Genomic DNA, 72089 nt, shown 5'->3' on the forward strand with positions numbered 1-72089 from the left:
ACACGTCCTCCACCCACGTTCAGAGGTACAGTTGCCACCTAACTCTGAGACCTGCCACAGCAATGACACGTCCAGTATTAGAATCCAGGCTACTGTATGTTTGATTTAGAAATATTTGACATCTCTTCGAAATGCCTCAGTAATAATAATAATTAATTATATTTGTATAGCGCTTTTCCGAGGCTCAAAGACGCTGACAATATGAGAAAAACAGGAAAGTGCTGTGTCCCTTGTTGTATGAATAGATCCGAGTCTAAAAAACAATTGAACTGTCATTCTACCGCTTTAGTACACTGGTACTCTGGTGCGGGGAATTTTTGGTTTGGACCCGGAAATTGCTAAACGTCACGCGTAACGTCAGACTTAACAACCGAATACAGTATTACAGAGCCTTCATTCAGTAGGTACTCACCCCCTGGACTTTTTCCACATTTTGTTGTGTTGCGACCTTTACAATAGTTTTACAATAAATGTAATTTATGTTTTTTGTCTCTAATCTAAACAAAATACCCCATAATGTCAAAATCGATTTTTTTATTACTAATTAATTAACATTTTAAATGTGCAATAACTAGTCCCCACTTTTGCCATGACACTTAAAATTAGGTGAAATGCAAAAATGTCTTCATCAAGTCACTCTAACTTGAATTGAGTCCATCTGCAGGTATAATAGTTTGTGTGATTTCGGAATGAATACATACACTGTGTGGACCAGGTTGTCATTACAAATTGAGCAAATGGAGAGGAACAAAACTTTTCAGGAATGCCACCATGGTTAGACTTTTAGACAAACATCAAACAAGTTGAATGAGAGGAAGCACAGTCAATCAAACATAATTTCAGTCACTCTCCAAAATTCAATATGAGTGGCCAAAGAGAGAAATCCCTTAATGAAAAAAAAAAAATCTATTTCACATCCATAATTGTATTTGCAACAAGGAATTCAAGTGATACAGCAAAGGAAGTGGCTGGAAATGTGTTTATTTGGTTTTACTACAAAGCATTATGTTTAGTGCAAATCCAGCACATGCAATGCAGTTCTGCACCATCCCTCCTGTGAAGCATAGTGGTAGCTGCATCATCGTATAGGTATGTTTGTCACCAGCATAGCACTGGGGAGTTTGTCAGGATCAAGAGGAAATTATAAAATAATTTGCTGAGTTGGTAGTGACAGATGTAACTTGGAAAACAAATCTAAAACTGACTGATAAAATAAACAAATCTTCTTAAGAAAACTAGGCATGTATGCCTAGTAACATTTTAATAAATTACAATACTCCTTTTCAAAAGGGAATAAGCTTGAACCAAATATAAAATGTAACTGGCACATAAAATACTACTTAAAATTAGGTGAAATGCAAAAATGTCTTCATCAAGTCACTCTAACTTGAATTGAGTCCATCTGCAGGTATAATAGTTTGTCTGATTTCTGAATGAATACATACACTGTGTGGACCAGGTTGTCATTACAAACTGAGCAAATGGAGAGGAACAAAACTGTTCAGGAATGCCACCATGGTTAGACTTCTATTTAGCTCTTTTCTTATTTGATGGAACACACCTGACTATACAGAAACACCTGTCAAGCCTATTTTACAGTACTACAGGCTCCCTGAAATAGGGTGTATAAAAAGGGTTGTAATTTCTGAATATCTGAATATCTACTTCAACTTCATAGTATTTGTTTCATTTCAAATCCCCCCAAAAAGTGTCATTCTTAATGGGAAAAACATGACAAGTAATTTGCTGGTAATTTGTGGATAATGTAATAAATAAACTAAAGCACATTGTAGGACAACGTTGAGTGTTAATTCCAGTTTCTTTTGTTTTCTGTTGCAGATCTGACCCCGCTCTCTCCAACTAGTTGACCCATTCCGCTAGCAAATTAAAGCCTTGCTCTCTGTCGAACACACACACACACACACACACACACACACACACACACACACACACACGCACACACACGCACACACACACACACACACACACACACACACACACACACACACACACATGCAGAGTCACTCAGGGTACAATTGTGTGAAAGAATGGCAGGGGGACTCAAAGCTCTTTTATCAAAATGTTTTCTTTTATCTTTTTTTATCATATTTTTTTTTCTTTTGACTGTTTAAAAGAAAAGGTTTGTATGTTGCATTATTGCTCTGTGTTACACTTACCTCGACATGCTGTTGCTAGGGGTGACATTCATTGTAAGATTGATAGAGTTATGTAAATAAGTATCAATTGCTGTGTTTTCTTGAAGAATACCGTATGTATGTTAAATGACATTTTAAAATGACACAGACATGATTTGATGCCTTCTTATATTATTTGTATTTGTTTAATGTTGCTATTGGAGTCCTCTGACCTGTTTACTTTCTTTGTTAGAGGCCCTGCATGCCGACCTTGATTTCCACATCAAATCATTTAGGTTAACGTTAGGTTACTCACTACAATTGTCACTACAACGGTCAGAAAGAAACGAAAAGTTGCTTTTGTGATGACCACAATTTCCCAAGCCAGCAGACTGACAGGGAATGTGCCTCACATTATTTTGTATGCCAGCTGAATTTAATTTTGGCTAAAATATTTTCCAATTCATTAGCAGCCTGTCTCTGTTGATTTATGAAGCTTTTCTGTTTGGAGTTGGGTGCTATTTATTTTTTCTGAGTTACTTTGAACTAATTTGATCTTGTGATGCTCGAAGTCAACCCAAAATGTTGGACATCATGTGTTTCTCTGTGCTGGGTCTTTAAGCAGCATTTTTGTTCATTTCATTCAATGTTAAAGTGCCTCACTTTGGAGAAGCTACTCAGAAAATGTAGTTAACCAAATTACCAGTGACCTTACAATTGACAATTACAAAGTTAAACTACACCAAAGAAATGTAGTTTGTCAAACTAAAGCTACTTTGAAAAAAGGTAGTTGAATATATCGAAACTACTTCATGAAATTATACAAAATTAAGAAATGTGACTGCCAGAACAGATAACTCTGGAGTTGAATGTTAACAGGATGTGTCATTTATTAGACAAAGAGCCAAATTGTTGAAACACTTTGTAAAACAAAGACAAATGTTGTCCTTATCTGACACTGAAATGCTGCTCACATGTGACACACAGACCTGTGTTGAATTTAAAGAATAAGTATTTGTAGAACAAAACAATGTCTTGGTCTTTTGTGGTAATCTTGCTGCAATGTATCCATTTCCTCAGATTGTGATGGATGTATCCTCTGATAATAAAAAGGACACATTTCAAACACAGACAAATAATGATCATAATCATTTTAAAAATGTTTTCCATATATCTATATACCAATTCTAAAATAGAATAGTGCCCTTTGAACTTGAGGACGGTACAGTGTATATGTTACGGTACATGTGGGAATACGGTACATGTGGGAAAACTAGGGTTAGGGTTAGGTGCTACGTCGACTTGGTACATGCTGGCATGTCTAACCCTAACCCTAATCCTAACCCTAACCCTAACCCTAACCGTAGCACCCTAGCACCTAACCCTAACCCTAGTTTTCCCACATGTACCGTGTTCCCACATGTACCGTAACATATATACCTGATATGTTAAGACTCCATACAGTATAATGGTATGCAGTTATAATGAATGAATGAATGATGAATGAATGAATGAATGAATGAATGAATGGTCTTTATTGTCATTAATACAATAAAGTACATACAATGAAATTTAGGAGGGGGGGCTCCCCTGGTGCTTGGAAAAAAGACTAAAAACAAGAGAGCCATGGGTAAGTAAAAGAGGGAAAAAGAGCTGGTTTACATAAATAAAGGCTATGTACACTATCTACTATACTATACTACTATACTATACAATAAAACACTGTGCTGTACTCTATGCTATGCTATAAATATCCTAACTTTTCCTATATCTGAACCTTATGTACACACGGGTTGTCATATTGCACATAGTATTTGTTGCACATTCATTAAAGTGTCGCAGTTAGCAGGTTTAGAATGTTCACAGTTGTGTTTCAATATTGCACTTATGTTTACAATCTAGTAGCTGCCATCAAATTGTCTAGATTGTCCAGGGCCCAGAACCTAGGTCTTTGCTGTGTTCAGGGCCTGAATGGCCCTAGGGTAGAAGCTGAGCTTCAGTCTGTTTGTCCGTGCGAACATGGTCCTGAACCGCCTGCCTGAGCGCAGCCGAACAAAGTGTTCGTTCCCAGGGTGGGATGGGTCCCTGGAGATCTTGGAGGCCTTCCTGAGGCAGCGTGTGTTGTACAGCTCTTCCAGAGAGGGGAGGGGGGCGCCGGTGATCTTCTGGGCCAGTTGGCAGTAAACTAGACAGGGTTGCAACCATGGCAACCATAGGCCTGTAGTACACCTCTTGTGATGTACTAGTTATTCTTATAACAAATATTTCATAAGATAGCTTCTTATTCCATGTATTCCGACAATGCATTAAATCACAGATAAATGTTCATGCATATTTCTACTCCATTTAGGAATTATAGATAATCTAGGACTACCAACTCTGATCCTAATCTTGAAAGCTCCCTTATTCCATTAGCTAACATTTCCCATTTCGCTCTAAATGATGCTGATATTTATTTATTATTATTATTTAACTAAGATAGTGAGCTTGCTAGGCTAGCCAGAGTCAACCATAGCATGGCTACCGGGCTACCGGATGTTTCCTTGATTCTGAGCCAGCAGGGATATCCCATCGCAAGTCAGACGTCGCTGCCTCGCCACAACACTCGCCTGCTCGGACGCTCCATTTTACTTCCGCCTCATTCACAACCAGATCCCAGCACCCCGGTCCAGCAGATCCCACAGATCCCGCAATCCACCTGGTTCATCTCAGCCTGACCACCCTCCCCCATTGTCATTGTCATTGTCATCAGAGTGAGGAGGAGGGGCCACACCTACTGTTTTCCTGGAGCCTGTGTGTCAGACATCCTGGAACAGCTACCCACAGCACTACAACTCCACCCGGGGTACACCAGTCTCATCAAATGACACCAGCAAACAGCAGTCTGAAAATGATTTCAGACAGCTCCTGGTGACACTTCTGTCCACAGGTAAATGGATCCTAGTGTCTGGTCCAATCCCAACTTTGGGACGTGGCTATGGTCGCTTTACCAGGCTTCTCTGTCTTCACAACTGGCTCAAGGCAGAGTGCACAACCCTTGGAATCCTCTTTAGGGACAACTTTGACCTCTTCTGGAACTGCAGTGAGTACTATAAGAGAGATGGACTACCAACCACACTGGTGCACACTTCCTCTCTGCAAATGAACTTGCCATCCAAAACACTGTCATAGCTGACTGAGAAAGTCCACGCCCCCACAACGTAATCACAGCACCCATGCCAATCGAACAAGATCAATTAAATCAGTTACCTTGTATGGCTACTTCCATCTGTCTTGGTCACTACAGCGGGCCTGGACTACCAAACAAACCCTCCCTAAACTCTGCCAGTCGGTTAGTCCGTCCTCAGTCTAATTTCATCCCAGTTATCATTGGAAACAGGCAACATGAGAGATCAATAAACCATCAGCTAGGGGATCTCTGGTCTACCTCTCGATGCCGTTATAAATACAGTGGTCCTGGCGCTAACTTACCTCAAACACCTCCGAATGGCTGACACTAGCAGTAGGCTCTCCATCTCTCCCTCTCCTCAAATGGCTAGGTTTGCCCTCCTCAATACATGTTCCCATAACAACAAGTCACATTGCATCAATGATATCATTCTGGATAATGAACTCGACTTCCTAGTGCCTTACTGAAACCTGGCTCCAACACAAGTTTCTGACTCTCAACTAGGCCATTCCACCTGGCTACACTTACCTGCAACAGCCCTGTGCTGTGGGCCGGGGTGGGGGGCTTGCTGTTCTCCATCGTGCCTGTTTTAAGGTAAAGGCAGTCCCCTTCCCTGCTGTGACATCTTTTGAATGCCTTGCTTTTAGAATGGTTGGCCCCTACCCTGTGCTAACCATCGACTGCCGCCCCCCCAGACACAGATGTATCCCAGAACTGTCTGATCTACTTACCTCCATCAGCTCATGCACCTCTTCCATCCGCCTCCTCTGGGACTTCAACATTCATGTAGACACCAATGACACCCTCTCCAATGAGTTCCTGTCTCTGCTAGACTGCCTCAGCCTCACCCAGCACGTTAACTTCCCCACCCACAATTAAGGCCATACACTTGACCTAGTGTGTACCTAGTGAGTCCATCACCCCCACCAACTTCTGTAGCGTCAATCTCCACATCGCTGACCACCTCGCCATCCAATTCTCTATTCCGGTGCCCTCCACCCCTGGCCGCCTGCAGCGCACCAGGACGTACAGGAATATTAAAATGATCAGCCCCACTGACCCCACTAATATCCTTAATTCCCATCTCACCCCTGTCCCTCAATTGTATTCTCCCACCGAGATGGTGACCTCCTACAACAAAACCGTATCTGCCACCCTGGACAACTGAGCTTGGGGTCGCCAGTTGGACAGACTTTGCAAGAGAACAGGGGCCTCATTCATAAAGAAGTACTTGAACGTCATCTTTGACTTTCACGTAAGCACAGTTTTCTAAACGGACGTAAGCATTATTTATAAAACGGGCTGAGATGGTTTAAAGTTGCATACGTGCTTCCTTCTATAAATACCAACGCAGGTAAAAATGAACGCAGGTGAATGAGGTTTGTATTAACACCCTGTGATAGAGGCTGAATTATAGCGGCTGAATTAAGACAAGTGCTATAATATAGGGTAGGCGTTCGTCTGGAAGTGGGAGAGGGCAGAGAAGGGTGGCTTCTCTGTAAGTTGCATTTGTAACGTTTGATCATGATGACAACTAACCAGGCACACAGGCACATGCTTATACTCTACTCAAGTTGTAAAAGAAAATCAGGGGAGGTGGTGGATTTTATAAGAGGACAATTTTAGCATCCCCTCGCCAGTGACTTCAGTGTCAGTAACTGTCATTGCATGTGTGCGTGCCCCCTCGCACCTTGAAATAGCAGTAATACCACGTTCATTGATAAAATGACATTAAGTATGGAAAGAGGGGGGTGATTTTGACTGTTTTTATTTCAGGGGGGATGCCATCCCCCCTCAACTCGAGTGCTGCTTATACTGTAATAATATAATGGTCTTATTCTTATCAGGTGGTCTTATTCTTATATGGCTGCTCACTCCCTGACACCGGAGAAAATCCAGTATAATTTAGAGCTTGGCCGGGCAAGGTCCGTTGTGGAACGCACTAGGCATGTTGAAGGGGAGATAGACAGCTCCGGAGGGATATAAAGGAAGACTAAAATACAATCAGAAACATCAGTTCCTTTTAAATCTTGAATTAAACTCATTTTCTCGGCTGATAACAACATCGTTAATTTTATTACGAGCCACTTGCATGAATTACACTAGGCAGTGCGGCTCACATGCCTGTAATAACTCCGCATAACCAGTAGGTAATGTGCGTAAGCAAGTTGAATACTCGACGTCGAGCTACGATCGTTTCCACGATCAAATTGACTCACGTTGAAATTGTATAAATCACTACGTTGACGTGGTTTTCTACGTACGACACGGGTAAGCACCCGTTATGAATGAGGCCCCTGGTCTGACCGTTCATACCCAGGCCTACTTAGAACATATGTGACAGGGCATGGTTAAAAAGTCCCCAAGTAGGGCAAAAACATTTTTCTGTTTTTTCCAGATTATGAAAGGGTAGATTGTAAGCTTTAAAATGATGTGTCATACATTGAAATCTGAAATAAGTTGAAGAAGTCATGGATATTTTAATGGTGATACCCCCTGAACCACCGTACTGAGATATCCAGACTTTGAAGTCTTCAGAGACGTTTTTCACAGAGGTAATGGGTGGGAACAATAGCTGGTTAACTCCACCCTAATCACTCCCTCAAGACAACCACACCCTCAAGACAACCACTCCCCCATTACACTACCTGTCATTTCCTACCTGTCATCTGTCAGTGGGGTTGTCAGCTAACCCTCAGGAAGCAAAATTGCAGGGCTGACACATTTAAATAGCTAAATAATAATAATAATAGTAATAATTCAAGATTCATGATTTTTTATTGCCATGTGTGCCAAAAGTTTATTACGTCCCATTACAAGTACAAGAGAGTAAAATTCATGGCAATGGAAATTAGGCAAGATACAATTGAGCAACACAATAATAGAATGGTTAAAAAAGTATAATGTTGTGTCTGTGTGTATGCATTTATCATTATAGTCCATTAAGCATCTAGTGGGACTTCGGTGTAGTTCCTTCCCATCCCATCTGGGCATCAAAGCTGTAATAAAAAAAGAAGACAGTACATTTAAAATGATTGCCCACTGTTACCAACACCACTTTTACAAAATAGCCTACTACTATCTTCATAAAATAGAATTGCTTATACAATGACAATGACAAATACCTGAAGTGCTGGTGACTCATCAAGGTCTCATCTCTCAGAACCTTTCACCTCCTCATTCTGTAACACAAATTTCAGGTCAGAGGTGTGGACACACTGCTAGTGTAGGTTTTCCATAGACTCAGTGTACTGTATTACAGAAGTTGGCTAGTGAACTCATTTCAATTCACAGTATTATTACTATTATTATTACAGCAAATCTACATATCAATGAATTAATCATTATTTTTGATTCCACATAACATTACCGTTCATTACAAAAGCATTTACTTTTTCTATAATCTATTACATCTCTAACAAAGCTAGCTAGCTAGCTAACAAGCTAACACTTGTTTGGCTAGCTGGTACACACAAACACACTAAAATGGTGCATGAAACATACTGTACAGTATGTTACATGTTAGTAGGTCTGCAACAAATGTATTTATTCATTATGTTTTATCTTTGACAACGTATTTCTTCCTCCCACCATCTCATTAGTTTTGGAGAGGGGTGGCATAATTGTGGTGAGCAGTTTCAGTGGTCTGATAACTGATGCTAACAACGGCGCTATCTACCTTACTCACAAAACATCAAATAACTGTTTGGCTATCCTAAGTAAACAATACAAAATCCTAGTAAACAACACATGTAACTCACTAAAACTTACCCAAGAACACAGCAGAAGGTCTGTCTGCAGATGACGATCAATGTCTGAAATTCCGTTGTCATCTGTCATCGTCAGATTCGGAGTTCGGAGTTCCCGTTATGTATAGTCCAGTATGAAGGAGTTCATTAATTGCCCACTGTCGATATTTCTGCCTGCTTTTGAAATTCTGTTGATAGCATTAGCGAGAGCAGCCTCCATCTTGTAAATTTGTCAACAGGTCCAGACGCACACACATGGCTCCTTACATACAGCTGCATACATTTAGCTTGGCTACACACACTGCCACACTAATACGAATAATACCCCCCACCCGACTTTGCTAACTAAATGTAGGTATTTAGTGAATGTAAAACTGTTGGATATGATATCGAGTGGGTTCTTCATCGCTTCGTTAGTCGTCCTATGCCAAAAACCGGAAAACACATTCACTCACAACAAGACTTGTTTGGCTCGATTGTGAGGTTTCACAACTGCCGAGATGGGGACCTTTTAATGAAACCCTGTCACATATTACAACCTATAGATCTACCCTCACACAAGCAAAATCCTCCTATTATTCAAATCTGATATCCACCGGTCAAGGAAGTCCTAAAGCTCTCTTCTCCACCATTAATAGACTCCTCCAGCCCCCACACAACTCCTCTGATCTCTGCAACAGATTCATTGATTACTTTAAAAGTAAGAATGATGGCATCTCTCAGTAGCTCAAGCCCCCCTCATTCTTCATCTATCCCTCCGACTGACACAACTGTTCCTCCACCCCCACCTCCCTGTTCCCTCTCTGCCTTCTCCCCTTTGGAAATGGACTGTATCATGACACTGGTCTCTGGCTCCCACCCATCCACCTGCTCCTTGGACACCATGCACACTTCACTGGGCAAGGCTAGCCTGCCTGTCCTCTGCTCCCTCATGGTCGATATCATCAAATCATCTATCGTAACTGGCTCTGTCCCCACTGCACTGAAACTGGCTGCTGTCACACCTATCTTAAAGAAGCAGGGCCTGGACCCAGACAACATCAGTCATTTCAAACCCTTCTCCAAACTCCCCTTTCTCAGCAAGATTCTAGAACGTGCAGTTGCCTCTCAACTCCAGAACCATGTAACACTACCAACTGTTTGAACCACCACAATCCTACAGCTCTGGTCAAGGTGGTCAATGATGGTCCTCTTGGCTGCAAAATCAGGTGTAGTGCTGAGGCACAAACATGTACATTTCAAGCCTGCAAACTGTGACACTTTAAATAACGTGAAAAAATACTATTGTGCAATATGACAACCCTAGTTGACTATCTGTACAGTATAGTACAGTGGATTGTGTACATAGCCTTTATTTATGTAAACCAGCTCCTTACCTTCTTGTGATTTTTTTTTCGAAAAGTGTTTTTTTTTCCCTTTCCTAACACCAGGGGAGCCACCCCTCCTAAATGTCGTTGTTTGGTACCTGTACTGTAGCAATGACAATAAAGTCCATTCATTCATTCAGATGATGGCAATGTCAACATACCTCCCGACCCTCAGCATCACTGGAACACCCCTGGCTTGGTTCAAATCATACCTGTCCAACAGGTGGCCGTATGTGTCCCTTGGGGGGGCACAGATCCGCCCCAGCACCAGTGAGACAAGGCGTCCCTCAGGGCTCCGTTCTTGGCCCACTACTGTTCACCATCTACCTCCTCCCACTTGGCGAAATCATTCGGAAACACAGCCTCAAATTCCACACATATGCTGACGACACCCAGCTCTACCTCCACACCAAACCCTCTGCCACCCTCCCTCCCCCTCCCTCATCTCCTGCCTCCATGAAATCAAAGAATGGATGACCACCAACCTACTCAAACTCAGCAATAAAACGGAACTCATGGTTATTGCACCCAACTGCCAGGATCCTCACCTGCACTAAATCCTGGGAGCACATCAGCCCCAGCCTGCAACAACTTCACTGGCTTCCCATAAAACACAGAATATCTTTCAAGATCCTCCTCCTCATCTTTAAGGCACTCCATGGCCTGGCCCCTGCCTACCTCACTGACCTACTCCAACCCTACACCCCTGCACATGGTCTCCGATGCTGATCTCCTCTTCATACCCCACACTAGGCGTCGCACACTTGGTGACCGTGCCTTTTCTGTAGCTGCACCAAGCTGTGGAACACCCTTCCACCAGTCATCCGATGCTTGGATACTCTCAACACATTCACGACCAGACTCTAGACTGTTCAGACTCGAACAGCATGGCATGGGTCCTGACTTAAGGCCGATTTAAAGTTCTGCGTCGAATTTACGTGCGTAGCTTACGTTCCCTACGTAAGGGCTCTCGCACTTTACACTTCTGCGTAGGCCGCGCTGCAATTACACCGTCACATCGCTAGGTGGCAGTGTGTTTTCTATGCCCCTGTGCTGTGCCTCTTCCGGTTAGGAAGTCAACGGAGCTCAAAGCTCAAAGCGGCATAATAGCGATCTTTTTGTTGTTATGCTTGTTGTAAATAAAAGTTCTATGATGCATTGAAATGACATTAAACTAAGATAATACGATGGTTATCATAATTTTTCAAATCTTTATTAATAAGTAATTACAGAAAAAGTAAATGACATTTCTATCATGGCTTCCGCATTTTGGCCGACGAGAGTCGGAATCTTGTCGGAATCATGTGCTACCAAGCGGACCAATCACAGAGCTGACGCGTACGCGTACGCTCTGACGCGTACTTAGATTTTTTGAGAGGAGCGCGTCAAGGCTACGCACGGTCACGCGGGACTACGTAAGCTTACCCGTAGCCTACGGTGTCGACTTTACGCAGAACTTTAAATCGGCCTTAACACTGTCCCCCAGAGCTGCCTTTTTATTTTTATTTTTTATTTTATTTTTATTGTCCTGCTTCTCTTCTTTTTCTCTGTACAGTGTCCTTGAGTTTGAGAAAGGCGCTTTTAAATAAAATCTGACATTTAGACCAGGCATGGGTATTAACTCAATAAAACTACACAGCTGAAGAAGCTGATTGTAACCCTTCAATTCCTAAAAAAAATGATGTGCAATAAAGGAGAATGACACATGAAAGACGTATTGAACATGCTAAATGAAATTAATTTAATTCTTGGTGGAGAAGCTTTTGTTTCCAATGACAGCTTCAAGACGCTTCCTGTACAAAAAATAGGTGGGATTCTGGCCCATAAATCTGGAAGATTCCGGGGGGACCCGCCGGTGAATCTCTCAGAATCTTCAGTTCCTTCCACAATCTTTCTATTGGATTTAAGTCTGGCAATTGACTGGGCCTGTCCAACACCTTTATTTTCTCCCCCTTGAACCAATTGAGAGTCTCCTTTGCAGTATGACTAGCTGCAATAGAAATATGTTGAATGCTTATTTCCACCACTGTAAGTCTTTTCGGGGGAATTGGTTAGTTTCATAAATGTGCTTAAGTATGGCCACAATGTTTCTGTGATGTTTTGGTCATGGTCCATACTGTACTGCAACTCATACAAAACAGTTTGTGTTACAGAAGAAGGCGTGCAACTGAGTTAAATGAATAACAAGACTGTTGAGTCAAGAGAGAGGTAGGGTAATTTGAAGTCAAAGGGCTGGAATAATAATGAAATTCCTTTTTATTTGCTCAGATTTTTTTTACTTTCTTTTTTAGACAGTAGTTAGCTACACCACTACATGGCAAAAAAAGTAGTTAACTACTGAAAACACTACTAAGATTGTAGTTTAGTTTAACTACCACTACCAGCTACAGCAAAATGTACTTAAACTAATATATGTAGTGGAACTACTCCCCAATACTACCTTTATATAGTGTGTTTATATAACTGTAATATATATAAACTTTTTTTTTTTACATAATATGTAACTATTTTACGGTATTTTGTGTTCATCTAACACATTGAAATGAGCCATTGCTTAGTAAGCCCCATCACAAGCTTCTCTCCCTACATGTGAAGTCATATACAGTATATGCTTTTATGTATGTGGTGAAGTATCACCCACCCTCCCGCTGGGTTATGAATTCAGCTTGCAACCGTCAATTAATTAACTCTGACAACTGTTAAATCATTAATGCCAACACTGCCCCCCCCCCCCCCCCCCTCACCCCCCTCTCCTTCTCTATCTCTCTCCTCCCTTGCTCTATCGTGGAAAACGATGTCACACCTCAGTCGATCCTTACATGGAAAGAACTTGGGTCGAATCAAGATCTGGATCGGGTTAGCGGAGGTGAATGTATAGCAGGGTTTCTGAAACGTCACATCTGACCAACAGCCAGAGCCTTACTGCATCCACTGGGATTGGAAATTACTCTCTCCCCTATTCACCTCAGAACACCCAAACTTACACTATAAATAACACCCTATTTTTAAAATACATGTTCCGAGTTAAGCACTGATTTGACATGTTGGCGTTAAATGAGTTGACGGGGATCGGCTGCAGAGGGGGTAGTGTCAATGTCCACATATGCCGCTTAGACCTTGGCCAAGACCCAAGGAGCCATGCTAACCTGAAGGCAGGTGACATCTGTGACAGACACACAAGCCTTAATATCTGGACTAATTATTTTCAGGAACTTTGTAGAAAGAGGATGGTATTGGAGGTTGTGGTTGTTAAAATATATGGGTCAGACGTTCTAACCTAGCTTGGGCCAGGTCATGTAGCTCATCCAAATGGAGAGAGAAATATTTCTTTGGCATGTCTGCATACATCTCCACTTTCAGCCACATTGCAGTCTTCGCCTCTATCATATCTCTCCTCTCTCTCATATCCCTTCCTTCTCTCCTTTGCTCTTTCCAACTCAGCTGTTTCACAGTCAGCAATGCAACACCATTACGAGCTACACGAAATTGCTTACAAATGGAACTAGCAGCAAAGTAGCGTTGTTAACCCTAATATTGGGTTTGAGACTACCCGAGGGACTAAAATACAAAGCGTTTGCTTTGCTTCAATGAGAAGTTGCTGTCCATTTCCGAATTTATGAAACATGAAATGTTTTTAAAATAAGACTATTAACTCTGCTCTGAAGAGCAGAGCTATCAAGTGCAGATGAAAACCATTTCATGCTTGTAGCCCTATGTCACATCTAAAATACTGAACAGGTGCAACAAGTGCAAAGGCATAATCAATCTAGCACTATGTGGTTTGTATCTGAACCAAACCAGTTGTAGGTGGAGTTTGGGTTTGAGATTAGTTTAAGGGCTTCATGGAGCTGCAGGGGGTGTGTTCTATGTTCCCTCAGTCCTAACTTAGCTTTCGTTCCTAGCAGGTTAGCTTAAGTTGCTGGCAGGTTAGCATGTGAAACAACTAGTTAGTGGGGGGGGGGGAGTAGGTTAAGGTAAGGGTTAAGATAAGGTTAAGGCTAGCTAGGGTAGCTGAGGGAACATAGATATGACCCCAGTCGTTGCAGAGGCTCCACTCTCTCTCTCTGTGGCCTTGTTCTTGCATAAGTGCAGGCTGTGATCCACTGTGAGGAAGATAGGGTTATGAGAGGGAGGGGGAAGAGAGGAGGCAGCGGGAGATATAGCGGTACAGAGTGTCAGTCTGCCAGGGAAGGTCACATTACACTGACTCTGAGAGTGCAGGGTTTTAAATAGAGTGGTTGTCAACCCCACCCTGCACAAACTCAGCTATTTTAGGGACACGCATTTAGGCGGGGCAGAGCGGAGGAGTGCTGGGAAGAGGTGTGTGAGGGAAGGTAGTGAAAAGGCTATAGGGACTGTGTGTCCAAGACCAGGCCATTCATTGTTGGTCATTGTGCCCCGCTCAGAGAGGTGTGCCTGCAGTAGCTTGTACCGATGTTTTTGCGGGAATCGTGAGGGTGCTTGGTGCGGTTGGCTCAATAACATCAAATGAGTCCAAACTGAATGAGTATAGTGTAAATAGTTCCCCATTGAAAAAAACAATCTACGGTAAGCGTCCAAGAGAACCTGCATACTGTACCTGTTTAAAAAACATCGACGTTCACGAAGGCCGTCCGCTCCCTCAACCCGTTCCACTGATATAGCGCTGATATCACCCCTCTCACTCTCTCCTTTAGCTATTCCGATTCTTCCTCCTCCCTCCCTTTCTCGATATATGGTCATCCTCGCCTCGGCCTCCTTCTCCCGACGTCCTCTCTAAAGTTAAACCTGAACATTTGATGACGGCAGAAAAACAAGTAATACGGGCCACTCTCTCTCTCTCTCCCCCTCCCGAGCTCTCCCCTCTTTCCCAGTTCATTAACTTATGGACAGTGCAAGCATGGTCCACCAGCAGTTGCCCTTGTCACTCAGCCTAACTGCCCCCCCCCCCCCCCTCCTTCTCATCTTAACCCTCGGGGTTGGTCTCTCTCTTTCTCCCCTCTCACATTAGTGCCGTCTGTGTCTCTGACACTGCCCAGTTATCGAGGGTCTCTTAAACCGTGCTTTTTTTTTTACTGCAGTCTTAAACTATAAAGCGTTAGGTAAACAAACGACTGTTTACCGGGGGGCACAACAGAGAACACTTCTTTTCCTTGTCTGGTTACTTTTTTCCAAAGGAGAGGGGGAACCTGCTTTTCCAGGGATTTTGTCTATCGTTTTATCGTTTGGGAACAAGTGTCTGGATTTCTACTTGGAATATCTCTGTTCGCTGGGCATTGCATATTGTTTGTGCTTATTTATAACTGGTGTCCATTCCCCCTCAGCGGCCTCCCCAGGGTTTGCGTGTGTGTGTGTGCCAGTGTGTGTGTGTGTGTGTGCGTGGGACAGTTAGGTAAAGAACTCCAGGGGTGTCTGTGTGCACGTGCCGGACTCCTGCACTGCCAGGGGAATCATCCCTCATTACCTGGTGTCAACTCTCTTCAACTCTCTCTCTGGACTCATCCCTTTCTCTGTGATTAAATATGGCATCCTTTAAGACCTGGCTCTTGGGCCTTTTCGTGGCTCTACTCTGCACCTTCCAGACCCCACTGGCCCCTGGCGTTAAGGCTCAAGAGGTTCCTCTGTTCGCCCAAGAGGAGGGACTAGTTGCTGAGGAGGAAGGGGTGCATGCAGATGATGCAGGAGATGATGATGATGACGACGATGATGATGATGATGATGATGATGATGATGATGACGACGATGACGATGATGAGGATGACGACGACGACGATGATGACGATGATGACGATGACGACGATGATGATGATGATGATGATGATGACGATGACGACGATGACGATGATGATGACGACGATGATGATGACGATGATGACGATGACGACGATGATGACGATGACGACGATGATGACGATGATGATGACGACGATGATGATGACGACGACGATGATGATGACGACGATGATGATGATGACGACGACGATGATGATGACGATGATGATGACGACGACGACGATGATGATGATGATGATGATGATGATGATGATGATGATGACGACGATGATGATGACGATGATGATGACGACGATGATGATGACGATGATGATGATGATGATGATGATGATGATGACGACGATGATGATGACGACGATCATGAAGGTGAGTTACATTCTTTCACTTAAATGATGCTGTGTATTCTTTCCCCGCCTTTCCTTTCTATCATCACAAAGCTGAATGTGATCTCAATCCCCCACCTCTCTCCCTGTCTGAAGCTATTTCAGGAGAGTGAGGGAGAGGGGAGGGGCTAAGCCTCTCTTTGTCAGTTCTTAGCTCAACAAGTAACTTTGATCAGCTGTCCAATCAGAGAACAGCAGTAGTTAGAGCAGATTGTAGAGGTCCCTCCTCCACCCCTCTCCAGCTGTCCGTTATCTTTGCTGTTTTTGACTCTGTGTTCTTTTCCCTGCTTAAATAGAGTTATGAACACTCTGGGGAAATTGAACTGGCCCGTCCGGAGTCCAACTGTCTGAAGTCCTTCGTACAGTGCACTAGATATGAACTTGATCGCTGCAGAAGCATTGTAATGAGAGCGAAAGAAAGAATAAAATGTCCAATTTCACTTGACTTTGGGAGTCAGTCATCGGGTCAATTAGTTTTTCCGATCTTTTGATTTGTGCCTCGTTTGAATGAATGGTTCCTTCACTCCATCCTTCCTTTCTCACTGTTTTGGATGGGATTGACCTGCTATTGTGTCTCCATGTGCAAATACAGAGAAGGAAAGAGAGACAGTGATGTAGAAAGAGGGACTGGAGAGAGAAAGACAGACAAGGGGGCGACGCAAACGGTGAGGGGTGGAACTGCAGGGCCAATGAATTGACTGGTTTGGAGGTCTAGTAAGAATAGATCTAGAGTTTCTCTCTTTCTCCACATTTCTCAATCTCTTTCTTTCTCTGTAGAGCCTCATATGTCACTGTCAGTTGAACAGTCCCAATGAACAGAATGTATTTACAACCCTTGGTCTGTGTTTTGTATTAAATCTTTGAATGCATTATCGATCACACATAACAATACGTGTAACAATGTATCCATGAATACTCTGTAATATTCACTCTAGCAATCCCCTGAAAATCTTATTTTGATCTTTTTTTTAAAAATATTACACAATCTGTTTTGATACAGAGAATATATACAAATATTAATTATTTTCATTAGATAATGTTGTTTAGCATTTTTGGCAAATTGGGGGTTTGAGATCTTTAAATTGAACTTTTGAATAATCAATTAATTTGTATAATTGGGATAAATTAAACTGAAATTGTATGCCATCAATAGAATAAGCTAAATGTCAAGATTTTAAATGCTTTTTAGATGACGTTTTATTATTTTAGAGCTAGAGAGTTTTGGGAAAAAGAGAGAAACTTCTCTTTCTTAGTAGAGGTAGCAAGAGAGAGCAAATGGGACCTTGACCATATGTCACTAGTAAACATGAAACTGACAAGTTGACTGTTAGTCCAGGTGTTGCATGAAGAGATGCGAATGTTTTTCTTTTAATGTGGGTTTTCGTTTGTTTTTTCTCTTTTGTTGACTGTGAACAACCTTGTGTGAACTGTGACAAATAACTGTGACTTTAACCCTACTTTCAATCGCGGAATAAATCAATTGATCATGATAATTGACTGCATGGATGTACAGTACTTTTGTTGCCTTGAGTCAGAGGGTTGTGACTGTGCATGGTGCAAGTTAGCAGGGATGTGATGATGTAAGGATTGTATTGTATTGAATTGAAGCACACAAACAGACATGCAGGCGAAGTAAGATGCTCATGTTAGAGAGGTGTAGATGTCAGTCGTTAAGTGATGTGTGTGTACAATCTTGGTGTTTGTGATTGTATGTACCTGTGTGTATTTGTGTGTGTAAGCATGTGTTGTGGAGTATTCAATTGTACATGAGTGTATGTGCATGTGTGGGTGTGGTGTGTTTAATATCATGTGGTTAAATTGTTGTGTGTCTGATTAAAGTGTGTCTGATTTTGGGTACCGGTATATGTCAGGGGAGGCTAGTGCAGATAGAAATTGGAGGGTGGTGTGTGTGTGTGTGTGTGTGTGTGTGTGTGTGTGTGTGTGTGTGTGTGTGTGTGTGTGTGTGTGTGTGGTGGGAGGGTAACTTTCCAACAGTTACTCAACACTGCAGTTTTGTTTCACTGTTTCATCGCATAAAGACATGGAAGGCATATATATATACTGATAATCACTAGCACAGAAAAACAGATACACACATCCATACTATGGCAGGGATTAACAACATGTCTTACAGAGGCTGACGGTGGTGATGATGATGATGATGATGACGACGATGATGATGATGATGATGATGATGATGATGACCACGATGCTGCTGCTGCTGCTGATGGAGATGATGACGATGATGACGATGATGATGATGACGATGACGATGATGACGATGATGATGATGATGATGATGATGACGATGATGACGACGACGATGATGATGACTCTGCTGAGGCTGCTGCTGACGCAGATGACGATGATGATGAGGATGATGACGATGATGACGATGATGACGATGAGGATGAGGATGAGGATGACGATGATGACGATGATGACGATGATGACGATGATGATGGCCAGTATCACAAAGGATCCCTCTGTTCATATTGTGATGTCTGTGAGGTAGGTCTGATCTAAAAATATCAGTTTGTGTTCTCAAATGTGTAGCGTTTGTCATCGTTTTGCTTGTTAAAAAATTGCTTTGTACATTTATGAGTAATCTCGTTCCCACACACAAGGTCTGGTGGATCAAAGCATCAAACTTGGCCTTCGTTCACCAAAGAAAGACTGGGAGAATCTACTGGTCACATAGCCATTGGCTTTACCTTGAATCAATCATGCTTACGCACCACACATTTCTGATTCTTACACACCACACATTTCTGATTCTTACACACCACACATTTCTGATTCTTACACACCACACATTTCTGATTCTTACACACCACACATTTCTGATTCAGAGACATGCTTTACAGTCATGTGATTCACTGAAATCAAATAAAGACCAATACTTTACTCTTTACTCAAACTAAGGCCAAATTTGAGTTGTTGTTATTCCAAGCTTACAGTGCTAAGTTTTGGAAAGAGGAAGCATGTTGTCTTCCTTCAGCTCTATACTCCCAATTTAGATTATAAATCAAATGATTACAGTACTAGGAGGTCAAAGTAGAGATTCTCAGCTTTAAATCAAGTTTTTTTCAGATTGGGTTCACCAATTAGAAAGGACATTTTTTAAACATTCTCCCTGTATATCAAGGCTCCAAACGTATTGGAAAAAATCATATACCGGTAATAATACAAATAAAGTACCCCACCAGATGCTGGGTATATTCTTTCGTTGTTGTTTGTTTTGAGGCCTTTTTGCCTAAAATCTTAACATCAGGAAATGAAATGCATGTTCGATTTGGATTTCAATCTGAAGATTGACTTGGCCAATCAAGAACTTTCTTAAAGACTCCCTAGTTCCTATGGCAGTATGTTTGGGGTCATTGTCTTACCAGCCCGTTTGCGATTATTGAGCTGACCAGTGCTTTCTCTCTTTTTTAATGTTTTTGATAGATTTTTCTCCTAATTTCAGGCTCATAATGGCTTCTTTGACTTTCATTGACTGTCTTTCATGTTTTTGGTCGTCATGTTGACAGACACAAATAGCAATAGGCAAATGCAAAACCTAAAATCAATACTAGACATTGTCAGCTCTCTTACGCCTGCACAAATGATGTGACCTAGCTGACTAACCAGAAACATCTGTCAAGACCACTTTCCAATACTTTTGGTGCCCTGAAATAGGGGGACTAAAATGTGTATTTAATATTGTGATTTCAAATACAAACTGTTAGAGTATAGAGTTAAAAGAAGACACAATGCTTCCTACATTTACATTCACATTTATTCCTCTTTCCAATACTTATGGGGGGCACTGTACAGTATAGGCTACAGTATGCACTCTACAATAGCCCGGGGACAAGGCTAATTTCAAAGCTACTTCATATAGTAAGTTTGAAAAATAGGTTTGTGCTAGTTATAGCATTTGGATTAACATTGGATTTAACATTGCTAAAAAATATATTAAATACTATTTTGCTAAAAAAAAAGAATACAATATTTGGGTTAAACAGGTGTTATTGTAACAGGATATATTGCTAGAAGAAATATGGGCATGCTTTGCAAACATAGAAATATGACATCCAGTCAAAAGTGCTTGCAAATTATTGTACAATATGCATTTTAAGTGAAGCTGTTTGTGTTTTTGTGATAATTATACATTTGGTGCAGATCAGGAAATGGGTATGAAAAAAGATACCATGGATCTTCAAATGTATTCTAGCTCCTCTATCCTAATGGCAATAATGGTTGGGTTGACCACTTTGTTGTTGTTTGAATCCTAGATTGCCCCTTTTAATTACCCACTTGTTTTGATTCATGGATTCCCTGTCTCTCTTTCCATGTTTCATCTCTGCTCATCTCTACTAATTACATGTCCCTTGGTGAATTCCTCTCTCTCTCTCTCTCTCTCTCTCTCTCTCTCTCTCTCTCTCTCTCTCTCTCTCTCTCTCTCTCGCTCTCTCTCTCTCTCTCTCTCTCTCTCAGCACTGTGATAACTGTGATAAGTGCCCTTGTGAAGAGGGTGATGAGTCTGAACACTGTGATCACTGCCAGGTGAGCTACTCATCTGATTCAACCACTGCATACATTCTGATCCATACAATACATATCATATCAACCAAGACTGCAGAGACAAACCCTCATTTGACTCTAGTCACACTAACCCCCCGATAGAATAAACCCAGCTTGGAACTACCCTGACTAGGGCAAACTAAGTAATCATATAGCATATTTTATGTATTTAGTTATATATAGCCGTGCCTTTTTTACCTACTATAAGAGCCACTATGGTCAAATGACCATAGTCTTTACAATGGAAAGCTGCTATTTACACACAATGACCACTAGCTGGCCACCTCGTAAATTAGCTTGCAAAATAGCTTTATACTAGCTTATCCTGTTGTAAGGATACTGGGTGGTAGAACGCATATATCTAGGAAAAGTCATGAAAGGAGGGTCCTGAAATTTGATTGAGTGCAAAGATATACAATTATTTTACTCACTTGGTCAAATGACCCCACCATGGCTATTCTAGTGTTAAGATTATACATTACTATCACAACTGAACTAAGGATAACATTGACTAAGCAAGTGAATCATGAATCCACCAGTCATAGCAGGAAGAGTATCTAGCTCAGGCCAGGGGCCATTGGAAGTCTCAGTGATAGAAGGAAAAACGTTCTTATTTGTAATAAAAAATAAAAAATAAAATAAAGTATATAGACACTGTAGAACACTCGAACCGTAAATGGAAAAGATAGGCAGCCGAGATCGAGATGCAAAAAGAATCTAGTTTTACTTAAAGCTTGACAAGAGTAACAAAAGAGAAATCAGAAATGAACTAGATATAGCGTCTTGGGTCGGGCACTCCATCAGCATATGGTCCACAGTGCAGCTGTGTTTAAGAGACGGATAGTGGTGACCACTAGTGTGGACTTGAGTAAGCCCCTTAGCCCTAAATTACTCCAGGGAGACTGTCCGTGTAATCTCTAATTGAAAATCTCTTTGGATAAAAGCGTCTATGTAAATGTAAAAAAAACAAAAAAACTGAAAGACATAATGATGTGCTAATTGTAACCACTTTTCTCTGTGATGGCAAGTGCATAACTATTTAATCAGGAATGGCATAGCCTAGCTCATGAGCTGTTGAAATGATCATGACTGTAGTCAGTCAGTATTACTGTCTGGGCGGCTTTAAAGATAACTTGTGAGTACGGCTAATGATCAATATCATTGCACAATGACTTTTATATGACAATGGAGTGACCGTGGGGATAGGAAACCTGGCTGACTATGCCGATGGACTAAATACAGGAAACGAGAGGATTTTAGTCCAATCAAATGACTCCTTATTGATGACAGGATGACTCTAATGACTGTAATTAATTTGACAGCAAGAAGGCTGCTTCTGCTGAACTGCCTCACCCTTTTCTGCTTGTTCTCTCAGGTGTGCCAGTTCTGCTACGTGTGTCCCGTATGCAGCACTGTTTGCCAGCCAGGTAAGAATGAAACATTTGGAAATGTGTTATTTTTAAATGTATTTATTCTCATGTATTCTCATAGTTTGTATTGAACAGAACAAATGCTATAGAAATAAGGACGGGTTGACGTATGTGTCACAGCTGCAAACGGTACTTCCTGCTAGACCAACCCCACGCCACACACCGAGTGTGAAGAGCTCACAACAGCACAGTAATGTGCCGTTACAGTATGTTTGTTTTGAAAGAAAGGCAACAGCAACAATGTGGTTAACAACATTTTTTTTTTCTTTTCAAGGTGGTTTTCTTGACGAGTTGACTGGATCAATCTACAAGTAAGACACAGTTAGACATTCATTTCATGTTCCATCACAACTCCTGTGATACCTTAAATGCCCTAATGGAAATATTACGACAAGACACATTGGCCAGTGTGTTTAGAGCATGTCTTCAATTCAATGTACACTTTTTGTTACATATATATATATATTTGACCAATACCATTGAGGTTGTGTTAATTATGTAGACATGTCCAGTAGGCTGTGAACACAGATACAGAGTAAGTTGGGGGTGGTGGTAGGCTAGAGGTTAGAGAGGGTAGCTAGTTTCTGGTTGATCCCCGCCTCAGGAGGGAGCTGCATGTGCCCTTGAGCAAGGCACTTAACCCCTAATTGCTCCAGGGGCACCAACTATGGCTGACCCTGTGCCTAGAGCAAAAAATACCAAATTCCAAAGACTGACTGACAAGTTGATTTCTTGGCAAATAATAACATTCTCCATTCTTCAGTTAAACATAAAAGGACTATTGTAACATAACTATTATTTTCTGTCTACCCCTCTATCCTTCAGGACTGTAGCCGATGTCTTTGATGCGGACAACTAAACCAAACCCCTGTCGCCACCATGTGGCCAAGGAAGATGCTGCAACCAGGGGATTATATTTATCTCTTAGATTCACTTTTCATTATTTTCACTATTAAGTTATTTATTTGTCTTTTTTGATCTGAGATTATTACAAACATGCACTGGATTAACCATTGTGATTAGACATTGTTATGAAACCCTACCCCCTAACTATAATTGACCTATTTGTGTATTATTGTTAAATGGCAGGTTTTGGTGCTCTTCTCAGGAAATTGGAATCGTACTTAAGTCAAGATTGTGTTTCTTGGACACAATGGGGGTAAATGAAATAAACTAATGGGGACATTTTAAAACCTTTGTACTATCTTTTTATATATTTAGGCTACATTTTCTTAAGTTCATACTTTTAATGAAAGGCCAATAGGTCAGACAACTGAGGTGCATTAGTTTGAGTGAGAGTGGCTTTCCATTACAAAACAACCACATTCAATCTTTTTACAGTTTTCCTTCAGTTATTTTACCTCATGTATAATATAATACATTGCTACTTCATGTAGCCTACAGAAGAATAATGGATCACCTTTTCATTTCAGTGACATTTACTTGAACGTAAATAGGCTTGAACATTGCATGGTCTTCATCATTAATCTATTACATAAAATTCATTTTCTTATGGTATCACAAAGTCACAATAACAAAGCATAACTAGCTACGTAATTTTAATAATGTACCCGGAATTATTACAATTTTGTGTATATGATAACACATGTTCAGTAGCTTGGTCAGACGCATTTCACTCAGTGGAAAAAGATCCTCCCAAGGACACTGTCACCATGTAACCACGGTAACCACTAACCATGAGAAAATTAAACAAGCAGCAGCACTCATTTGATAAAGACAGACATACACTGTGATGTATGGAGAAATCCAATCATTTCATTTTCTTTAGTGAAGTTAGAATCTCAATCCCTCCTCTTAGACGTTTATTGGAACAGTAGGGTTGAGGCCAGATTTTTCCCAGCAGCCTCATCAGCCCAGTGGACCTGCAGCACAGTGACTGGAGAATCCTTGCAACATTGAAGAAAACCTTTATACAGGAGATGCTCCATCGAAGCTTTGTACCAACAATGATTTCACTTAAATACAAAGACTCGGCTGTTCTAAACTTCCCTGGTGTTACTAATGACATATCAGCCTTATAGGAAAGCAGCTAGGGATCTTATTTTATTTTTTTGTCAAAATGACAGAGTGAGTGGTGAAGCCTGTCTCCAGACTGAGTAAGTTAATTTGATACTGTTTAACTCAGTGTGTTTCTGGTAGTATTGCTGTGGCTATTCTTCCTGAAGCCGTCAAGTTCCTCCATTGACCCTCACTACAAATAGCTTACCATTGGCTACTTTCGACAGTCTCTGTTGTTGTTGTTATTTTGATATTTCAATGAACTTGTTCATGATGTTGGGGTGTCATTATCAAAATAATTAGCAGTCATCACCATCAATCACCTGCCTCATAGTTAAAAAGACAATTGTATGCCAGTGGAGAGCAGTGACACCTCACTTTGTGAGTATCTACTGTGGAGACTCAGCACTGGAGCGACACGGCCTCATGGGAAATGTTGTTCAGTAGAACTCTTCTCAGGTTACTGACTCCATCACACATACTGGATATTGTCAGGCTTCACTCTCACTGGTTATGTTATAGGCCCGGAGGCGTGATTTGAACCAATCCCTTATAATACAGGCTGGTTATCCAGCTAAGGAAGAACAGAGAGGACAGTATGCATTTCTGGTACCAAAAAGAAAAGGGGCTGACTGAATGTGGATCTCTAATGTGTGTTGTTGTTTTTTTTTAGCTCTGCCCAAGGAATAGAGAATAAAGAAACATAATCTCACATAATAGGCGTCACCTGAGAAAGCCTACTGTCACTTGTCATGGTTCAATAACTGTGAAGCTCTGTTAGCAGCAGACAAAACAACCTTTTGTCAGTAGGCTTCAAACCTGCTCAAGGAGGTCCCAGAAGTTCAGTAATGGCGCTTTTCCACTACAGGGCCAGCCACTGCCAAAAGTACCCGTGCCATTTCTGGTACCCGTGCCGAACAAGAACTAAAATAGTTCTTGTTCGGGATGGGTAGCGAAAGTTGGAAGGGTACTTTTTTGCCAGGCTGCGTGTGACGTGTGACACTGCACACCGTTGATTGGTCAATGGAAATCGTCATCCCATGTTCATAGATTTTTTTCGCTAACCGCCATCTTTAAATACCACATTCGCTCTTGGAAAATGTCACTACAGTTTCTGTAATAGCTTATTAATAAAGATTCGAAAAATTATGCTGACCATCGTATTATCTTAGTTTAATGTCATTTCAATGCATCATAGAACTTTTATTTACAACAAGCATAACACAAAAATCGCTATTATGCACCGTCTTTGCCCGTGAATAACACCGGCTGTGAAGGAGGTACAAACACAATACTCCTTTGCTAACTTCACCATCGGTGTACGGTCATTTTGAGCCCTTAACCACCGCGCTGACACCCCGAGAAGTTATGCTTTTAACCGTAAACTCAATGAACCGGGAGTTCACCCGCTGCTGCTCGCAGCACCGCGCCTGCTGGAGATGGAATGAGCCCCGCGTCAGTCAGCCTCTCCGTAGAAATACATCGCACCATTCAAATGGTTTTGGATTCCCTGTCCTCTCCCCTATCCGGACACGTTTGAATTGTTATCCTAACCCACGGTAAACCGAAGTTATTAACCCGCAAAGGGCACCGTGTTTGTCCGTGAATAACACGGCACACAATGATACTACAGTTCATAAAGCAGACAAGTGAAGGCAGTGGTTTTAAGGATTCAAAAAACATGACTTTATTATGTGTACATAGCTTCCTCTCTCTCTTTCTCTTTCTCTCCAAAAAATCACGGTTAATAATATACCACATGCTGAGGGAAAAGTATACGATAGCTTCAAGTTCCTCCATGTCGCTGTTGTTGTGGCTGTGTTGTGTCTCGTGAAAATATACGGCACCACCATGGCGCGCTTTTATGACGCGTAACTCCGCCTACTATCTCCTACTCCTCCTACTCGTTCCTGGTCTGTTGTGTATAGTGGAAAAGCAGAACTGTTCAAAAGCGGGCCGAAGCGACCCGACCCGACCCGACCCGAAGCGATCCGGGCCGATAATGGAAAAGCGCCATAAGTGTACTATATATCCAATCATGCCTTATTCTATGAACCTCTTAGTTTTAAGGGCACCAAACTTCCAAAGTTGGATAAAATCCTATAGTAGTAAGTGTTGTTTAGCAGGTTTTAAAACCACACGTTGTCAGCAGGATTCGGACCTGCGCGGGAAGATCCCAATGGATTTCTAGTCCATCGCCTTAACCACTCTGCCACGACAACTAATTGCAGTGTGCAGACCCTGCATCCGAAATAATGCAGGGCCCCAATGAAATTGTAATCAAGCGATGCTTCAATAACTGTGAAGCTCTATTATCAGTAGACGAAACAACCTTTTGCCAATAGGCTTCAAACCTGCTCAAGGAGGCCCCAGAAGTTCAGTAAGTGTACTATATATCTAGTCAATACATGTCTTTCTCAATAAACTACTTATGAACTACTTAGTTTAAGTGCGCCAAACTTCCAATGTTGGATACAAGCTTATTATTAAATGTTTGGTCTTTGGGATGTTTCCAAATATCAGGATTCTCTTTTTGCTCACTATTTCAATGGTAGACAAATACAACTTCACAAGTGTGGGTTAGCAGGTTGTAAAACCACACGTTGTCGGCAGGATTCGAACCTGCGCGGAAAGATCCCAATGGATTTCTAGTTAATCGCCTTAACCACTCGGCCACAACAACCTATATGCAAGATGCATACCCTGATTCCAGAGTAACGCCCCAATGGAACTGTAAGCAATCACTTTAACCAGGGAACACCTGAGAGAGTCGAAGTGAAGCTCTATTAGCATCACACTAATCTAAACAACATCTAAACAACCTGTCGTCAGTAGGCTTCAAACTAGTTCGGGAATTATACTAACTATCCAATCAATACATCCCAGTGAGCAATAGACGTCTTTTCAACCTCGCGTCTACAATATAAACCAATATAAACCAGCTATATTACGGCTATATTTTCTACTTATCTTAAATGCATGAAAACCGTTATTAAACCCCTCTAAACTGTCAGAATACGTCCCAGACGTCATGTAGTATGAGATTCCATGTAGTCTAGCATAGTTATTCATGCGGAAGTGGTGGTTTAAATTGCGTCTATACGTCGCTGTCCTTTAACCCAGATAAATGCGGTCTGTGTCTAAACCTGTTTTAGTCTAGCAGCACGTTGAGTTTAAATTAATACCCTAAACGCCTGTAGATTGTCAAAATATGTACCAGACCGTCATTTAGTCTGAGATTCCATGTAGTCTAGCATAGTTATCCTAGCAGAAGTGGTGGTTTAAATTGCGTCTATACGTCGCTGTCCTTTAACCCAGATAAATGCGGTCTGTGTCTAAACCTGTTTTAGTCTAGCAGCACGTTGAGTTTAAATTAATACCCTAAACACCTGTAGATTGTCAAAATATGTACCAGACCGTCATTTAGTCTGAGATTCCATGTAGTCTAGCATAGTTATTCATGCAGAAGAGGTGGTTTAAATTGCGTCTATACATCGCTGTCCTTTAACCCAGCTAAATGCGGTCTGTGTCTAAACATATTTTCTACTTATCTTAAATGCATTACAATTCAGTAGGCTATAACAGGTCAAAACAACTAGACCAATACAAAACTAAAGAACAACCAAAAAAACATATTTTCCCCCAAAATAAAATGTGACAACAATCAATTTCATTAATGGGAGACCCTAATAAAATCATATCCTCAAATAATATCTTAAGAAAGCCTTCTTATCTTTGTTGGTTTATTATGTTTAGTTGAGTGTCTGTTTCAAATATTTTGTCCAACAATAGCCTACTGACTTTACTGAATAAGGCTGTGCCTGTCATGACACATATTGGTCATGAAGTGTTGCCAATGTAATGAATACAATATTGTTAATTTCAATGTTTGTAATTGGTCACTTTCAATTTATAAGAGTGTCATATATATGGAATGGAATGGAATGGAATGGAATGGACTTTATTTGTCATTGCTACAGTACAGGTACCAAACAACGACATTTAGGAGGGGTGGCTCCCCTGGTGTTAGGAAAGGGGGAAAAAAAACACATTTTAGAAAAAGCATAAAAGCATAAAATCACAAGAAGGTAAGGAGCTGGTTTACATCAATAAAGGCTATGTACACAATCCACTGTACTATACTGCACAGATAGTCAACTAGGGTTGTCATATTGCACAAAAGTATTTTTTCACGTTATTTTAAAGTGTCACAGTTTGCAGGCTTGAAAATGTACATGTTTGTGCCTCAGCACTAGCTGCCGTACAATCCGTCCGGACTGTCCTGGGCCCAGAACTTAGGCCTTTTCTGTGTTCAGGGCCTTGACGGCCCTGTGGTAGAAGCAGTTCTTCAGTCTGTTTGTCTTAGCGGCCGGGGTCCTGTACCTCCTGTTCGAGGGCAGCCTGACAAAGTGTACGTGCCCAGGGTGGGTTGGGTCCCTGGAGATCTTGGAGGCCCTCCTGAGACAGCGTGTGTTGTACAGCTCCTCCAGAGAGGGGAGGGGGGCGCCGGTGATCTTCTGTGCTGTTCTCACGACTCTCTGTAGCGCGTTTCTCTCCGCTGTTGTGCAGCTGTGGAACCAGTTGCAGATGCCGTAGGTGAGGATGCTCTCCACTGCGCCGCGGTAGAAGGCCACCAGTATCTCCTGCTTGTTGTGTTCTTTCCTGAGGCATCTCAGGGTGTATAGCCGCTGTTGTGCCCTCTTGATGGTGCCTTTTGTGTTGTCCTTCCATATACCGGTAGATACATTGAAATCGTAAAATTAAATTAAATAAATGTCCCTCCTGTCATATGACGTCGAGTAAACATGACAAGTGCTTTGCAGCTTCACGGTTCACCCTAATGAACAACCTGCATCATCTAATCAAATCAAAATGCCGCTTGGAGCCATGCGTTATGCAACACGATTGGCTGTTTCATATGGAAGTCCCACCCATTTCAGATGTTCTGTCTATTTCATTGGTTGTTCGGCGAGACGTTTAAATTCAAAAATCGACCGGTCGAGTTGAGCAGAGAGACAAGGGCAGACAGTTTGAAGAAGTGAAGTGCGCAAGGAGTTGGTTACCTTACCGAAAGAGAAATAATTATATAGACTCGACAGTTGAATTTCAGGTAGGTGGTGAAAATGTGATTATCCAGCGCTGACTATCTACCTACGTGGTAGACTAACTGTTTATAGCAAGCGCTCGTTTGTTAGATACGTTTTTGTGCAACTGACTTGTGTTTATGTTCTCCGCACACGCTAGACAACGCAGAACGGGCCCCAGGCAGAACGGGAGTGCTGGCTACAGAAAGAATAACCCAACCTAAATGTTGTCTCCCTAACTGTTAATAAATACTATTATGTTGTATGTAATGTTCCTATTTCATTGTTAATATTTAATATTTAATATTCTTATTTCCTTATTTATATTTCGTATTTACTATTTCCCTAAATAAATACATGTTCCTATTCATATTTCCTTGTCATAATTTACTTATTACTCATGAAAATGGTATTTGTCTACTTATACTAAGTGTTTAAACGTCTAGGCTATAACAAAGCTAAATTGATGTGAAATTGGAAATTGAAACGTCTGTTTAAACTGCATTTCAACAGCTATATATAGTCTGCCGTTGAAATGCCTATAGAAACAGTCGTTTCAATTTCACCTCCATTTGGCTTTGTTTTAGCCTAGACGTTTAAACACCGGTGTTTCAATGTCTAGGTTATAATTAAGCTAAATTTAGGCTAAATTGGAAATTGAAACAACGTCTATGTTTAGACGTTGAAATGCCGTTGAAACATAGAAAGGGAAACAACGTCTATGTTTCAACGGCATTTCAACGTCTAAACATAGACGTTTTTTAAATATCCAAAATGGCCGATATTTAGCCTCGATTTGGCCTAGACGTCTACGGGCCATTTAGACGTTGTTTAGACGTCTAATCAACGTAAAATTGCTCACTGGGATGTCTTGCGTCAAACTTCCAAAGTTGGATATATGCCTATTATTAAATATTTGTTCTTTGGAATGTTTCGTTCAATCAATTTCAGGAGTCACTTTATGCTCACTCTTTCAATGCTAGACATAGAAATGCGACTGACAATTATTTCAATCTCGTGCAACAGCTGTGAGACATGATGGAATGTGTTGGTGAGCATGAATTAAAATGACACGTTGTCGGCAGAATTCGAACCTGCGCGGGAAGATCCCAATGGATGTCTAGTCCATAGCCTTAACCACTCGGCCACGACAACCTACTAGAAGATCATTGTCACTGTATCCGGAGTAAGCCAGGGTAATCAACCACCTTGAGAGAGTCTACTGCCACTTGCGATGCTTCAATAACTGCTAACAGAGCTTCATTGTAACATGTTTTACTCCATGAAATTCTTAGTTTTAAAGGGGACCAAACTTCCAAAAGTGGATATAAGCCAGTTATTATTTACATCTAACCTAAGAAATGTCAGTGCGGAACCGTATCACCGTGGCAGACGCCGTCGGACTTGTTTGACTGATACTACAAAACATACTCAAACAGCTTCCGGAGGGATGCACTTGATGGCTGCCATAGCTTCAAAATAAGAAACATTGCAGCTTAGTGTGTTTATATAGCAAGATTGTATCGCTACTGTGGCAGTTCCAGCTTTGATTTAGCTCCTTGTTCCACCTTTTTTCCGAGAGGTGAGTTAGTTTGCGTGTTTGGCAGAACAGCTGGACTGTGTTCGATTGTTAGCTAGCAGCTAGGTAAACGATGCTACATTGCTAGTAGAGAGAAAGCAGATGAAAGGTTATTATGTTTATTATGATATTTGATCATGTTTCATGTCTCCTAGCCAACAATGACGCGACATGGGAAAAATTGCACGGCAGGAGCCGTTTACACGTACCACGAGAAAAGGAAGGACACGGGTGAGTTTTTAAATGACATTTCTAGTTCTTGGTTGCTAAGTGTGCTAATGCGGTCGTGTTCTGTACTCGTTTCCTAGCTGTGAGTAGGCCCTATGAGCCAGGGTGTGGCGTGCATTTATCAGTTTCACTCTTTCAGATGGGCCCCAAACTCAAAAAACTCAAAGAAGAACAAAAAGAAAATGCTATTACCATTAAGCTACTGTATACCGCAATGGCACTACTGCCCCTAGTGGTCAGATGTATGTATCCCACTCTATAACAGTATCCATTCTGTGAGATTCAGAATGAAGACCAAACAAACAAGAGCAAACTGGTATTGCAGGGGCAATAATGCTATCGGTCGGAATATGAATGAAGGCTGATTAATGATGTTTTTTTGCCTCATCACGTTGGCCATGTCAGAAGTGAATTATTTGGTAGTCTCCCACTCTGAGTCTCCCCTTCACCTTCCCCCCAGCGTCATCTGGTTATGGGACACAAAGTATACGTTTGGGCAAGGATGCGATCAAAGACTTTGACTGCTGCTGCCTCTCTCTCCAGACGTGCAGGGACCCCGTTGTGACGTAAGTCAGCACCAGGGGGGGTCTCTCTCCTGATTCCGTTGTAGTTCTTACTTGTAGTTCTGGCCACTGAGTACTCTTCACATTTCCCTACTACCTGTTTGTGAAGATATAGGCTAAGCCTATGTGCCTTTTGTGTGTATGGGCTATGGGTTCTAAAAGCTGTGTGTTTGCTTTTTTTAAAAATCTTCAGTCCAGATGGGTACGTATATGAGAAACAGGCCATTCTGGAGTACATACTCCACCAGAAGACAGATATTGCCAAGAAAATGAAGGTAAGTGTCTGACTGTTTTTACAGGTGCTGCGTCTCTGAATATTTGCCCAACTAACAGGGATGGAATGGAGCATGAACACTGTGTGCAAACATTTGTCGTTGTGGTGAAGAGCATTTACCCACCTGTTGACGCCTAATAATAAGCAGTTTAACAAAGTTGCCCTACCTCTTTTCGACCGCTACATTCCTGCATACTAACAGTTTGCCTCGGTAATGCGACACATGCAAATGAACAGTAACTAGTAGCCCTATGCAATGAAGTCTGTCTGTACCTGTCTCTTCTCATCTCTCATCTCTTTTGTTGTCTCTTCTCATCTCCCTCTTGTCTCTGACTTAGGCCTTCGAGAAGCAGAAACAAGCTCAGAAGAGTGACAGCCAGCTGGAGTCCAAGTCAGAGGAGAGAGAGAGGGCAGAGCGCTTCAAGACCAGGGAGAACAGCATTGTCTCCAAGCCTATCAACCCTTTCACTTCTGGTTCGTACTGTGTGTGTGTGTGTGTGTGTGTGTGTGTGTGTGTGTGTGTGTGTTGTGTGTTTTATCGGTGGAGTCAATGGTGGATGGAGAAATGGGGTAGGAAAGGCTCTTTGTTATGGATGAAACGGAGTGAGGAACAACATCAAACACGTGTTTAATGCCGTTCCTCCGTCCGTTACCATGAGCCCGTCCTACCCATTTCCACTGGTTAGTGTGTGAGCACGTGTGATGGTGCATTGTGGTTTATCAAATGACCCAGTAGAGAAATCTCACAGCATTGCAGAATGGCAAAAGCACAAACCTACCCGTCACATATGTCGGAATGCTTTGGTATTCCACTGCAATTCACAGACCTTCTTGATAGATTGGGGTCTGTCACATACACTACTACTACACACTCAAAACCTAGTGGAGCTTATCAAGGACTAAGATAGCAACCCAAACCATGGCTATATTACCCTACCTAAGAAGGGTATACTGTACAGTGCCCTGCGTAAGTAATGGGACAGTGAAGATTTTTTTCTTCATTTTGGCTCTATACTCCTAATATCCAAAAGTAATGGGACTCTGAGTTGTGAAATTGAAAAACTAAAATAAATGTGTTAGTATTTGTTTAGTATTTGGTCGACTATCCTTTGCATGCAATAGCTGCCTGTCTGTGACCCCACCAGACATTGGTGACAAGTCAGCTTCTCTGGTGATGCTCTGCCAGGCCTGTATTGCAGCCATCTTCAGTTGCTGTTTGTTCTTAGGTCTTTTTTTGCGTAACATCTTATCATCCAAACCTTTTGGCGTGCAGAGCCAAGAGTAGAGAAAATGCTTCCCTGTCCCATTATTTACATTGGGGTACTGTCATTACATGAACCTAATTACCCTGTTTCTCCAGGCCAGGCCAAAGATCCCAAAGACAGCAAGAGCACTGCTGGTGGGTCCGCTAGTGGGTCGGCTAGCTCGTCCAAAGCTGACTCCTCCTCCTCCTACTCTGTCACCAGCGACGACCAGGCTCTCCCCAGCTTCTGGATCCCCAGCCTCACACCTGAGGCCAAACCCGCTGTACTGAAGAAACCGGTGAGTCGGAGCGTCATTAAAGTCTGGGTTTAATCCGGACCGAGAGTTGGCCTTTGTGTGCTTTCTATATAGAAATGTTTTAGGGCATTTCTTCTTTATAGGGGCGGCTGTGGTGCAGGAGGTCGCGTCGGCGTCTAATGATCGCAAGGTCGGCGGTTCGAGCCCCGACTGGCCACATGTCGAAGTGTCTTTGGGCAAGACACTGAACCCCAAACTGCTCCCAATGAGCGGGCCGGCGCCTTGCATGGTAGCTTGCCGCCATTGGTGTGTGAATGTGTGTGTGAATGGGTGAATGAGAGGCCATTGTAAAGCGCTTTGGAATAAGGAACTATATAAGTCAGTCCATTTACCATTTGAAGAGTCAACTCATTTAATTAAAGTTAAGTACGTAACTCAATTATTTTTTGGAATCTATTGGAAGGATTTAATTATTTGCATTTATATCTACATATATGATAAGGTAAAAGGTTTATGTTTCTGTCTCCATATGAAACATAAATGTAAATCTATCCAATGCAAAAAAACATGACATTTAAATTATATTTATAATTTGCATATATTTCCATTAATTCCCATATATTCCTGTTAATTCCCACAGAATATTCCTCAAAATGTGCAACCCTACTTCAGATTATGGGACACTGTCACACCATCAACTACATACTTAAGTAACCGGACAGTGAAGCAGTTGGTGCTTCTTTGGCTCTAGACTCCAAAAGTTTGGTTTTGAAATCAAACAGTTACCATGAGGTTAACATTCTCAGTTTTTATTAGGGATGCACGATATTATCGGCGCCGATATTGGGAAATTAATGTTATTAAATATTTATCGGTTTTATTCAATTTTACCCGATATAGAGCCGATAATATGAAGCCGGAAATATTTCCGGTTCCGGTTGTCGCGCTCATGATGCTGCGCCTGCGACTCGAATCTATCGGCATTAGTCAAATACATGCTCACATCCAGTCATCCGCTCACTGCTCTCCATCAAAAATGGCACATCCATCAATAATATTACATAATAACAACTGCTCTGATTAGATTGCTTAGATTGTTTAATACATCAACGGGGGTGAAAGCGAGATGAACTCTGAGCGAGTATCATGCTTCCTCCATTGAACGGAAAGTCCTATCTATTCCATTCAAAGTGTTTTAGCCTTCCCCCTTTCCACTGGTAATAAGGAATTGGCAAGAATAGATCGATATAAATAGATCAACATAATGCAGCACTATCATGCACAGATCAGCCTTAAAACATGTAACGTTAGATATATAACGGAGCGATGTATTTCTACGGAAAGGCTGACTGAAGCGGGGCTCATACAATCTCCGCGTTTGTTATAGATACGAGTGCTCCGGTGTCTTGCTGGTAATCAAATATATGTATGTATATATACAACATATGGATGTTACCTGCCGCTTTCAGTTCTAGTAGTTTAGATCTCACAACCAGGGAAACGCCGACATGTGTTAAAGGGAGCAAGACGCGAATCTACCGGCATTTGACTCATGAGTGAACGGCGAAAATGGCTGGACGGCACAGCTTGGGATTCCATTGAAGTTACAGGGAACTATGTGTGAAAGAGGCTTAAATGTTGAAATAACAGTAATACAATGTTCATTGATAAAATGACATAAGGGATGGAAAGGGGAGATGGCAGTTCTAGAAGGGGGATGATGAAGCGCTGGACTGAGGAACAGCATAGGCACAGCACATCGCCATAATAGCGATTTTTTGGTTATGCTTGTTATATATTATATCTGTTCTCATATCGGTTATCATATCGGTTATCGGCCACAAGAAGCGGGTAAACATCGGTTATCGGTATCGGTTGGAAAAAATATATACGGTATCGTGCATCCCTAGTTTTTATTTTATGGTATTTGTGTAGGCTACATGTTGGTTTCAGCATTTAGAAATGACTTGAGAATTCTTTATACACGGGACACCAAAAGAAATTGGACAGATTAAGATCATGTCCGAATTAAGGACTCATGTTTAGTATTTGGCCGATAATCTTTTGCATGCAATGAAGACATTGACCCCACCAGACATTCGATATCTAGTCTGGTGATGCTCTGCCAGGCCTCTGCTGCAGCCGTCTTCAGTTGTTGTTTCTTTTGCCTAAAATCTTATCATCAGGAAATTAAATGCATGTTTAATTGGATTTAAAATCTCAAGATTGACTCCGCCAGTCAAGAACTTTCCACTTATTGTCCCTGAAAAACTCCCTAGTTGCTCTGGCAGTGTGTTTGGGGGTCATTGTCCTGCTGTGCAGTGAATCTGGAGGCATTTGCTTGTACTGGAGCCGACAGGATGTTTCTGTGTACTTCAGAATGCATTCTGCTGCTGTCAGCAGTTACATCATAAATGAATGTTAGCCAGTTCTAGTGGCAGCAATACAAGGGCCAAAGTCATAACAACCGTGTCTCACAGATGAGTTTGTATGCTGATGAGTTGGTAGACTGGGTACATTCCTTTTTTTCTCCAAACTTTTCTACTTGCAATCACTCTGGTACGTGGTGATATTCATCTTATTTGTCCACAACACATTTATCCAGACCTCTGTATACTGACCTGACCTGACCTGACCTTTGGAGTGAAGCCTCTGTAGTTCAGCTGGTGACTTATACTGTGAAGGGTCGTCTCTTGAGACATTCACGCCTACTTCCTGGACAGTGTTCCTGACCTATAGGACAGTTCTTTTAGGGCATTCTTCAGTCACTGTAGAAGTCTTCCTTGGCCTACCAGCCTGTATGCTTTCATTGACACCGCTTTGGTCCTGATGTGGACCGACACCAAAAGCTGACTGCAAATGGGGCGGCTGTGGAGCAGGAGGTAGAGCCACAAATTGCTCCCAGTGAGCGGGCTGGCACCTTGCATAGGTGGCTTGCCGCCATTGGTGTGTGAATGGGTGAATGAGAGGCCGTTGTAAAGCGCTTTGGATAAAGGCGCTATATAAGTCAGTCCATTTACCAAAGGCAAACGCAAAGCCTAGAACCAATACTAGACATTGACTCTCTTCTGCCTGCACACATGACGTGACCGACCACACTTGACTTGCCAGAGACACACTGTCAAGCCAATGGTCCCATTACTTGTGGTGCCCTAAAATAGGGGGGGGGGGAGACTGTGTATAAAAAGTGTTGTCATTTCTAAATGGTGAAAGCAATATGTACACAAATATCAAATGAAAGCGGAGAATCTCTATGTTAACCTCATGGTACTTGTTTGGTTTCAAAATGCCAAACTTTTAGACTATAGAGTCAAAAGAAGAAAACATGCTTCACTGTTGCATTACTTATGTAAGGTGCAATCATCTATTCCTATATAAAAAATATCTCTATAACAATTTTAAATAAAAACAGGTGCCACCTTGAACCAGAAAAGGGTTCTTTGCCAGGCCCCTGTTAGAGTTCCCTTCATGGTTCCACGTAGAACCCTTTTTGCTGCTATGTAGATGTATGTATTTGCAATGCTTTGGACTCATTCAATATAGAATTTTCCCCCCTGCTCCCGTGTCCCCCATAACCCTCTCTCCTCATTCCCTGGTGTTTGTCTTCCTCCAGCATGTTTAGTCCAAATGTTCATGTCATGGTGTTCCCTGTCTGTTTGCTCTGTCTCTCTCCTCCTTAGCTGTTATCAGAATCAGAATCGCTTTTTATTACCTCAATGTACGGGTACACAAGAGTAACATTCTTAGGTTCAGGTTCATTCGACATTGGCATTGCAGCAGAATACAAGATCAATAGTAATCCCACTGAGGTCAGGATGTGGTCTCTCTCTTTCAGACACTTCATTCAGGTTCACATTAGCTCATCCACTAGCAGGAGCAGCGGAACGTTGACAATCCAATAATCCGACACAGTCCCCCCCGCTGTTTAGAAAGCAACTCTCCTTCACTTTGCCCCCACCCCCCTCCCCCTCTCTCTCTATGTATCTCTCTCTCTCTTTGTGTCTATGTATCTCTCTCTCTCTCTCTCTCTCTCCCCCCCCCCTCTAATTCTCCTCTGTCGCTCCCCCAGAGTAAGACAGTGGTCTCTCTCTCTCTCTCTCTCTCTCTCTCTCTCTCTCTCTATATATATCTATGTATCTATGTATCTCTCTCTGTCGTGGTATTTCTCTTCTCTGTATCTCTCTCTCTCTGTATCTCTCTCTCTATGTATCTCTCTCTCTGTATTTCTATCTCTCTCTGTCTCTCTCTCTCTCTCGCTCTATGTATCTCTCTCTATGTATCTCTCTCTATGTATCTCTCTCTGTATCTCTCTATCTCTCTCTCTATGTATCTCTCTCTCTCTCTCTCTCTCTCTCTCTCTCTCTCCCCTCTAATTCTCCTCTGTCACCCCCCCCCAGAGTAAGACGGTGGTGTGTCCCATGTCGGGCCGGCCTCTGAAGATGAACGAGCTGATCACGGTGCGCTTCACCCCGCTGGACCCCAGCCTGAGCCGGACGGCCCTCCTCACACGCCAGGTCGGTGCTAGCAGCCTCAACGTTTCATGTCAAAAAATAAATACACATTTTAAAAAAAAGATATCACACCCAGGTGGTGAAGTAAGCGGTGCAGGTTTTCGCAGAATTCCAAAAACTGCGACAACAGCTTTAAAGGTACACAAGCCTAGAGGCTATAGAGGGCCGGCTAGCAAAACGGGGAGGTCGCTGGTTCGATCCCCGCCCTCAGGAGGGAGCTGCGTGTGCCCTTGAGCAAGGCACTTAACCCCCTAATTGCTCCAGGGGCGCTGACTATGGCTGACCCTGTGCCCAGAGCATTATTATTATTATGACTGTCTGTGTGTCCTCTGGTGACATGCCCTCTTCTCTCTCCAGGACAGGTACGTGTGCGCTGTGACCAAGGACACCCTGGGAAACAGTGTCCCCTGCTCTGTCCTCAAACCCTCGTGAGTACAGAGACCCTCTACATGTCCCATAGAGACCCTCTACACAGGGCTTAAAGTTCTCCGGCACGGTGCCGGATTTCCGGCGCGGGGGAATTTTGAACAAAAAAATTATTAAAAAATCACATGCTATTTGTTTACATAGTAATTTAAAGAGTCATCTTCAGCAAAGAGACAGTTCCTTCCGCCTACCAATGGTATCACATTGCTCAAGCCAACCAACGACTTCTAGCCAATCGGAGGCAGAGTAGTGGGGCGGGTCTTAAGAAGTTTGAATGAGTGTAATGTTAGCTTTTAGAGACGTTCGCTTTTAGCAGCCCGCTAACTTTAGTTAGAGTTTATTAAAATGGAAGCCAAGTTTCTTAAACCTGGCGAAGACACAGCTATACTAGAACGATGAGTAAGGAATAAATGGCGCTGGGCATGGATAGAGGAGAGTAGTGACGGGAAGCCTTATGGGACGTGGTGCCTCAAACTGAGGGAGCCGGGTGCTTGTTTCTGTACGCCGTGCTCAAAGAAACTCGTCAACGGCAGTAGTGGGAAGAAGGTTATTGCTCGACATGCCTCAGATCCCGGTCACCAAGCTTCGGTTCGAGCGCTTGCTCATACAACAACCTTGCCGGGAGCGACGGCTACAGGTAGCCTACCACTTCATCTTCAATGACCGACCGTGTTTGCGAGCAAAAGATCCGAGTGTACGCGTTTATTGCTGAACATGATCTGTCTTTCACAATGGCTCAACCACTGGTCGATTTGTGAAAGAAGCTATCAGAAGACAAAAATGCACTGACAAAGCTGTCCGTTTCCAATCAGCACGCCAGCTATTTAAACACACATGGCCTTGCCCCGGAATTAAAAAAACTGCTGTGTGAAAAGCTTAAAAAAGCAACGTTTTCAATGAATATCGACGAAGCTACTAATCTTAACATGGACAAAATCCTCAATGTCCTTGTTCATTTTTTTTATGATGATCTGGCCAAAGTAACAACACAACACCTAGCCAGCAGGAAAGTAAACATCGCCAACTCGTCAGCCCTCATGCAGGAGCTCAAAGATATCCTGGAGTCCAATGGTCTTGACTGGTCACTAGTCATCAGTATTCTACTTGATGTAGATCTATTGATCTATTGTTATAGTGATAGTGGCTTAATAAGTGATGCAATCAGTTTGGCCTTAAGTGATTTAATCAGTTTTAATCTAAATATATTATTTTATTGTGTATTGAGTATAAAACAGTATTAATGCATTTAAACATTGAGACAAGAAGCTGTCTTCTGTACCTGCTCTCCCAATATCTCAAACTGTGACCCCCCTCCCCAAGAAAAAGTTTCAGGCACAGGATTTTTTCCCACTTGAAGCCCTGCTCTACATGTCCCATAGAGACCCTCTACATGTCCCATGTGTCTGAGTACAGAGACCCTCTACATATCCCATAGAGACTCTCTACATATCCCATAGAGACCCTCTACATATCCCATAGAGACCCTCTACATGTCCCATAGAGACCCTCTACATATCCCATAGAGACTCTCTACATGTCCCATGTGTCTGCACCTTCATTCGCTCTAGGCCATCACACTGCTGCCATCTGTAGCGCGAGCTCTATGGTCATGTTAACTAGAGATGCTCCGATCAGGGTTTTTGGTGCCGATCACCGATCACCGATCACTGGAATCAGTGATCTGCCGATCCGATATCACCGATCACAGCGTCGAAAATGGCAATTGAAGCATTCTATTTATTGTGTAGCATTATTTATGTTTTTAATTATTCTTAACACCATTGACATTGTATATTAAGTATTTAAATGAAATTAGGAGATGAGAAAGTATCATGAATTGACGACCATCTGTTTTATTGAATTCACAACCACCTGTAGCTTACTTCAGGAAAAACAAATAAAATGTGAAAATAAAAATCATAATAAATAAAATGTACACTGTCACATCAAATGTGCAACATTCCACTCTAATGAGAGGAACTAGGGGCTCTTAGAGAACTTGGAGCTTATACTGTATACTGTAGCTTTCCTGAGGAACAATAAACATACCCAAACTAAACTGCAACATAAACAGGCTATAGCCAAATATAAAATACTGTTTCAAGTCAGTCAGTTTCAAGTCATATTTAGGAGGAGATAAGACAGCAAGTCAGCAATAATCAATAAAACAAAAAAACAAAACATTGCACCTAAGGAGATTTCAGACTCAAACCTTACTTCTGATTAAGCAGCATCACTGACAGATTAGCCTTGAGAAATACAAGCATCTCAGCGTTTTTGGCACTCAGACTGTTCCTCTTATCATCTAAAATATGTCCTGCTGCTGAAAAGTCGCTCGCTATCTACACTTGTGCAAGGTGCACAGAGGAAGACCTAAAACTCACGCGCTAATAGTTGTTGCTATGGGCCAAGTGACTTCCTGCTCGCGGGGTCACATGACGTCGCTGCACACTACCTACACTACGCTCGTGAAGTCGCGCTGGAACTCTGACCAGCACTCGTGGAACGCCTCTCGTCCAATCAAAGCACTCGGTCCCTTTATGACGTCGAGCCCAGTGTGCGCTTCGGCGCTCTCTGAGCGAATCGACGAACGCAGCAAATGCCGTATGATATTCGTGGTATTGAAAGACCTTGCGTGCGTTCCTCCGCGAGGTATTTCTTTTGAGCAGACATTACAAACGGCATATTTGTTGTCTCTTTCCGACACTGTGTAATATTTCCAGACTGGCGACGCCATTTTGTAAACTGATCGGTCGTGTTTGATCGGCCGTTTTGAGAACTCCGATCAAAACCGATCAAGGCCATATCGGCCGATACCGATCGGCGCCGATCAGATCGGAGCATCACTAATGTTAACGTCTCTCCCCCCCCTTTCTCTCTCTCCATCTCCCTCTCTCTCTACCTCTCTCCCTCTCCCTTTCTCTCTCCCTCCCCTCTCTCTCACCCCCCCTCTCCATCTCCCTCTCTCCCTCTCCCTCTCTCTCTCTCTGTCTCCATCTCTCTCTGCTCTGTCTGTCTCTCTCGCCCCCCCCCCCTCTCTCTCTCTCTCTCTCTCTCTCTCTCTCTCTCTCTCTCAGCGGGGCCGTGGTGACTCAGGAGTGTGTGGAGAGGCTAATCAGGAAGGACATGACTGACCCCGTGACCGGAGACAAACTCACCGACAGGGACATCATACCACTGCAGCGAGTGAGCAACTTTGTGTCTGTGTCAAACGTGTCTGTCTGTCTGTGTCATACGTGTTTGTCTGTGTCATACGTGTTTGTCTGTGTCATACGTGTTTGTCTGTGTCATACGTGTTTGTCTGTGTCATACGTGTTTGTCTGTGTCATACGTGTTTGTCTGTGTCATACGCGTTTGTCTGTGTCATACGTGTCTGTCTGTCATACGTGTTTGTCTGTGTCATACGTGTCTGTCTGTCATACGTGTTTGTCTGTGTCATACGTGTTTGTCTGTGTCATACGTGTTTGTCTGTGTCATACGTGTCTGTCTGTGTCATACGTGTCTGTCTGTCTGTCATACGTGTCTGTCTGTGTAATACGTGTTTGTCTGTCTGTGTCATACGTGTTTGTCTGTCTGTCATACGTGTTTGTCTGTCTGTCATACGTGTTTGTCTGTCTGTGTCATACGTGTTTGTCTGTGTCATACGTGTTTGTCTGTCATACGTGTCTGTCTGTGTCATAGGTGTTTGTCTGTGTCATACGTGTCTGTCTGTGTCATACGTGTTTGTCTGTGTCATACGTGTCTGTCTGTGTCATACGTGTTTGTCTGTGTCATACGTGTCTGTCTGTGTCATACGTGTTTGTCTGTGTCATACGTGTTTGTCTGTGTCATACGTGTTTGTTTGTCTGTGTCATACATACATTTGCAGACATGTGCAGATGAGTATATTATTCTCTCCTCTTCAGTCTGTTGGCCCACTTTTCTGCCACCCTGTTAATACTAGGGGTGTAACGGATCACCTAACTCACGGATCGGGTCACGGTTTTTGAGTCACGGATCGGATCATTTTTCGGATCAACACAATTTTTTTTTGTTTTTATAAAAACTGCTTTTTCCTTGAATTCTGTAAAAACACCACTTTTACTATGTGACAAAAACCAACAACATTCAAGATGTCAAAACTGGTAATATATATATACATACATATATATAATATATATAACATATTCTACACTCAAACATTACATAATTATACTGAAATACACTCAATTTAAATGATAGGAGAAAGGGAGGAGGCGCCTGGTTGCAGCAGTGAGTCACTGGGCTCTTTAAAGCAGATGAATAAACATGTTTTATGCCACTTTTAACTAAATAATAAAGTGAACCCTTATTTTGAACATGGTATGAAAAAAATGCCTACATTATCAGAAGTTGTCGAGCTACCTTTTTCGTGCCTCCCGTCATAGTTGACAGAGAAGCCAAAGTGCTCCAATACATGGGATTTAAATGACGAGGGAGGCATTTCGAGTTCTTCTCCGCCGAACAACGTAACTAGCACTCGCCATGATGCACCTGGGCCGCGTTCGTAAATTCGCTTTGAGAGCGCCGGAGCGCACACTGGGTCCGACGTCATAAAGCGACCAAGTAATTTGATTGGACGAGGCGTTCCTTGAACGCTGATCAGATTCCAGAGCGGATTTACGAACGCAGCCTTGTTGTTGTGGATTCCCAGCTTCACGTGTAGTGAGCAAACAACGGATTATTTTTCTTTCGCATTATCAACCTATCATTGCGCTTTAGAGTAAAACAAAGCACGCAACTGTCGCGTCTATCTTTTCATGGCAACTCTACATTGTGATTTACAAGAGATATTAACTAATATTAAGTAATATTATTACTTGTTAACATTTTGCAATTGATCCGCGGTACACATGCGTTCCGAACCGTGGAGGGCGATCCGAACGGATCACGGAATTTCCGTGATCCGTTACACCCCTAGTTAATACTGACCACCCCCCCTCTCTTTTTCACCATTCTCTTTTTTGTCCTCTCTTAGGGAGGAACAGGGTTTGCAGGCTCCGGAGTGGGACTCAAAGCTAAAGAGGCCCGACCTGTAATGATGGTGTGAGACAGAACAGGAACAGGGGACATTCTGGGATGAACGCGGAAAGGATTGAGGATTGGAGTGACAGTGGACGGAGAGTGCTATTACAGGGCTCGACATTAAGGCTTGTCCGCTTGTCCGGGACAAGTACATTTTATGTTTGGACAAGTGGACTTCCTCCTGCAGTTGTCCGATGGACAAGTCAAAACAAAAAAACAAATCAATATGTATTAATATCTGCAAACATGAATTCCTCCTTCCGATCTGAATAGTAAACAAAAATAGCAAGCAAAGCGATGCCGCGCCTCATTCTCGCTATTTCAGTCTCTCGTAGTTCGTTATCGTCATAGTTCGTAAATTCGCTCAGAGCGCACACTGCGTTCAACGTCATAAAGAGACCAAGTAATTTGATTGGACAAAAGGCATTCCATGAGTGCTGATCAGATTCCAGAGCGAGTTTACGAACGCAGCCATAGTGTTGTGGGTCTCCTGTCACTAGTATAGTATAGTATAGTATAGTGCCATTCACGTGAACATGCGCATATTCGCTTCTTCTCAATGCCGCTTATTTTCATGTAGTTCGATGCGATCGTATATTTTAGGTTTGAACTATCCAAAGGCTAGAAAATATGATTGCTTCCATTGGGGAGGGACTGTAGTTACAAACATTTTTTGTAAATATTCCTAGATATTCATCCCTTTTGTGGCCAATCTTAATCTAAAAGGGTTAGGGTTAGGGTAATCACTGATTACCCCTACGTTTTTAAATAATTACAAAATATTGTTTAATGAATACATTTGAAAATTAAGGATACATCATTATCAAATCAATAGTAGTCAAATGTGTTATTTGCATACACATACACTCACTGGCCACTTCATTTGGGCACACCTTGGGGTTGGACCCCCTCTTTTGCCTTCAGAACTGCCTTAATTCTTCGTGGCATAGATTCAACAAGGTGCTGGAAACATTCCTCAGAGATTTTGGTCCATATTGACACTATAATATCACGCAACAGCCTGTCTGGCACCAACAACCATGCCAGGTTCAAAGTCACTTAAATCACCTTTATTTCCCATTCTGATGCTGGTTTGAACTTCAGCAGATCGTCTTGACCATGTCTACATGCCTAAATGCATTGAGTTGCTGCCACATGATTGGCTGATTAGATATTTGCGTTAACAAGCAGTTGAAAAGGTGTACCTAATGAAGTGGCCGGTGAGAGTATAATATATTATTATTCATATAATTCATATTATTGCTTTTTCAAAATCTTTGGATTTGGACAAGTAACTTGAGCTCTAGGACAAGTAAAAGATAAGTTCACTTGTCCGAAGGACAAGTACCTGAAAAAGCTTAATGTCAAGCCCTGTATTTTCTATGCTTTGTTTTGTGTAACACGCTTACAAAAATGTCATGTTTGTCTTTCACACACATACATACACACACACATACACACACACACACACACACACACGCACACGCACACAGTCGTGCAGAGTGAAACAAACCTTCACACCAACTCTGTGGCTAATAACATCTCTGTCCTTTATTTTATACAAATAAAAGTTACATTGACTCAGAAACCAAGAATCTGTTTTATTGCTTGGATGATTGAACCATGCTGTCCATGCGGCAGGACACTTATGCCAAATAGACCACTCCCCCCTATGCTCCAGATGTTCCTGGACATACATTAAGTTTAGATTTAGACCAAAAACTGTTTTCCACTGGGATTCTGGTTATGCTATTTTCACTTAAAACATAGTTTCTCGTCATTAATGAACCATAATCAACGCTTAATTTAAGAATTAGCGACACACATCCTGTAGCATCTCTTTAACCTATCCAATTCCTTCACATTTACACCAAGCGTGCATCACAGTCTAAAGTGTCTGACTCCCAATGTTTCCTTTCCTTCATCTAAATGAATACAAATAATTTAGCCTGTTCAAGTGGCTTTTGCTATATCTATATCTATATACAGTGGCTTCAGAAAGGATTCACACCCTTTCACCTTTTCCAGATTCTGTTGTGTTATAGACTTTGTTTGCCATCAACCCACATATACAATACCACGTAAAAAAACACGTTTTTAGAACATTTAGCTAATTTCTTCATCTTTAAGTACAGCAATACCTCATTTACATACAGTGGCAAGTAAGTGAATCCTTTGGAATGACCTGCATTTATGTATGAATGTGTCTTCAAATATGGTCTGATCTTCATCTAAGTTACAATAACGAACAAACAATCTGTTTTAATTAAAACACACAACTTATTGTATTGTTCTTGTCCATTTTGAATACATCATTCAAACATTAACAGTGTAGGTTGGAAAGCATCAGCTGATGTGAGCCAGGCCTCGTAAAAAAAAAAGATCTCCAAAAACCTACGATCAAGCATTGTTGATTTGCATAAAGATGGAAAGGGTTACAAAGTCATCTCAAGAGTTTCAGTCCAGTTAAACAAATTGTCTATAATTGGAGACTATTTAGTACTGTGGCTACACAACCTAGAAGTGGGCGCCCAGCCAAGATGACTCCAAAGGCACAATGCAGAATGCTCAATGAGGTAAAAAAAAAAAAAAAAAAGAACCCTAGAGTAACAGCTAAAGGCTTGAAGAGAGGTGGAGAGAGTTAGCCATTGGAACTGGCTAACATCTCTGTTCATGAGTCGACCATACGTAAAACATTGAACTGTCATGGCAGGACACCATGGAGGAAGCCGGTGCTCTCCAAAAAAAACATTGCTGTATGCCTGAAGTTTCGTGAGCTTAGAATGATAAGGTTCTATCTCCGTTTAGGGTAATTCAGAGATATTGAGCGTCAAAGTTTTTACATTCCATTATGTTTTGTGAGATGGAACCTTTGTATTTTATTAATTACTAACTAAAAAATGTCAACATTTTAAAAACAACACAGGCGTTAATAAACACCTAATGGATCAGATTATGTAAAAAACTCAATTTTGACAAAAATGGATAGAACCTTATAATTCTAACGTCACGATTTGCTAAAGAGCACCTCAACCTGTTATTAAATCCAAAGGCTCACTTACTTTTTCCACTAGCACTTTGAATGTTTAAAGGGTGTGTTCAATAAAGATATGAACGATTATAATTGTTTGTGTGTTATTAGCTTAAGCACATTGTGTTTGCCTTATACTTGTGACTTCACAATCAGATCACATTTGATGACCAATTAGGTCAACCATCTAATTCCTTGGGGTTCACATACTTGTTCTTGCCACTGCATAAGGCTATTCAGACCCTTTGCTATGACTCTTAAAATGTGCTCAAATGCAATGAAATTATTCAATGAAATGTCTTCAACAAGTCACTCAACAAGTTAATATAATAGTCATAGTAATAGTTCGTGTGATTTTGGAATGAATATCGGAAACATATAAATATAACAGGTCTCTGGTTTGCATAGGAATCAATTACACACTGTGTATATTAGGCTGTCACTACCAAGTCAGCAAATGTTTTAGTTTCCTCTTGATCCTGACAGACCCTGGTCCCTGCCGGTGCAAACATACCCATAACATGATGCAGCTACCACTATTCTTGACGCGACGGATGGTGTGGAAACTGCATTGCACTGGATTTGCACTAAACTTTATGCTTTGTAGTACAACCAAATAAACACATTTCCAGCCACTTTCCTTGCTGTATGACTTCAAGTCAAAGTCAAAAGTCACTTTATTGTCCCATCACTGGGAAATTTGTATTGGGCTTGCACCCCACAGCAGCCAACAAAGAGCAACAGACAATACAGAATATTAGCACACAAACAGAAGGCGGCCCTGATTAAAACAAGAGTGGAAATAAAACGATAAGCAAGATATGTTCACATTCATCTGGTGCAGTTTAAAAGTTTAACAGAAACGGGAATAAAAGATTTTTTAAATCTGTTCAATCTAGCGCGGGGGACTCTGAACCTCCTCCCAGAGGGCAGTAGTTCATACTCTGCATGTAGGACATGGGAGGGATTCATGAGAATTCTATTAGCCTGTCTGAGAGTAGCCTGTTCAAAAATAGACTGCAGGGATGAGTGGTCTTTCACCCCTATGATCTTCCATGCAGTCTGTATCAGTCGGACCAGTTTGGACCTTAGTTTTACAGATAGGTTACCAAACCAAGATGTAATGCCGTATCTGATGAGACTCTCTAAGACAGACTGGTAGAAGAGTAGCATACATTTTTGGTCAACACCATGAACTCTAAGGCGGCGTAGGAAGTGTAGTCGTTGTTGTAATCTGCTACAAAGGCTGTCTACATGAGTGCTCCAGGTGAGTGAGTGACTTGAATTCCGTTGTGTTACAAACACAATTATGGATGTGAGATTAATGGAAATTATTTTCCAGGATTGAAAGGATTGGCCACTTGGTTATAGACCAATTTTAAAGTGACTGAGATGATGTTGACTGTGTATTAAATAATACATTTGTAGAAATGTCTAAAAATGTGTTTTTAGTTTGTAATTATAGGGTATTATGTGTGGATTTTTTTTCTTTTTAAAAATTTAGTCTATTCCATAGGGGTCCGAATAATTTCTGAAGCCTGTATATATACCCACAGTATAATATAAAAGTATTTCAAATTGAGGACACTTTTGACTATATGAGATCCATCAGAACCTCTGTACGCTTCATCTGGAACTGGACCAGAGTTGGGTTGTTGGGTCAGCGACGGTCACAGGGTAGGGTCAAAGGTCACAGGGTAGGATCAAGGGTCACAGGGTAGGGTCAAGGGTCACAGGGTAGGGTCAAGGGTCACAGGGTAGGGTCAAGGGTCACAGGGTCAGAGTTCATCATGACCGTCGTCCACCTTCATGCCTCCATAGTCTGTTATAGTGCTCATCCTGAAGTAATTCAGTTTGTCCATCACCTCAGAGCGAGAGATCTGACCATCCTGAGATTGGGGAGGGAGTGGAGGATGGAGGAGGACAAGGGCAATGAATGGTGGAGAGAGGAGTGGAAAGAGTGGGAGAGGAGTGGAGATGGGGAATGAATGGTAACACAATTCAAACAGGCTTATAAACATCATCTGATGGAAGGATACATATGCAACCACTATTCCAACTCAAATATAGCATCTTCCTCCCTCTCCTATGTCCTCTCCTCATCTTCCCTGTGTGATTGTTCCAGACTGAACCTTCTGTATTGTTTATGTGTTTCTGTCTTGTTGCAGAACAGGAACCTGCAGGGAACCAGTTCTAGCTGAGTCAGGCCAGTCTAGCTGAGCCAGGCCTGTCTAACTGAGTCAGGCCAGTCTAACTGAGTCAGGCCTGTCTAACTGAGTCAGGCCTGTCTAACTGAGCCAGTCTAACTGAGTCAGGCCAGTCTAACTGAGTCAGGCCTGTCTAACTGAGTCAGGCCAGTCTAACTGAGTCAGGCCTGTCTAACTGAGTCAGGCCAGTCTAACTGAGCCAGTCTAACTGAGTCAGGCCAGTCTAACTGAGTCAGTCTAACTGAGTCAGGCCAGTCTAGCTGAGTCAGGCCAGTCAGTCAGTATATGGAAGATTATCATTCCCACAGTTGAAAGAAAAGAGTTCCACAACTGAAATCAGTTGCACTATGATCGTTCAGTTCTAGCTGTAGTTTGTAGAAATGTGTTGCTTACTGCTTACATTTTTACTAAACATCGTCTCTAAATAATATGGAGTATGGTTAGTATGTTGTAGCCTACATACTTTTAGACACATTCAGACATGGCCATGGAGAAAGGGGCCTGGTCTGGAACAAGTATATAAACAACCAACATTTTCCCCTTTACTTTCTTGGTTTGATATGTATGCTTAAGCACACATAGAGAAGGAAGCATAACAACAACAACAGCATTCTCAAAACAACAATGAATTTGACCCTCAAAGCTTCTAATGCTAGAAATGTGCTCTCACTGGGTCTGAGACTTACAAATAATGTTGGCGATTCATCTGAATTGACCTAATCTGGTGTCTATATTTCACCCACTGACAGCAGAGGACACACTGTCACGCTCAGGAAGAAAAGCTTAGTTACTGTTGGTGGAAGGGTTGACACACTCACTGGTTAAGAATCAGGGTTGACACACTCACTGGTTAAGAATCAGGGTTGACACACTCACTGGTTAAGAATCAGGGTTGACACTCACTGCTTAAGCGTAAACCAGGTTTTGGGGAACACCCTCAAAAAGTGGCTAAATTAACTAAATCAAGTGGCAGGGCCAAAATCGTTACTGCTAACTTATTATGTATGAATTAACCAAGCGACATTAATGTTGTAGCCTTCAATTTACCACTAAAGGGTAAGAGTCAATATATTATTTATTACTAATTACTAATTACACAAATTAAAATACCATACCCAACACCAACAATAAACACATAATTAAGAGAAAGGTACAGTGCAAGAAAAAAGAGAATAATTAATGAATTTAATGTCACAAATTAAAAAGAATGACTTTTTGTAGACAAACCAACATGGCTTTATTTCAAATTCACAGAGAGAAAAATGTTTCACCAGAAAACAGTAATTCACTTTCGTCTCCTCCCCCCTGTTACAGAATGTGTTTAAACTGAGTGTTTCTATTTGTCTAGTGTAGTAAAAAGGAGTGTGTTCATGTTTGCTTACAGCTGTGTGGTCACGGGCGTGGATGGTCACACGTGTGTGTGTGTGTGTGTGTGTGTGTGTTAAGGAGTGTTTGTGTATCTGGTTGTGTAAACACTGCTATCTGTTATCTCCATCCTAACATCAACTCATAGTGAAATGGTGAAAGCATGTGTTTGCTCAAAGGTACTGTATACATAGGCCCCTTACCTTGCCTTTCCCTGCCCAGATCTAAACTGTTACAACCCCCCCTCCCCCCAATACGCGCACCCCAACTCACCGCCAATCCCATGCATAGTAACAGGATTTGGCACTATGTTTGTATGTCATTCCCCCCCCCCCCCCATACAAAACCCCAATATTGGCTTTGAGAGCCCTGTCACATTCTACCCAAACGCCCTCCCATGATGTCATCAAAGCTCATCATGTCTCTTGGTGAGGTCCTCCCCGTAATTAGTCACCTGACTTCCCACAAACATGTTCCAATTAGCCAGAATCTCCTTCTTGGTCATTTTGTCATCCTGTTGCAACCAATCGCAGAGGAGGCAATTGCAGGTCCCGCCCATCACCATTCATTGAGGTCATGATTGAGAGAGAAAGGAAGAAGTGAGGAGAAAGAGAGGGAGGGTAGGATGAGAAGAAGAGGGGGGGGGGCAGAAAAGGAAAGAAATAACAGGGAGCAAGGGATAAATGAGGTGATGATAGACAAGAGAGAGAGAGAGAGAGAGAGAGAGAGAGAGAGAGAGAGAGAGAGAGACTCATTATAATTAACAGGTCATTACCCCCAATTAATTCCATTATGTTGATTATTAGCCGGGTGAAGCCTGACAGTGATTGCAAGGATGTGTGATGTGAGCCGTGAGAGCCCCCAGAATGCACTGGGGCTGACTGGATTCACTGTTTATTTGATTTCTGCATAAATGCTGCTGTACAAGGCTGCTTTGCGAACACATTGTTTTTTCCTTGAAACTTTACTCGAAACTTGACATACTGGTAAACAAACTAACTAAATAAAACATATTATATAGGCGCAGCATGCTGCCAAGGACCGAATGCAATGGAGAGAGCTCATTGAAGCCTTTGTCCCCATAGGGGATGAAGAGGAGTACATAAGTAAGTAAGTAACTCCATTCCACCACCTCCACCAGCTTGGACGGTTGGACACAAGGCAGGTTGGGTCCATGGATGTCCACAGGTGTTCCTAATAAAGTGTATCTCTTTCAGTAGGTACTGGGGACAGTGGGACTAGGTGGTGGACGTACCTTGTCCGAGTCCGTCTCATGGATAAGGTGTCTGGCCTCGTTGTCAGCGTGGTCAATCTCCCCTGGCAGAATCCACTGGGCCACCTCGTTGTTATCCAGAAAACCATCCTGAAAACACCACAGACAGATACAGTCTGTTAACATGGACGTCCACACAGAGATACAGTCTGTTAACATGGACGTCCACACAGAGATACAGTCTGTTAACATGGACGTCCACACAGAGATACAGTCTGTTAACATGGACGACCACAGACAGATACAGTCTGTTAACATGGACGTCCACACAGAGATACAGTCTGTTAACATGGACGTCCACACAGAGATACAGTCTGTTAACATGGACGTCCACACAGAGATACAGTCTGTTAACATGGACGACCACAGACAGATACAGTCTGTTAACATGGACGTCCACACAGAGATACAGTCTGTTAACATGGACGTCCACACAGAGATACAGTCTGTTAACATGGACGTCCACACAGAGGGTGCCTAATCGGGGTTAGCACGTTAGAGGGGACTTGCTAACTTGCTTGCTATGTTTTTAAAGATATTTTGTAATATATGGATGGATATACTGTATATCGTTAGCCTCATAGCATAATTGCCGTAGTCATATTTTGGCCAAATTGAGATATCTGCCTAACTCTTCTGCTGATTCACTGTGCATTGTTGCCTATGCCATCAGCATGCCATCAGAATGCTTGTTACATTCCAAAATCACTATCTGCCCAAGTCATCTCTTTGACACAGGCATTTTTGACACTACATACAAAGATGGCTCAGCTGACCACAAGTGAAGCGTGACTTACAGTATGTAATTATGCTACGAGGCTAACGATATGGACCGTTTGTATTGAGGGGCTCTAGTTCACACTACATATTCAGCAGTGTACTGTCTTGTTAATGCATATGTTACGGTACATGTGGGAATACGGTACATGTGGGAAAACTAGGGTTAAGGTTAGGTGCTACGTCGACTTGGTACATGCTGGCATGTCTAACCCTAATCCTAACCCTAACCCTAACCCTAACTGTAGCACCTAACCCTAACCCTAGTTTTCCCACATGTACCGTATTCCCACAAGTACCGTAACACATACAGTAGATAACATTAAAGTAGCATTAGGCATGCGCCTAGTTGATGGGAGGAGGGAAGGTTGGTGTGGATGTTCTGGGTCTGGAGGGGGTCAGACCTTGTTAATGTCTCTGAACTCTACAAAGTGTTTCTTCTCCGTCTGCACCCAGTCTGGTTCACTCTCTCCATTCTCCGCTGTGAACATGTCCCCTGTGGAGCAACAGAGGTAGTCATGTGACATGACAAAAAACAAAATAGGACATCTGTTACATATATAATGTATCTATACCCTAATCATAATATATATATATATATATATATATATATATATATATATGATATTTCAAACATACTTAACATACTTTCATTTACTTGCATTAGGCTTTGGTTAAAGACTCATTTCAGGTTAAGGAACCAAAATATGTGATTTTGGAATTGACAAGAAATGTTTGATCTGAATACACGATCAATACATGTAAACACTTCCTGGGGGTGCTCAACCACTTTGAATCCTAGTATTTGACATATATAGGTAGTGGTAGTGGAACATCACTTTAAGTCATCTTATGCCATATTAGGCTCACTGAGGGAGCAGCCAGGGGTTGGGAGAGAGACTTACCGATGTATTCATTGATGTTGATCTTTCCATCCCCGTTCTGGTCAATGTCCTCTATAGTTTCCTGATGCCAATCAAAACAAGTACATTTTGTTGTGAACTCTGACATTTCTCAGAACTGTGTGATGGTTTATAATGTAACTGATATCTAACTCCTGGACTAAAGAGAGACACTGTCTCAGTGTCTAGTTTTCAAGTCCAGGGGTAGCCTTAAACTGAATCAAAGCAACTGTAACTGTTATATGTATCTGTACAATGTCACCAAATGTACCTGTAACTGTAATTATAACAACACCGTAGTATATTTGATATTTTTGGTGGATTGTGATTTGAATCTAAAGGACTCGCTGACCTGTACTACAATGGCCTTCATGTGGTCATAGTCCTCAGGGTGAAGGAAGGCAGTGAACTCCTCCCTGGTTGCTACGCCGTCGCCGTCCCGGTCAGCTGATCTGAAGCGCCTCTCGTCTCTGGTCAGCATGGACCTGTAGCTGGTTTTGTCGGCCATATCATCAAACTCCTCATCTATTAAAAAAAATAAGAATAAAAAAAATAAGAATAACTTTACTTATATACCACTTTTCAAAGTAGGCCACAAAGCGCTTCACATAAAAGGAGAAAAGAAAACAGGGAGATAAGAAAAGGCTGTCGACAGTAGGGGACACTACAGTGTGTCGTTTGGTTCATCGCCACAAGGGGCCAAGAGCCTACCTATTATGACTTGTGAATGATTTGTGCGTTTTGCGGTGACATTTTAAAAAGCAATGATTCGGGGCGAACATTTCTCACTCTCCATTTCCTGGTGTCTCTGCCTTTATTCCCCAGGACAAACGATGTGCTGTTTTTCTTTGTGTCAAGGACAATAGACATGGATACCGCTGTAATGCCCCCTGCCTTTGTGTTAGGAATAAGAACCTAAGACTACACATTCAAAAGAACAGAGTGAATTGTTAACCCCTACCCTCATTCCTGGGTTGTATATTGTAGCTTATGCCCAATCTGTCTTCATACCATGTTGTATATAGATAGCAATTGAATATTCCCTAAATAGTAGGTTGGCTGTGGCTCTCTAGGCTATACCAAAACCTATTCAGAATCCTTGACACCCATACTAATTACACGTTATTCCCCCCAGGTAAATAACAGTACATTGAGTTTTACAGTTTTACACCAACTTGATCAGTCAGTCTCCTTATGGACTGAACCATTAAAGCCACACACACACACACACACACACACACACACACACACACACACACGTGCCGTGAGCTTTTAGATTGGGTAAGCATAAGATATAGAAATACACATAATTACACATACACGCTATCAGTGAACGCAGTTTCAAGGAAATGCAATTGTGATGCCCTAGAACCCGCTAATAAACTGTAGGGTCACTTTGTGATCAGATTACAAAAAAAAAAAAAAAGTTGCCAGTTTCGACTATATCAGGGGTGCTCATTGTTCAATCTTTTTTGAACCAAGATCTTTTCAAGTAGCCAACCTGCTGAAATCTACAAGTCCAGTTTCAACATCGCAAACGCACACACGCACAACACAGACACACACCGTTTCCATCCTCCATAGTAAACTCACAACACACTTTCTTTTCACACTTTTGTCACACAGGCACTTGACTTGACATCACATCACAAACCCTCCCTCTCTATCTCTCTCAAACACTTTTGGTCCAGAACCACTGGCACGGACAGCGACATTAGGCCTATCTCAGCGATTGATTAAGCAGCTCTCTCTCCAAACACAACGGCACAGGCCTACATTCAAAGGTAAAAGCAGAGGAAGTCTTAAATAAGGAGCCATAACCAGCAGCACAGCAGTACTCAAACCATATAAACAAGCACAGATCGCCACCAGCCTCGCGAATCATATAAATCATATAAACCGCTCATACCAGGCTTGCTGGAACCCCCTAGCGACTCTCCCTTTCTGGGTGTGAAGATTGGTGAGCGGTGGCTTCGGGCGGCCTTTAGCCAGTAGTTGTGTTTTTCCAGTCCAGTCCAGTCTACGAAATCCCTTTAGGTCGCTGACAGTAATGTCCATATTCACAAAATCAAGCAAGTTATTCTTATTGATTATTATTATTTAGATCGTTTGAGCTAGCTAGCATAAGATATTCTGCCGGGCGAGAGAAAGTAAGGTGTGAACTTGAACAAGTGAACTTGAAAGTGATAAGAGCCAATCAGTAGCTCTTATCGGAATGAACGAACTACTGATTGTCTGGTAAGCATGCTTACCCTGGCCACATTAAACAGCGGGCTGAGGCATCGGAAAAAATTAAAAAGACATTTTCACGCATTCGAATGTACGCGAGGGAAAGCAGAGAGAGAAGTGCTTATAATGCAACGCAATGCAAGCAAGCAGAATAGCGAGTGCTTACTCCTGCAGGTGGCGCCAAAATGAATGACTCCTGCTGCCCTGGGACCTAAAATACGACTATTTTAATGAAAACAAACAAACGGTTACATGCACTTTTATTTTAATATTTTCACTGTCCTTTTTTATTTTTTCGTTGGGTAAGCACTGCTTACTATGCTTATATGGACGACACGTCCTTGACACACACACACTCGTACCCAAGTAGTAGCCATAGGTGGTGTTCTTGTACTCCTCCCAGCCGATGTTGCCGTCCTTGTTCTGGTCGTACTCCTTCCAGTGTTTGTCCACGTTCTCCCTGATGTAGCTCCTCTGCCTGTATTTGATCCACTGGTGCAGCTCTGCATGGCTCACGTAGCCGTCTGTGTTTGTGTCAATGCGGTCCACGATCTTCCTGCAAAACAGGGAGCCAAACAAAAACACTGTTTAGAACCATGGCCATTCAAATCAACACTCCAGGGCAACAATCTTTCGGTGTACCGTTTGGAAATGTTCAGCTTTATCTGACCATGTCTGTTCTACTCATTGAGTTTCTATGTTTATAACCGCCTAAGCTGAACACTACCGGTACTCATTATAAAGGGATAGTCCAATCCCAATACATTGAGGCAATAAGCAATATGATTGGTTGTGTAGATCTATGCCTAAGCAAAGAGATGCGCCTGATAAAAACAGGACACATCTTTTCTATTTCTATTTAAGGCATAACGCTGAAGGATATCTTCACATACAAAGATTAGACCTATAGCCAAAGGTGATGGCGTGGGTGAGCAAAGGGAAAAAGAGGAGGACATGGAAGAGGTGGGTTGAGAAATGGTGAAAGAATAAACCACAATTAAACAAAATGTAAATCATGTAAATCTCAAGTGTCACTACCAGAAGGACATCCTGTTTTTCTTGAACAAGATACATTGGCACCCAAATGATATCCAGAGCCACAAACACCAGTTATTTTTAAGAGGCCCTCCCTCCCATAATAATTGTAGGGGGAACACTAATCTAGTCAGGTGGGTAGGGCTGAGGAAACAGTTCTAGAATGTAGCACAAGGGGGTGAGTGTACTCCCTTGGAGGAGTAGGATGAAGTTTTCCCCTAGACACTGATGTATATGTCTAACATGCTGTACCCCAGTTTGTCTTTGCTCTCCTCAGGGGTCAGCTGGTCGAAGGTCTTGGCCTCCTCTTTGCCTAGGAAGGCTTCATGGTCGTACTGGAAACCCTGGCCATCTTCATGGGGGCGGTCGCTCAGGTCAGCTTGGCGATGATGGACACGCTTCTCCTTAGCGGGCACGGCGAGCGCAACCCCGAGAATAAGGGCCAGTGACCCTAGTGACTGCAGCAGCATTTTGGAACCTGGATGGGAAACATAAACACATATTACATTTGTATTATATAGAAATATAATAATATACACATACACGTAATATATACATATTAATGTCTAAATATAGGCTAGAAAATGTTATTCAACATATTTCCATAGCAGCTATTCACATGAAATTTAGACCAGACATTGGTATTAACACAATAAACCTACACAGCTAAAGAAATTGTAACATTCCAATCCATAAAAAAAGCTGGAAAAGTGGAATGACACAGGAAAAAAGTATTGAACATAGTAAGAAAAAGCACTAATCCATCCTATGCCACTAATGACTTCTCCTAACTGTCGTAATTACAATAAGCTGGGGTAGTGCAGGTTGGTGGGTAAGTACTTCCACATTTTGAAAATGGTTTTCCCACCTCTGAATGCAAGTAAACTAATAATTTGTCACCAAGCTTTCCTGCAAGAAACATCTCATGATGGGTAGAGGCAACAAGCTCTCCCAAGAACCTCACAACAAGATAGTTGAGCAGCATAGTAATGACACTTGTTACCAACGCATTTCTCAATAAGCACCATTAGGGCCATCATCCACAAGTGGAAGGAACAACACTCAAGCCACACACAAGAGCTCCTCGCAAGATTTCTGACCAGGCAGTCAGAAAGTTAGTCAGAAGAGTAGCCCAAGAGTCAAGGACCACTCGAGCAGAGCTCCAGAAAGACCTGGAAGCAGCGGGTACAGTTGTCTCAAAGAAAACAATAGGCAACGCACTCCGCCGCCACGGTCTCCATACGCGATCACCCCTGGAAGACTCCTGGCATGTTGAAACTCGTTTGAAGTTTGCTACAGAACATGTAGAGAAGCCTGTAGATTACTGGGAGAATGTAATCTGGTCAGACGAGGCAAAAATCAAACCTGTCGACCTAGCGCCGACCTAGCGTCTAATGATTGCACGGTCTGCAGCTCGCAGCGGTTCGAATCCCAGCTGGCCACATGTCAAAGTGTCCTTGAGCGAGGCACTGAATCCCTAATTGCTCCAGGATCACCTTCAATGGCTCTGACCCCTTACCTAGAGCATACATTTAGCTGTAGTCTGTGCAATGGCAAAGCTTGAATCCCTTTCCCCTTGAAGAATGGGCCAAAATCCCACCTGATCACTGTGAGAGATTAGTTTTTTCGTACAGAAAGCATGTTGAAGCTGTCATTGAAACAAATGCTTCTTCATCAAACATTGAATACATTTCAGTTTGTGTGTTCAATACTTTTTTCCTGTGTCAATCTCTTTTATTGCACATATTTTTTTTTTTTAAGGATTGTAGAGTTACAATTGCTTTAGCTGTGCAGTTTTATAATTAATATAATTAATTATAATTAATACCAATGTTTGGTCTAATTTTCATGTGATCAATAGCTGTAATGGAAATATGTTTAATTGTTTATATTTTGATGTGTTGAATACTTATTTCCCCCAAGGAGAGGTAGGGAGAGAGGTGGTAGGGAGAGAAAGAGAGGGAAGGAGAGAGAAAAATAGAGAAATCGATGCTAAAGCAGGCCAAACAGAACTGGTAATAGCAGACAAAATCTCAGATTCACCCAAGACAATCAATGATTTCATGTTCAAGACTAGTCATGAATCCAAACAGTGATGTGCTCAAGAATGTTTTAAAACATTTATGTCCCATTTAGTAGCCAACCAGCCTGTCTTAAATTATCATAATGAATTTAACAAAACATAATGTACTCTTGTCTAATGTTATCACCGTCACTTCCTTTACATAACATATGCATAAGTTATTAATAAAACAATCAATTATATCAATACCATCCCTGTAATTGAGTCCTATAACAGCAGAGACAAGATAGTAGCCATCAGAAAACTGATGGAAAACTGATGCCAACATAGGCCTAAAGTATGCAATGTATAGTACAGCAAGTTAAAAGAAACAAGCAAAAACTATTTAGTTAAGGCTGTTACTCAAAATAAATCTGATTGATTTCTCGCAACTCACCCAAATCACGCCTTTTCAGGAGTTTTGAAGTACACGTTGGCACTCGATGCCTCTTTAAATTCTACGCTGGCGGAGGAGGTACCACTCTTGCTCAGTCGACCAATCACAGACATGCTGACAGGACAACTGACCAATTGAAACGAGCAGATGGCAATAACGGAATATAACACGGATTCCGATTGGCTATGAAGCGCCACGTTGACACGCGAACGCGCAACCAAAGACGCAACACTCTGGAGTAAGGAGTAACCTCCGGAGCGCGCATGCAGATGTTGGTCGTGTACTAATCATATTGAATCATTTTCCCTTGTTGGTTGTCAACAAAATGCGTGTAGCCAGTTTTGCACCTTGCAAAATCAAGCTCGAGTGATGCACTGTAATGCCTAACAGTTTGACCAAAACACAGCTGACTTCATTATATCTATGACATTCAGACCAACAAATGTGTACGTGTGTAACTGCTACAGCATCATTTTAAGGTAGTTTCACAAACATACACTTTCCAGTTTGACCTGAATATTGATGGCTGATGAACTTGTGTAATGTGTAATGAGTTAGTGTGCTGTTCAGGTTAGGCTTTTCAAGTGATAGAACTGCCCTGCAAATTGAAAACAGACACCGTTTTCATAAGCCATCAGTGGTTCAGAATCATTTTAGCACAGTTGGATAAATGGATAAAAGGTATGTGTAATATTGTTCACGAACAACATTTGGATTGAACTGACGTTGGAAAGCTAACACTTGGGGGCAGTGGATGCCTTTAGAACACGCAATTCTATTGATTTAAAATATTCTTTCCTTCCTACTGTACCTCGCCCACTTCGCAATTTGCAGGGCCGTTTCATCAGATTTCCTAATATGTTTTATTCTGAATTATTTAATGTTGTTTGCATTTTTTGTGTTTGATTATTTATGAAATATGTTATATTGATTGCTGATATTTACGTCTCTATAGCCCAAAGGCCCATGTATTAGACGTCTAGTCCAGCAGCACTCTAGGACCACTGGGACTGTGAGGACATGGACACAGGATGAGGCTCTGCGGGACTGTTTTGAGACAACGGACTGGGTTCTCTGTGAGTCACATGGGGAAGACATTGACAGTCTTTTACATTGCATCTCAGACTACATTCACTTCTGTGTGGAGAACACTGTACCTGCTAGGTGAGTGTGGTGTTTTCCTAACAACAAGCCTTGGACTAAAGTGACCTAAAGGCCCTCGTCAACGACAAGAAGAGAGCCTTCAGGTCTGGTGACGAGGAAGAACTGAAGCTGGTGCAGAGGAAGCTGAAGGAGAAGCTGAAGGAGAGCAGGGACACCTACAGGCAGAAGATGGAGGACAGCTTGCAGGACAACAACACAAGAGAGGTGTGGAGCAGAGTGGGGAAGATCACCAGCTACAAGCAGGCTAACGACCCGCAAGTGGCAAGTCTTCCCCACTCTGCTCCACACCTCTCTTGTGTTGTTGTCCTGCATGCTGTCCTCCATTTAGCACCAGTCTTTCCATGGACAGGACCAACGATTTGAACCGGTTCTTTGACAGGTCTGACTCAGGGATCAGGGGCTCAGTGTCTCCCTTCCCCCAACTCCACCGATGACTCTCTGCTCTGTCCTCCTTGTTCTTCTCCTCCCCCCAGCTCCCCTAGCTCTGCTCAGCTACCGGACCAGCCCCCCTCCCCTCCCCCTGCTCTGTGTGGACCCATTCACACCTCTCACCTACCCGTTTGTCCCATCCAGTACACTCTCCCTTCCTTCTCCTTCTCCACCCCTCTCTGAGTCCATTCACACCTCCCCTCCATTCCCCTCCTCTTCCAGCCCCACTATTTCCTCCCTTCAAAACTCTTTAGCTCCCCCTAACATTCTTTGCCCCGACACCACTGGTACATCCAAAGACCCCACCCCCCACTCCAGTGTCTTCATAAGTATGGGGCGGCTGTGGTGCAGGAGGTAGAGTCGCCGCCTAATGATCACAAGGTTGGCAGATCGGCGGTTCGAGCCCCGGCTGGCCACATGTCGAAGTGTCCTTGGGCAAGACACTGAACCCCAAAATTGCTCCCAGTGAGTGGGCCAGCACCTTGCATGGCAGCTTGCTGCCATTGGTGTGTGAATGTGTGTGTGAATGGGTGAATGAGAGGCCGTTGTAAAGTGCTTTGGAGCAGTGCAGTCCATTTTACCATTTACGGCTCAGGTGAAGAGAGAGCTGGGGAAACCCCTCACAAGGAAGGCTGTGGGCCCTGACGGTGTGAGCCAGAGGGTGCTCAAAGTCTGCGTGGACCGGCTGTGTGGAGTACCCCAGTCCTCTTTAACCTCTTTAACCTCACTTTGGAAAAGGTCCCATCAATGTGGAAAACATCTTGCCTCGTACCGGTACCAAAGAAAAGGAACCCCAGTTTTCTGAGTGAATGATCCTTGACATCCCACATCAGGAAGACCATGGAAAGACTGGTGCTAGCCAACATGCGGCCCCCGGTGAAGACATCCTTGGACCTCCTCCAGTTTGCCTACACAGAGCTCACTCCCATTTAGATACACAGGGCTGGCAGCACTGTGAGGGCCATGTTCTTTGACTTCTCCAGTGCCTTTAACACCATACAGCCCTTGCTACTTGCGGATTAGCTGCTGAGGATGCAGGAAAATTCCCCCGTTGTCCTGGATTACGAACTATCTGACCAACATGGCCACAGTTTGTACGGCTGCAGGGATGTGTGTTGGACTGGGTGGTGAGCAGCACTGGCGTCCAGCAGGGGACAGTTCTGGCTCCTATCCTCTTCACCCTCTATACCTCGGACTTCAGGCACAACACACATACTTGCCAGATCTGCAGAAGTTCTCAGACTATTCTACTATTGTGGGATGTGCTATGGCTACCTGGTGGACAGTTTTGTTGAGTGGTGTGAGCAGAACCACCTGCTACTCAACAACGCTCAAAAAGACAACGGAGACAATGGCGGTGGACATTAGATGTTTCCATCCAGGGAGAGAACGTGGAGGTGGTCCAGAGCTGCAAGTACCCGGGGGGTGCACCTGGACAATACACTGGACTGGACTGGTAACACAGATGTCCTGAATAAGAGGGGCCAGAGCTGGCTTTATTTCCTGTGGAGGCTCAGTTCCTTTGGCGTGTGCAGGACTCTGCAAAACATGCTCTACCAGTCAATGGTAGCTAGCGCAGTGCTGTATGCGGTGGTATGCTGGGGGGGGGGGGGGGGGGGGGGGGCGGGCAGCATCAAGGAAGGTGACACCAAGAGGCTGAAGAAGCTTATTAGGAAAGCTGGTTCTGTCCTTTGTCCCCCCTGGACACAGTGGAGGAGGTGGCCAATATGAGGACCAAACTCCTGGCCATCATGGACAATCTCTCCCATCCCCCGCATGACACTGTGGCAGAGGAGCAGAGAAGCTCCTTTTGCAACAGATTATTACAACCACATTGCACCAACATCAAACGTGCTTACAAGGCTAGACCGCTAGCATCTAGGCATGTCTGACCATGTGTCAATCCTCCTGATCCCAGCATACACTACCATGGGGAAAAGTGCTCCCATCACCACTAAGACTGTCAGAACCTGGCCAGAAGGGTCCGCTCCACTGCAGATCTGCCTAAATGACACCCCATGGCAGGAATATGAGCATGAGGACATGGAACAGTTCACGTCGTTGGTTCTGAACCACATAGTGAACTGCACCAACTCAGTCACCGTGGACAAACGGGTCCGGGTCTACCCCAACACGAAGCCATGGATGACTGGGAAGGTCCAAAAACTGATCAACGAGAGGGACAACGCCTTCTTCGCAGGGAAGAGCACACCGCTGTACAGCACCACCAGGGCTAACCTAAAGCGCGGCATCAAAGAGGCCAAGGCAGACCACAGAGAGAAGATTGAGGAATGCTTCCTGAGCAACGACTCCAGGCGGATGTGGCAGGGGGTTCAGCACATGACAAACTTCAGAGCCAACAGGCTCACAGCCGCAGAGGACGACCCCCTGCTGGCGGAAGAGCTGAACTCCTTCTACGCCCGGTTCGACGAGGGGCGAACGGAGGTAACCACAACACAAACACCACTCTCTCCAGCTCTCAGCAGCCTCACCCTCACAGAGCATGAAGTGAGACGCGTGCTGAAGGCGGTGGACCCCAGGAAAGCCTCGGGGCCGGATGGCGTCCTGGGACGGGTGCTGAGGGACTGCGCCGACCAGCTGGCCGGGGTTTTCACCAACATCTTCAACCAGTCCCTGTCCCAGGCCACCATCCCACCCTGCCTGAAAACCTCAACTATCATCCCAGTCCCGAAGAAAAGCACGGTGAGCTGCCTAAACGACTACCGCCCGGTGGCACTCACACCAATCATCATGAAGTGCTTCGAGAAACTAGTCCGGGCCCACATACTCACACGCCTCCCGCCCAACCTGGATCCATACCAGTTCGCCTACAGAGCCCACAGGTCCACAGAGGACGCCATCGCGACGACTCTCCACGCCACTCTATCCCACCTGGAGAGGGGAAACAGCTACGCGAGACTGCTCTTTGTGGACTTCAGCTCCGCCTTCAACACCATCCTTCCAGACAGGCTAGTGACCAAACTACTAGACCTGGGTCTATCACACTCTATATGTGCATGGATCAAGGACTTCCTGACCGACCACCCCCAGAGGGTGCGGGTGGGCCCCCACACCTCCACAGCCCTCAGACTCAGCACTGGGTCCCCCCAGGGCTGCGTGCTAAGCCCCATCCTCTACAACCTCTACACCTACGACTTCACCCCCGTCCACCCCAGCAACTCCATCGTAAAGTTTGCAGACAACACCACCGTGGTGGGATGCATCTCGGGGGGGGACGAGGCGGCGTACAGGGATGAGGTAGAGCAACTGAGCAAGCTGTGCAAGGTTAACAACCTGCTGCTGAACAAGTCAAAGACCCAGGAAATCATCGTAGACTTCAGGAGGAAAAAGTCAGAGATCCAGCCCCTGCTCATCAACGGAGAGAGCGTGGAGAGAGTCTCAACCCTCCGATTCCTGGGGGTGCACATGCAGGATGACCTGACCTGGAAGGACAACACAAAAGCCACCATCAAGAAGGCACAACAGCGGCTATACTGCAGGAGATACTGGTGACCTTCTACCGCGGCGCAGTGGAGAGCATCCTCACCTACGGCATCTGCAACTGGTTCTCCAGCTGCACAACCGCGGAGAGAAATGCGCTACAGAGAGTCGTGAGAACAGCCCAGAAGATCACCGGCGCCCCCCTCCCCTCTCTGGAAGAGCTGTACAACACACGCTGTCTCAGGAAGGCCTCCAAGATCTCCAGGGACCCAACCCACCCTGGGTACGAACACTTTACCCGGCTGCCCTCGAAAAGGCGGTTCAGGACCATGGCCGCAAGGACAAACAGACTGAAGAACAGCTTCTACCCCAGGGCCGTCCAGGCCCTGAACACAGCAAAGACCTAGGTTCTTGGCCCTGGACAGTCTGGACGGATTGATGGCAGCTGCTGGACTGAAAAAATCAGGTGTAGTGCTGAGGCACAAATATGTACATTTCAAGCCTGCAAACTGCGACACTTTAAATAAATGTGCAATAACACTATGTGCAATACAACCCTAGTCGTCTATCTGTACAGTATAGTATAGTGGATAGTGTACATAGCCTTTATTTATGTAAACCAGCTCCTTCCCTTCTTGTGTTTTTTTTAAAGTGTTTTTTTAAAGTTTTTTTTCTTCTTTCCTAACACCAGGGGAGCCACCCCTCCTAAATTTCGTTGTTTGGTACCTGTACTGTAGCAATGACAATAAAGACCATTCATTCATTCATTCATTCATTCATTCATTCATTCATTCATTCATTCATTCATTCACTAAGGAGTGCTGTAGGAGGTATTTTCTGCCTCCCGCAATAAAACTGTACAACTCCTCCGGCTGGCTCGATCGGAGTGATCAGGCTGGGGGATGTTACATCAAACTGGGATGTTCTTACTGTATATAATGTTTCAGGTGTCTGTTTTATTTTGTTATTCTATTGTCACTTTATTTTATTGTTGTTGTTTGTGATATGAGCTATCTATCTATCTATCTATCTATCTAATTCTTATATGCCTCATTTATATTTCTGTTGATATACTTTGATATGTTCATTTGTTCTGTCCTGGATGAGTAGCGATAGTAAAATGTTATGTAACACATTGTTGACATTTTGTGGCTAGTAGAACTCCAAAAGAGTGCATATGGCATTCTTAGCACTGTGTAAATATTTACAAATGCTCTCCTGAAGGGTTGCGCTAGACTGTATTACCTTCAGCGTTTTCATCATATAAAAATGTATTCAAACTGTACCTCAAAAGTGCAATCTGTAATTCCCCCAGCTATTAATTACGGGATTGGGCTGGACAAACTCTCAATTTCATAGACTGAGCTATGGATGCAAGGACTGACGAAAGGTTAAAATTATAGTTTTAACCATGTTTTGACGTTATATACATTGTTTACATTTGCAATGTTTGAGTAAAACAAGCTTGTATTCTGGGTTATACATTGGGTAAGACAGTTGAACTAAGCTCATGAGGCATATGCAGTATATGTTATATTATTCATGAATTAATGGCTATATCATCAGTTTAAAATGCAAAATATGAATCTACCAATAAAGTCCATACGTCACAAACTGCAGGATGTTAACAAACCTGGAGTCGGAGACACTCATCATTTGTGGGGACAGGCGTCAACGTTATGATTGCTAGCAAAAGAGTGTCATTAATGGTAAATTCCAGTAAATTATTAAATGTACCTTTCCTGCAAGCTTGGTAAACCTTGGCCAAAATCAAAACATATTAAACGTTTGTTAGCAACCGCTCAGATTCACTTTTGAGAGCAATCAAAACTGCTGTCAGTCTCCAAAAATGACAAATGTTCCAGTTATGAGTTTGTGACTTATGGACTTTCATATTGCATTACAGGTTGCCCCTTTCATTATTACCTGCATGGTGGACTGTAACTAAACCCCTCAAAAAAAGTTCGGAAACGTTATTTCGGTTGATTATTCCTCCCCTTTAATAATACCAATTGGTATGGTATTTTATATGGTTGGAAAGCCTGATTAGTCACCTTTACAACGAGGTACAACTTGTATGGATCATGCATTCGTGGAATGAGCAACACAGCTAAACGTGTGGGTAGCGGCCCAAAAATATTTGCAAAAATCCCCTATATTCTTCTGTTGGTATTCACTCTCGTTTTGAGTTGCTTGGTGGATTGGATGATTGCACTCTCCCACAGTAATAAGGAAAAAACAACACATATTGGCCATTTTTACACTTTATTCATTTTACACTGTCAGGGACCTCAGTAGCGTGTGGAAGATCCATATACAGTCACAACAGCTTGCCACCTCCTCCTCATGCTGGTCACCAGCCTGGTCACACACTGCATCCCATTCCTCAACCAGGATTTGCCGCAAGTCAGCCAACATGGTTGCGTTGGTCACTCTGGCACGTACAGCACGCCCAAGCTGATCCCACAAGTGTTCAATTGGGTTGAGGTCTGGACTCACGGCAGGCCATTCCACCCTCTCCACTCCCAAATTCTGGAGGTACTCTGTGATGATCCTGGCTCTGTGGGGGCGAGCGTTGTCATCCTGGAGGATGGAGTTAGGTCCCAGATTCTGGAGATATGGGATAGCCACTGGCCCCAGAATATCATTCCTGTCAATTAGGTGCCATTCAGGTGCCAGTCACACACCTGTGACTGACATACACCTGCCAGCACTTGAAGCTCAAAACGAGAGTGAATACCAACAGAAGAATATTGCAGGGGATTTTGGCAAAATATTTTGGGCCGCTACCCACACGTTTAGCTGTGTAACTCATTCCAACCTTACAAGTTGTACCTCGTTGTAAAGGTGACTAATCAGGCTTTCCAACGATATAAAATACAATACCAATTGGTATTATTAAAGGGGAATAAGAATCGACTGAAATAACGTTTCCAAACGTTTTTTGAGGAGTTTATGTGTTAAGTTTGGTTTGATTGTCAGAGCCATTGAATTTGATGGGTTGACACAGATGACTCTGGAGAGACACAGGGTGAGCATGCTTTTGTTACAGCCCAGCACAGAAGGACCAGTCCAGTTGTTGTCAATTAGCTTTTTTACTTTTCTGTTTTATTGTATGTTATGTTATCCGTGCCTGGTAACAAAATGTCCCCTCTGGAATAATAAAGATTGACCTGAACTGAACTGAACAGAAACACACCGTGGGACTTGTTGCTGTCACATGAAGGTTACAGTCAAGGTGGTTGTGGTCAATTCATTTATTAGGGAATTTTTATTTCAATTCAATTAAAGAATTGAAAATATCCTGATTCAAATATGATTCCATGTTCAGTGTAGTTATTGGCTGTCTCTGAGGCGTTCGTCATCCCCCTCTTCAAGTCACATGATTTGTTCTCCTCTTCTTGCTCAGTTCTCTCTTTTTTGCACTTCTATGCCTTATATCCTTTCTCTGCCTGTTTTTTTCCATCACTGTTTCGTCCTCTTTCTCTCTCTCTCCATCTTTCTCCCTCTCCTCTCTCCCTCCTCTCTTCCCTCGCCTAGGGCGGTGTGTCTAGTTCCATGGAGCAATTGAAGGTGACAGGGGCAGTGAGAGGAGGGGAGAGGGAGGACGTGCCACACTGTAGCCTGGGGGCACACAACAGCAAAGAGATGGAGGGAGGAAGAGGAAGAGGAAGAGAGAGGGGAAAGAGGGAAAAACAAAGCGAGGAAGCGGAGGGGGAGAGAGAGAGGGATATGGAAAGTAAGAGCAAAGTGAGCAAGATGGATAGAATGGTTATACTGGCGAAATGAATATTTCATTATTAATGTATGAACATGAATATAGCCCCTCCCCTTTCTTGGGATTCAATGGGTCGTTGTCACGAATGGTAATGGACAGTCAGCATAATTCTACCCCCCACACATACACGCACATACACGCACATACACGTATGCTGTTGTTTTCATTTTTTGTTTTGTTTTAAAGACTTGATGTTAATTTGTCCCGGCATCGTTGCTATGGTGACCTCCCTCCCTCCTCCCCCCCAGCGGTGAAAAAGAGAGAGAGGGAGAGGGTGAGGGTGACAGGGATGAACTAACAAGACTGAAAAAATGTGCCCTTAAGCTGCGCAAATATTCAAGTAACACACACACACACACACACACACACACACACACACACACACACACTATACTACATACAGTACATACATGCGTAAGCACAGACACACACACTTGCACATAAACTCACATGCACAAAGCCGGCATTCACAGAAACATTCAAACACATGGGCAAATATCTATTTATAATATAATTGTATATTATTTTAGAAAAACTAAATTGTTTATTTTCCCCGCCATCTATCCCTTACCTCAGTAAATTCTCTTTAACAAGTGACAGAGAGAGAGAGAGTGACAGAGACAGAGAGGGAAGGTGAGATGGAAGGAGGGAGGGAGGTAGGGAGGGAGGGAGGGAGGGATGGAGGAAGCGAGGGAGGGAGGGGGCGAGAGAGCACAGCGTCTTGTCAACCGGAAATAAAACATGTTGGCACCCTCCTTCTCCTCCACCCCCCCCCTCCCATCCCTCTTTCCTGTGCCCCTTTCTTCTCCTCATTACACACAGATAAAGTCATCCAGTACATACTCCAGTCACCTCTTTCTCTTCTCACACACTTTCTTCAATAGTTTAGCCCTTCTTTTACATGTACCTTTTACATGAACTGAACAAGGATCTGATTATTGCTACAGAATGAGATTATCTAACAAATTCACATTGTTCTTACATCAACAGCAGTATAATATAATTAAAGACATGTCTGTAAATCAGTCAAGGCATCTTTCTTAGCTTGAATTCGAGTGTTGTACTGGTAAAGGTTGATAAGTACATTTGAAGCAAACCCATTTCAATACCAACCAGAGTGCTGTTACAGTGATACTAGAATGTGAAACAAAACTGTATTTGTCAAACTGTATTTGTTGACAAAAACTGTGTTATACTTAATATTTACTGTGCACCTGATATTTACTATGAAATGACTATAAAATACAGCATCAAAATAGTCAACACTAAAGAAAGACTATCGATACAAATGAAGAGTGGAATCAGTTAAACAATAGTAATACATTAGTAATACATCAGGATTCTATTGTTTTACTTGCTCTTCACTCCCTTAAGGCTTAACATTAGTTTGCTCAAACTGTAATTCTCAAATCTCTTTGGCGTGTCAAGGGCTCTCTGATTTTCTGGGCTAATCCAATGAAATATGCAAATGTAGTGTCACAAGAGTGACAAAGTGCAGTCAGAGAGAAAACACTGCAAACATGCAGTGGCACGCGTGTAGTGTGTGTGTGTCTCTGTGTGTGTGTGTGTGTGTGTGTGTGTGTCTGTGTGTGTGTGTGTGTGTGTGTGTGTGTGTGTGTGCGTGTGTGGCTTTAATGGTTCAGTCCATAAGGAGACTGACTGATCAAGTTGGTGTGTGAGGGTATCAGTAGAATGTTTGTGTGTTTGTGTCTTTGTGTGTGTGTGTGTGTGTGTGTGAGTGAGTGTGTGTACAAAACTGAGTTTGTATGACGTGTGTTAACTATGAATGTGTTTGCGTGTTTGTTCTATGAATATGGAAATTGAACCGTGTCTGTCCTCTAAGCTGTAACACGGTGCAGGTACAGGTCACAGTTTAGCCACAGTTCAGGAGCACAGCATTTCAATATTTGGATAACACTTTATTTGAAGATCTGTTTATAAACTACTTCTTATCTAACTTATCTACTTATCTACTAACTTTTATCAAGTAAAGGTTAACCACAAGTAATATAAATCATTATATTATATGAATCATTATATACTGATAGGTATAGATCATGAAAAACAGACGTAACGCGTGTACGGTGGCACACATTTCGAAAGCACTGGTTTTCAGCTTATAAGCAAAGTTTTAGATGAATTAGAAGTGTTTTTATTGTTGTTGTTTAGAAATGAGTATAGGTGTTATTCCTCCCTCTGTGTGTATTGCATGCTCTCTCTCTCCCTCTCTCTCTCTCGTTCTCTCTCTCTCTCTCTCACTTCATCACCCCTTCCTGGCATTAAGTCCAGACCTGACACTGACACTGAGTCTGTGTGTCATGCCTCTCTTCCTCACCCCCTCCCTCCACCCCCCCCCCCCCTCTCTCCCTCCCTCCTTCTCTCTCTATCCATCGCTCCGAGGACCAGAGTGCCTGCAGACGCGTTTCTCTCTCTCTCTGGCCCACTCCCCCCTCCCTCTCCTCCTCTCTTTCGCTCTGTCTAACTCTCTCCATCTCTCCCTGGCTCGCCTCCCTGCTCTCTCTTCTTTCTCCTTTTTTGCACACACAGTCAACAAAAGAGAGGTCAGGGGAGCGGGTTGAGGGGAGAGCAAAAGAGAGGAAGAAGAGAAGAGGAGGAAGACGGCAGAGGAGAAAGGAGAGGAACAAGAGTTTGGATCGCCGGCATCATCCTCTCACTGCAGTAAGTGAGGGGCCTTTCCCTAAACATGTCAATTCACAGACACCGATGTGAGGAGAGAGAGAGAGAGAGAGAGAGAGAGAGAGAGAGAGAGAAAAGAGAGAGAGAGAAAGAAAGAGAGAAAGGGTAGAGGGAAATCGAAATGTACTGATCGTAATGTACTGATAAGCTTTCCTCTGCACAACAAAGTGAGATGTCAAAGTAAGCTGCAGTAACACACAGAGAACGGAGAGAGTAGAACTATTTGTTTCTTTTCCGCCAAACCCCCACACACATACGGAACCAAATCAACTTGACCTTTTGACTCCCGGCGGAGGCAGAAAGGTGCCAAACAGAGACACACTCTGCCAAAAGCATGATTCGTGGGTAAAAGATTGCAGTATACTCAACTCTCACTCTCTACGCTTCACACTTTCTCCCTCTTCTTCAGTATGTTCCCTTTACTCTCTCTATCTATCCTCTCTCTCTCTCTTTCTCTCTCTCTCTCTCTCTCTCTCTCTTTCTCTCTCTCTCTTTCTCTCTCTTTCTCTCGCTCTCTCTCTTTCTCTCTCACACTCTTTCTGTCTCTCTTGATAATCACTTTAAAGCTAAAGGTCTGCAGACAACTTGGTTGTAGTTTTTTTTTCTCAGTTAGAAGTATTTGTCTATAGCATAAGAAAATCAGACGGGTGTTGAATACCACGAGAGGCGTATTGTCTCTGTGCTACATACCCACACTTGCTCATTCAGGGCAAGTCAGAGCCAAGAGTCTCGGGAGTGCACGATTGTCTAGATAGAACAAAGCAGGATTTTGTACCGCTCATTGTCTTGTTAAGTCTCCCTGGTGTATATTTTAGCCGTAATGCTGTAGTGGGTTAGAACTGCAAAATGTAGAGGGCCGTGTTGTGGTGTACGCAGTTTTATTTGAATATCTTCGCCAGACCACGGGCAAAATACATACATGAAATGTTTTCAAATATTTGACAAACTTGGTGTTTGACGCACAATGGAAGTCATGATTTAGTCTCAGAAGGGCTAAAATTAGGCGACTGACATTTCCCAAAACAATTTGAAACCATTTTGAATAGTTTTTTTTGCCCATGTTTGATCTGTGCAGGTTTAATTTGTCGCTGTATAGGCTTCCCTTTTTTTGTATGTAGTTAATCTACACTTTTACTGTAGTGTCCCAGCATATTTCTGCAGGTTAGGGAGTACACAAATGTAGGCTAGTGTGGCACGTTTCACTATAAAGAAATATGTTCCTTCTCCCAAGAATCAAGCTGTGTCTTCCATATCGATTACATCCTTTTTGTTGTCTTAATTAGAGTGTTACAGCCCTGGGAAAAATATTTATTTAAGAATGGTTTGCTTGATGTAACTACCTGTGCCTGACAAGTTAAATCAAGCAGAAATATTTGAAACTGGCCAGTTGGCCAGGTCTGGGGTAAATACAGTTTTACTGTATATTTACTGTATGTTTTACGACAGTCTACCTGTGTGTTCTGTTGTGTCAAGATGTTCTGTGTGTGTGTGTGTGTGTTGG

At 42.8% G+C, this 72089-nt stretch overlaps 3 protein-coding genes across 4 annotated transcripts in view; 2 read left to right on the forward strand and 1 right to left on the reverse strand.

Annotated features, from left to right (window-relative positions):
• Positions 1 to 1868, forward strand: part of trpm4a (transient receptor potential cation channel, subfamily M, member 4a) — a gene marked incomplete at both ends in the record, with an annotated part of 78148 nt that extends 76280 nt beyond the window's left edge. Inside the window, 2 exons of the mRNA XM_080523040.1 lie at positions 1 to 25; positions 1840 to 1868. The exon at positions 1 to 25 is cut by the window's left edge and continues 69 nt beyond it. Coding sequence (XP_080379166.1) covers positions 1 to 25; positions 1840 to 1868 — 54 coding nt within the window. The remainder of the gene's footprint in view (positions 26 to 1839) is intronic.
• A 29252-nt stretch (positions 1869 to 31120) lies between these two features.
• nosip (nitric oxide synthase interacting protein) lies at positions 31121 to 45377 on the forward strand. The gene is made up of 10 exons (XM_080524413.1): positions 31121 to 31259; positions 31412 to 31487; positions 31945 to 32050; positions 32241 to 32322; positions 32660 to 32795; positions 33682 to 33863; positions 38219 to 38335; positions 38690 to 38760; positions 41836 to 41944; positions 43755 to 45377. The coding sequence occupies exons 2-10, from the start codon at positions 31418 to 31420 to the stop codon at positions 43824 to 43826; spliced, it is 945 nt and encodes a 314-aa protein (XP_080380539.1). The 5' UTR covers positions 31121 to 31259; positions 31412 to 31417; the 3' UTR covers positions 43827 to 45377.
• Positions 45378 to 48005: 2628 nt separating this feature from the next.
• rcn3 (reticulocalbin 3, EF-hand calcium binding domain) lies at positions 48006 to 59138 on the reverse strand (the record flags this gene model as incomplete). 2 transcript variants are annotated; one of them, XM_080524418.1, is made up of 8 exons in its annotated part: positions 59080 to 59138; positions 56873 to 57098; positions 55948 to 56141; positions 53709 to 53881; positions 53360 to 53420; positions 52859 to 52950; positions 51660 to 51767; positions 48006 to 48721 (listed from the first exon to the last, which is right to left on the reverse strand). In XM_080524418.1, the coding sequence occupies exons 2-8, from the start codon at positions 57088 to 57090 to the stop codon at positions 48611 to 48613; spliced, it is 957 nt and encodes a 318-aa protein (XP_080380544.1). In that variant the 5' UTR covers positions 57091 to 57098; positions 59080 to 59138. The 2 variants fall into 2 exon arrangements, with proteins under 2 accessions (XP_080380544.1, XP_080380545.1); XM_080524419.1 differs by lacking the exon at positions 48006 to 48721 and adding an exon at positions 50811 to 50918.
• Between the last annotated feature and the right edge of the window lie 12951 nt (positions 59139 to 72089).

Source organism: Nansenia antarctica (genome assembly GCF_963989245.1).
Source record: "Nansenia antarctica genome assembly, chromosome: 2".
Lineage (NCBI taxonomy): Eukaryota > Metazoa > Chordata > Actinopteri > Argentiniformes > Microstomatidae > Nansenia > Nansenia antarctica.

What these genes read in the sequence shown, in the direction of transcription:
- nosip (XM_080524413.1), top strand. Translation starts at nt 31,418, where the DNA reads ATGACGCGACATGGGAAAAATTGCACGGCAGGAGCCGTTTACACGTAC. An exon ending in CCGCTGTACTGAAGAAACCG is followed by an intron (nt 33,864 to 38,218) that starts GTGAGTCGGAGC and finishes ACCCCCCCCCAG; the next exon opens with AGTAAGACGGTGGTGTGTCC. An exon ending in TGCTCTGTCCTCAAACCCTC is followed by an intron (nt 38,761 to 41,835) that starts GTGAGTACAGAG and finishes TCTCTCTCTCAG; the next exon opens with CGGGGCCGTGGTGACTCAGG.